Source organism: Varanus komodoensis, unplaced genomic scaffold (genome assembly GCF_004798865.1).
Source record: "Varanus komodoensis strain SLA01 unplaced genomic scaffold, ASM479886v1 scaffold5, whole genome shotgun sequence".
Lineage (NCBI taxonomy): Eukaryota > Metazoa > Chordata > Lepidosauria > Squamata > Varanidae > Varanus > Varanus komodoensis.
Window position 1 is genome coordinate 30,852,607 of NW_025336087.1, and position 61,365 is coordinate 30,913,971.

General features: G+C 41.4%; 2 protein-coding genes across 5 annotated transcripts in view; both read right to left on the reverse strand.

Moving 5' to 3' along the window:
* PGGT1B (protein geranylgeranyltransferase type I subunit beta) overlaps positions 1-9,709 on the reverse strand; it is a 41,412-nt gene extending 31,703 nt beyond the window's left edge. For all 3 annotated transcript variants that reach the window (XM_044446261.1, XM_044446263.1, XM_044446262.1), the window contains exons 1-3: positions 9,534-9,709; positions 3,469-3,587; positions 1-52 (exon numbers count right to left, since the gene is read on the reverse strand). The exon at positions 1-52 is cut by the window's left edge and continues 16 nt beyond it. In XM_044446261.1, the coding sequence (XP_044302196.1) occupies positions 1-52; positions 3,469-3,587; positions 9,534-9,697 (335 nt within the window). In that variant the 5' untranslated portion in view covers positions 9,698-9,709. The remainder of the gene's footprint in view (positions 53-3,468; positions 3,588-9,533) is intronic.
* A 3,174-nt stretch (positions 9,710-12,883) lies between these two features.
* CCDC112 (coiled-coil domain containing 112) lies at positions 12,884-60,680 on the reverse strand. Of its 2 annotated transcripts, XM_044446260.1 has the most exons (11): positions 59,657-60,680; positions 31,716-31,906; positions 28,048-28,163; positions 24,905-25,026; positions 22,054-22,143; positions 20,888-20,963; positions 18,950-19,334; positions 16,382-16,792; positions 13,732-13,827; positions 13,205-13,323; positions 12,884-13,129 (listed from the first exon to the last, which is right to left on the reverse strand). In XM_044446260.1, the coding sequence occupies exons 2-11, from the start codon at positions 31,764-31,766 to the stop codon at positions 13,099-13,101; spliced, it is 1,497 nt and encodes a 498-aa protein (XP_044302195.1). In that variant the 5' UTR covers positions 31,767-31,906; positions 59,657-60,680; the 3' UTR covers positions 12,884-13,098. The 2 variants fall into 2 exon arrangements, with proteins under 2 accessions (XP_044302195.1, XP_044302194.1); XM_044446259.1 differs by lacking the exons at positions 12,884-13,129; positions 13,205-13,323; positions 13,732-13,827 and adding an exon at positions 14,896-15,740.
* Between the last annotated feature and the right edge of the window lie 685 nt (positions 60,681-61,365).

Consider the following 61,365-nt stretch of genomic DNA (forward strand, 5'->3'; position numbering starts at 1 on the left):
GGCATTCCTAGGTATGAGGAACCACGGAATCCACACCGATGCATGTTTGATCCTTGGGAGAGAGAAAAAAAACTAGTTTATTTTTCACATTCATTAGAATGCATACACCACAAAATTACAAACACTTGGCATTAAACAATTTGAATGAAATTTAGGCCTACTTAATCCAGCCTACTATTAAATGCCAGATCATGTTATCTGTCCTACTCTACAATCCTATTCTGTAACTCATGTAGGAAAGGGGGCAAGACCCCCTTATCCACTCCTCATACTGGACTTTCAAGAAAATTTGTTACTAATTAGGGCTCTAATTCGTCATGGTTTCTGGTGTGTAATAATTACAAGCAGAAAAAATAAAAATTAGTTTTTCAAAAGCATGCTACTGCACACTGCTCTGAAGCCCCCGTGTCCTCCTCAAATCTGCTTCAGTGAGTTAAGAGACCCTCCAAAGTAGTTTATAAACTGAAATTGTGAACCCTCTCCATCCATGGAAGCCTCATTTGAACCAAAGAACCTTCTATGAACAGAAGCACATTTTTGGATACAATCTATTATGCTCAGTATATCAGTCATACATACATATATGTTATACACTATACATACTCCACACATATTCAAGTCATACTCTTTACTAGTCAGACATAAAAAGGAATTGTTTTGGTTCTATTTTTCTATAAGTATCTGTGCCAAATGTCTAAACAATTCAATAGTAACATTTTTCCAACTGCAGCATTTTGCTCTGAACCAAATTAACATGCAGGTAAAACACTAACAAAAGCTTCAAAATGAGAATGGTATTAACAACTTCAACAAATTCCTGCATCTAAAATTAATTTTTTTTTAGTAAAAATAGCCCTTTTACTATCACAACTATTGCAATTGAGAATATGGTTGATTCTGCTGAATTAGATTAAATAGGAGAAATTACCTTTCTGAAAAATGGTCTAGATTCAACAGCCAATGCTTATAATAAATGTTAATCTGCACAATGCTAGTTTGTAGAACTCTGTCTGAAAATTAAGATTCAGGTTAGGGATTGAATTCAGGACAAACTGTCTCCCTGTGCATGTGCAGGAAGCAAGCTATACTTGGCAAACAAAGTGAGCAATTACAAAGAAGAGCCTGAGTGCTGCCTTTCTGCATATTATCTGAATAGATATGCATTGTATCTGGGTGTTAGGACTGTGTTAAACTTAAGATTAGGGTTAAAGTACGGAAAGAGGAAAATATGGCTAATATGAGTGCAAAACATGTCCCATACCAGTGATGGCGAACCTTTTAGAGACCAAGTGCCCAAACTGCAACCCAAAACCCACTTATTTGTCGCAAAGTGCCAACACTGCAATAAAATCTGAATACTGGGGTTTTAGTTTTGAAAAAACAACTCACAGTCAGTCCAAGCAAATATATATATATATCCTTGGCAGCACACTGACCGGCCATGTGAATGCTTGGACGAGTCACAACTCATGAGTCGCAGCTCGTGATGTCATCACCTGGTGCCGCTACTCCTTTCCGAGCATGCGCATGTGCACTGTTACCCGATGCTTGGCTGCTGGGGTGATGCCGGGGCGACTTGGCTTGCATGCCGACAGAGAGGACTCTGTGTGCCTGCTGTGGCACACGTGCCATAGGTTCGCCACCGCTGTCCTATACCCTTCCAATCCAATAATCAGAAGCAGGCAAATAGGGAAGTTGAGGCAACAAATTTCTGTCTCTAAGCCAGACCATGGTCTGTATACTGTAAAAAAAACACTGCTAAAGAAATTTGTGCAAATGAGCACCCAAAAACAATTCAGCTCACATATGGTTTGAGCAGAATTAGCTGAACTGCAGAAGTTCATAATTTGCACGAATTACAATTTATGCAAACTACCTAATTCTGTGAGAATTACACTATGGCCATTTGGTTTTTAGCTATTTGTGCAAATGTCATTAGTGGTTAAAAGAAATGCACAGGTTGGTCCTAAAGGCAGAAGTCAATGAGCTGGCCTATCTTGCACAACAGTGAGTCAGCACCAGAATGAAGCTAACAATCCAAAATCTAGGAGGCTGAATTGTGGACTGTTGGCTTTTCACCTCCACATTAGATTCCTCACATATCCCTATTTAAAGAGTGTTGTTTAAACTCAGTTATGGTAGTGCACCATCTAGTGTTTGTTCTTTGTATAAACTGTGTAACTGTTTTTTAAAAGCATGTTTTACAAAAGGATGAAAGATACTCCAATGAGTTGTTACAATTCTAACGCAAGAATGGGCAATTTGTGGATGATGACTGAACAAATAATTGACATGTATCCCAGTTTTAGTTATAAGTTGGTTAGACTGTTAATGTTCATACAGGGTCTGAGGAAATTCACGAAACACTATTGTGAAACTGTCAATAACATAAGAGAGCTTGCATTGCCCTATTATGCCAATTTATTCTCATGGTGTGTGGTGTACCCCCAGAAAGTATGCAACAGGGTATATAACAAATGTGAGTACTGCCACAAAATAAAGAGTAAAAAGCAGCTTGGCAACAACCAGAACAGCAAGGGCCTCTAAAAACACAACCACCACCTCAAATGACAAGAAGGGATTCTGACTGGAGCAAGGAGGAGGCAGGACAGGTTCTTTGCAGGACCACAGGAAACCAGCTGGAGGACTGAGGAGGGAGGAGGAGGAAAACAAGCCATGGGGAATCTGCTCATCTATTTGCACCATGAGTTGCTCCATGAACAAGCCACATTGCATAGCTTATTCACAGGATGGGCTGCTGTGCTGTGCGAGTCCATCCAATATGGGCCATTAACTTCAAATATGTAGAGAGAAAATACCATTCTGAAGATCTTACAGTCGTATTTCTAACAGATATATTGAGTTCCTCTATTTTTATTTCTCTGCTGTCTTATAAGGTAGCAAATTTAGCTTAATACTCATTAATGTAATAATAGGTCAAAGTAATAAATTACACTTGTGTTATATAGCTAGGCAGTAAAGACTCAGAAGAGATCCAACATAATTAAGAGGATAAAACACCAACTGATCCCTTATCCATATAATCATATTTAAGCAGGCTTATTAAAAAATAAGAGAAAGTTGTGTTAGAATTAGATCAACTCATATTATTTATACATTATAATATATAAATGATTTCAACAAACTCTTCTAGAGTTTATATAAGAAACAATTTTCAAATGAGAAAATTTGAACCTAATTTGCAGAATCAAACTGCACTTGAGCAATACCACTGTCAGCAGAGTATAATGCTCTTATCAGGCCTGTAACCTGGAGTGCGTGTAACCTGGATAAGAGCATACACTGGATTAAAGCATACACATTCTATAAGTGCTGAAGATTTACAACTGTTTAAAATAGACTCTGTTTCATCTATCTGAACAATAGACCACTCTCTTCTCAAATGCTGCAAGCAACACAAATAGTTCTAATGAAATGTCAATAAAGAAAAGCTAAAAACTCACTCACTGTCTTCTGTGGGAAGGACCTGCAAGGAATATATCCATTCTACTATATCCTCTTTGTTCACCACATCTAAGGAATCCAACATATCCAGACCAGAGAGGGCAAAAAAAGCAACTGTCAATCTGAAAGGGGAAAAAAATCAACATTTTACTACCCACCATCTGTATCAAATAGCTTGTAAGCTTGCGAATTCATTCTTCTAAGTCACACAAAAGGTACTTGTGTGTTTGAGTCAACTGCATCATGAATTGAAACAGACATGAGCACTGCAACTTGACAATCAGCTGTAGGGAGCTGCTCATATACAACTCTGCAAGCAGGCATCTGTGTTGCTGTCAAGCTTAGCTTACTAATTTCACCTTGAGCCAAAGAGTGCAGCACTGATACCAACAATTCTCTGCCTGAGAATTAAAGCAGACCAAACACAGAAACTATAGAACACTGACATGTTAAAAAGGACTGTAAAATGAACAATTCTTCATGTAAAATGAAACTTCTCTGGCGCAGAGAGCCTTTAAAAAAGCCATGAGATAGGTATGAATAGACAATGTATCCCTCTTATGGTTAGGGACATTTTAGGGCTAGAAATTATGCATTAATAAAAAGATGATTCACCTGCCTTTGCAATGTAAACCATAAAACTGAGGGCAGAAAGATTAAAAAATGAACATGGGACAGAATTGCAGCTCTACTGCAGAAACTGTAGCCGCCATGAAGCTTTATATAAAGAACACCATAAGGGCTCAGATTACCAGAAATAAAAAATAAAATAAAATAAAATAAATCCCCTGTTCTTATAATATGGAATTATTTCTCCCTTAATTCAGACTAAGAATTAGATCACACTACAACAGAAACCAAAATTGAATATGTAGCAAAATTGAGCTAACAGCAAAGACTCTTCAGGATGTAGTGGTTCCCCATCATGGTACTTTGAGACAACTCCAAAAGCAAGATACATAGACCACCAAACGTCTAGGCTCAAGAGCTCTGGAAGCTTTTATATAACCTCCACAAGCTGGAATCAACAAATCAACAGCACTACCCTATTTTGTAATTCATCTTCTCCAGGGTCAGAGAGCTGTTTTGCTAACAAACAAATGAAAGAGTACTGGTTAAAAACCAGCAGTAGCATTAACTAAAAATCTTTAGGATGGTGCAAGAGAAAATATGAAAGGAAAAATGGGCTAAGTATGAGAAGTTGTGAAAATGAGTGGGAAAAATACTTAAATTGTTATTATTAATCTGGACAATGTTCTACATCAGGTCTATAAGTTTGGTGCATAAAATATAAAGTATCACTTTAAGTGAGGTGGTTGTTTACAGACACTTCGAAGGCAGTACTCAACACAACTGATCTGCTTATGCCACAATGTACTACTAGCATATGCAGTCTCTAGCAAAATACCAACAGCATATGCTGGAGCAAAGGGTTCCCCACAAAACACTGCTCCAGTGTATGCTATAGGCATTTGTGATAGAGGTTGCTCACACTATGTGAACTGAGTAAGAAGAACTGCAGTGTTGGATACTGCTGCATGGGGGGATATAATACAAATTACACCACTGTTTTCCTATTGAAATTTAATGAAAACACACACTGCAAATACTTCACAAGTTAAACAGTCAAATCTTATGCCTCAAAAAAGATACCTAAAAATTATCCACATAAGGAACTGAGGAAAAGTTGTACAGCCTATCATGTTCCTCTAATCTATGCTCTCCCTAGCATAAGTCCCAAAATCTAATCACTGAATGGTATTTTACTGCAAGTCCAACTTGTAACTATGTTAAGTTTATGATGGTCATCTTATGATGGTTGATATAGAAAACATGATACTTGTTGAGAGTTCTAAATAAGCAAGCCAAATTTAAATCTAATAGTATTATTTCTAGTGAAGAAACCTAAATCTTACATGCTCAGCTAGTAATTTCTTAGTACAACACCATTAGTAAACAGGAGTTTAACAGCAATGTTGAAATCACACCACTGATCTCGAAAATGAAATGCCAGCCTCTTCCCCAATTTTATTTTGCAAATTCAGTAAATACAAGCCAGCAGTAACTCATGCTATTGATACAAGTCAGGCACCCTTCAAATTTTAGAACATCTTGAATAATGCCTAATTATACCTAAATACTTTGCTTTCCAGTCTTGGATATAACCACATCCTTATTAATGTTTACCAAGATTTTGCAATCTAATAAATAACCACCAAGCACATTCACATATGCTACATCCTGAAACCTGTTTGTTCAATATTGAGATTATAGACTACCCACTAATCACATAGCTAGCATACATATTAAAAATCATGGTGTAATTAAATGCACAGATTACCTGTTTCCACAAGTAGTCATTTATTTAAGTACTTAATCAGGTGACTACATATGTTGGACAGCATATCAAATGAAGAAACAAGGACCTAAGGAGGCCACTTTCAAACACAGCCCTGGTTTGCATGACTTAACAGCCCCATGTGGCTTAATTTATCTACAGTGACTTGCATTGTGTGGGACACCCATCACTTTTGCAAGATCCTCACTGGCAGCAGGGATTGTCTGAGTATTGAATAGTCCTCAAATAACTCTAAAACAAGCCATGTGTTATCTGAGAGTTGTCTAACCCTCAAACAAGACCTGCCACACTGGTATGCACAACATGACAAATGATTGCAAGCTGTGTGGATGCAGGCACTGTTGTCTTTTGTGAACCAGATCAGTATATTAAACTGGGCCAGTGTTTCCCAAACACTGACAGAAAATATGTAGCACAGAAAGTAAGCATATTTTGCCTCTCGCTCTTTTAAAGAGCTCAATGGAGCAATCTCATACATACTCAGTCACACCAAGTTCAGTGTGATGGATTTTCATTTAAGCAGGTATAGGATTACAGGTGCATTATTGTTTGCTGAAGTTATTCCCTCAGTTACAAAACAACTTCAGCTTCAGTAAGCAACTGATTTCTTTCAAAGTGACTGGCAGGAAAAAGGCCACTATTTTCAAATCATGAATCCTTCTATAAACTATTCACAAAACAAATAAATAAAGGCTTCTTGCTGCCCAAATTTCATATCTTATTCATATTCTTTTCTCATCACACCAGTTTCTAAGAGGCCCTGCCACTGCATCCCCTCGTAACACTTGCACACCTTGACTGCCTTTGGCAGTTCTCTTGTCCACACAGCTTAGAGAAATATGCATTTTGCAGCCTATAGTTCAATCCTATGCATGAACTCAGAATTAAGCCATGCTGGAACCTACCTCCAGGTAACTGTGGAGGATTGTAGCCCTAGCCATTCACATTCTAACTTTTTACTTGTGTGTTTGCACTAACATTAAGTCACCTCTACATGGACCACCCTGGAATTGTCATGGCTTGTTCACCCCAACCATTCCCCTCAGTCTACCATCCAGTTCCAGACTATATTGCAGGAAACACTGTAGCAGAACCCATCTTGTTCCAATGCCTGACTCTGATCGTTACCCAATTTCATTCCCTAAATGAGAGAAAGAATCAGAGCCTCAAAATGTGCAACTCTGCTATTTTTTATTTGTTACGTGGTTTTTCCAAATGCACTGACTGTCCAATATATGTACTCCTGGATGGTCAACTGCCTTCTAGGTTGCTGTCAAAGAGGGTACTAAAGTGGAGCAGGCAACAGACAAGGAATTAACAAGATGAAGCTGCCTGTTGTCTGATTTGCACACAGTTGTGAAGTACAGGTGGAGAAATAATAAAAAAGAAGGCACCCATTAGCACTACCCAGAAGCACTGAAAATGAGAAGTGGGGAAAACCAACAGAAATAGATCACCAAAATGGGAAGAGTGGTTATTTCTGCCTTAGCAATATCATGTAGCTTTCAAGTACTGAATTGACAGGTCTCAGTGTCCTCCAATTCCAGTTTTCCAGTTTCTATGTGTTGTTCTCCATTCTAAAAGTTTGAAATACTTTGAAATACTTCTTCTAAGCTTAGTCAGGGATAATAAGAGGTGTAGTCTGCAATCTTATGAAGATCCTATCCTAGGAGAAAACCCCATTGAGCTTACCTGAATAGACTTGGCTAGTATTGCATTAAGCTAAATATGCTGCAATTGTCTGTATTTCCGCTATCACCACCACTGGAAGGGTGACCACTAAAAACTTCTCCAAAATAGAATGCAGCCCACAAACTGAAAGCAGTTCTGCAACTCTGTTCTAAAGATACTCAACACATATTCTATGCTCAAGCTCCAAGACTTGCTTCTATAAACACTTGTTTCTTCCCAGCATTTCTTCAAACAAATTGTGTGCTTTCCTTATTCAGATCTCAAGGCATCTACACACCAAGAGCAATTCTGAAGCTGATTTCAGACAGAAAAGGGCTTACAATATAATCCCAAGCATATTTATTTAGAAATGTACCATTGTGATCAAAGGGACTTGAGCCCAGGCAAGCATGCACACAATTGCAGCCAAAGAGTTTTAATTAACTTACAATGAAATGGCAGAATTATCCAAACTTAAAAAGCACACTTTGCTAACTATTCCTAGATGTTCTACAACCTTTACAAAAACATTTATTTTCTGTAAGCTATTATCACAAACTTTTCTTTTAAAATTTCCTTTTAACAATGATGACCAACACGTCTATGCATACGCACACACCCAACCAATCACACTGTTAAGTATGCTTGCTTCTAATTGCAAGGACTTGAGAGCAGATAGGCGGTTAGGCCTACCTGTCAATTACACAAAGCTGACAAATCTTTTAACTCCAAGTGTTCATCAAAATCCTCCTACCTGTACCAAACCTCAACTCAGATACCTGAACACATTTTATAGCATGTTCATACCTAAAAAAAATTACACCACCCTGGGATGGTGTTTTTGAAAAAAGTTGGGGATAGATAAATACCTACTTTAAAAAATCAGGATAAAAAGCAAAATGGTGGAGACTGGAGAATCCTGATTCTGAACAGATGAAGCAACCTTTCCCCTTCCATATCTTTTGGACTCCAACTGCCATCAGACCCTGCCAGCAAAGCCAAAAGTCAGGGATAATGGCCAAAATATTGGAGATACAACATGGGGAAAGTTCAAAGGAATACACAATTGTTCGCTAAAGAAATGTTTTTCTAAGAAACCAAAACAGAAAGTGATGATGTTTACTCTTTCATAGTAGTGGCTTTAAGGCCTTGTTTCTCAGTGAGTTATATTAGCAAAGTATACCCTTTTAGTTTTAACATCTGGGGGTGGGGAAATCTTCCAAACTCTTCATTTCACTTAAACTGTTCTGCTGGAACCTTACTTACAATAACCACTAAAGAGACAAATCAGGAAGGGACAGCATAAAAGCCCAAGAGTAAGCAAAGTTCTGGTACAGTGCAAAAAGCACAGTGCTGCCATACATCTTATACTGACAGAGTTCTGTTCAAGTAGAAATTCCAGTTTTTCCGCTACAACCATCTCACTGTTCTTCCATGCCCACATGCACCCTTTTAGGAATTTTCACTCAATGACCGCATTCTCACATACACAAATAATAACGAACGTACTGGCGGAGAACAGAACAGCAAAAGCCCATAATACTTTCATGTTCGGCTGCAACTTAGATTATGCCAATGCTCAAAACTAGTTTTTTTTTTTTTTAATTTCAGTTGGTCGGATAAAGCCTCTAAGCAGACAAATAAGTCCTCTGAGCACAGGAAGACTGAATTTCCTGCAGTACTGAGCTGATATCGCCAACCGTCCCACCTCAAGGATTAGTTGAAGAGTTTGCGGGGCGCAGGGGTAGAGTGCGACCTCCTGCAATAGTGGAGCAGTCAACTCTAGTTAGAGTTAAGAAAGGGGCACGTTTAGGTCTGGGAAACGTGCTACACGGGGGCTGTTAGATGTCTTCGTGTCCCCATGCCTTTGAGGGGACCAACAGTAGAGCAAACCCTTCAAGTTATTCTGAGAGGTGAACTGGGGCCACCGCTCAGTAGCCCCAGAGAAGTTACTCTGCGGGAGCCTCAGGACAGGTGCTCACGATCCTGTCCCCCATCCGGAAACGCTCGTGTCCCTCCGTCCCTCCCTAGAGGTTACCTGCTAGTCTCCAAGGAGGAATACCGCTCCGGCAAAATCTGAAGGCAACGCTGGAAGAAGCGCACGTGCCGCTCCTTCAGGAAATCTAGCCGCTCTCCATCTCCGAAGGCCCCATCCTCCTCTGCAAGCGCTGCGCTCGCCTCCACTACCGCCGCTGCCGCCATGTTGGCCAACCGCTCCCTAACCTCGCGCGTAACGTCCGTCACTGGCAGCGCGCAGTCACGTGGCACGGCCAAAGCACTCCGCTCACTGGGACGGTCGCGGCAGCACCCTCGCTGCGTGGAAGAGGCGGCGAGCGCTCGGCAGCGGCTGGGGAGGCGGGTGGCGCAAGCGACTTCGGACGCGGGTCGCATCACGTTTTGGAGGAAACCTGGTGGCGCTTGTTTCGGTTTGTTGCATTTACAGGGGAACAAATGTGTGGGAATAGTTGCATTAATACGCCTGGTTTTTGCCTTGGGGGTTTGGTTTTTTTTGGCATTGTATGGAGCGTCGTCCACCAACATCTGGAGGACCACAGCCTTCACATCCCGATTCACCTTCCCTTTTCAAACTGTTCACACAATCACTGCAGCCCAGTGTGGCTTATTGAACAGACCACACAGGCACAATTTGTACGATAAGACAAGCCATGGTGTGCTCCCACTACAGCTTTTATATTCAAAATGGCAGCCGACATGGACCACAGTCCACCATGGCTTAAGCCACAGTGTTGTATGGTGATTGTGCAATCCCAGGCAATGGTTTTAAACCAACGTAGTTTTCCTGCTTTCTTTAGCATCCAGCTGGAATGTTATTCCTTTGCACCATTTTGGTTGCTCCTAATAAAGAAATTAACCTATGGGAGCCAATTTGTGATATAATGGTGACAGTGTTGAACTGGGACCCAAAATATCCATTGTGTACTCCGTGCTGTGCTGTAAAGCTCACCGAGTGATTTGGGACCAGTCAGTCAGTCTACTCTATATCAAAGTTGTGAGGATAAAAAGGAGATGCAAGATCATCTGCATCAACATGGGGTTACTTGAAGGAAAGGTGGTATATAAATGTAACTGATTAAAGAACCCTGGATTTGAGAATTTTCTTAAGGACTAACATGGCTGCCTTTGCCTTATTGAAATTTCTTATTATGAAAAATAAGTGCAGTAAAGGTGCAGTCCTATGCATTTTAGATAGAAAACAGCCCTACAACTTGGAGCATTTTCCTACAACCTGCAGCCAGGGTTACTTACCTGCTGGCTGGGGAATGCTGGGAGTTGTAGTGCTTTATTCCATCTAAACAAGCATGGGATTGCATCCTAAAATTCCTAAAGGAAATATTTGAGCTGGTATAGTAAAAACTGTGTCACCTGTACAGCAAGCTGCTTCACACATACAGCTGACAAGATATTAACAGCCACCATATTGGAGAGGTAAAAGCCTTTTGAGCAACTGATATAATGTAATGATTTCATTTAAAGATTACTCCTATTATTAAAATAAAATTATAACCCAAGTTTACATCAATCTTTGAAAATAACTTGTGTTAGAAGAATGAACTTCTTACAGGTTCGACTTTATTTTTGACTGTAACTAAAGCTTATCTCACAATGACAGAATAGTTTCAACATAGGGATATCAACACTGTAAAGTGGTCATAATACTAGTATTTTATAACTGAGTGTTGTTAGTGAGGAATGAGATTTTCACAGAGCTCAGGGATACCTCTAGGTATATAATCTCAAATGGCAGGGTTTTTTTGTTTGTTTGTTTTTTTTTCATTTCAAATTTTACAATGATTTTTCAGAACAATGTTTTTAAGTCAGTAATTTTAAAGAGAATAACACTAACACCTGGTTTGAATTTTACTATGTTGCCTTTTCTTGGAATTAATATTTACCACTGTGAAAAATGCCTCTTATCTGTATCACTTATGCTATGTTATGTTAGTCGCGAAGTCATGCCCAACCCTTCACAGCCCCGACCCCATGGACAACCTTCTTCCAGGCTCTCCTGTTCTCCACCATCCCGCAGAGTCCATCTAAGCTCACACCGACTGCTTCAGTGACTCCATCTAGCCACCTCATTCTCTGCCATCCCCTTCTTCTTTTGCCCTCAATTGTTCCCAGCATTAGGGTCTTCTCCAGTGAGCCCTTCCTTCTCATTAGATGGCCAAAGTATTTGAGTTTCATCTTCAGTATCTGGCCTTCTAAAGAGCAGTCAGGGTTGATCTCCTTGCAGTCCTAGTACCATTATAGATTTCAAATTTGGGATTGTATTATTGAATGCCTCCCCACTTTAAAAAGACATTTTGCATTAAAACAAATAGCATAGTGGCTAGTTTCTATATACAGGTTGTGCATCTCATACAAGAAGTGCAAATTGCACATGTTTACCTGGAACCATGTTTCATTGTTCAGTGGAATGCACACTTGCTTGGTATAGACTCGGATGTAGGAAAAGAGGCAAAATCACATATTGTCTTTTGAGTTTTGGTTTGGAAGAAGCTGGCCAGGAAGTAGCTCATTTTTCCTCTAGCAATGTCTTATTTCTCCATAAAGAATATCCACCTCACATCTTGAAGACAATTAATATATCTTATCTTTCACTTGCAGTTCTTAATATGGAATATATTTGACCAGTGATCCCTAACTTTTTGGACTGTAGGCACATTTGGGAATTTGAGGAACTGCTATTAGTGCCACCACAAAATTACTAGTCGCATAACGACTACAGCGGGAGCCTGGTTAATCAAAATATGTGGTGGTGATAAAAATAAAATAGTGAAGCTAGAGCTGGAAGAAAAGGGGGAAAAGCACTGGGGTGGAGATGAATTAGTGAGGCTACATGACGGTGGGGGGGAGAACAATGGACAGAAAATTAGGATGGAAGCTCAAATGGACAAAAACAGCAAGATAAAGGGGTAAGCAAGGCTAAGGGTTTGGAAGGCAGCAAAAGAAGGAAGTTAGCGATGGAGAAGAGAAAGCAATAGTGAGGTGAAGGGATGAATGCAGTCAAAAAGCAAAGCCAAAGGCTGAAAGTGGAGAGACAGAGAAAGATCAAAGGGGAAATGCCTATGTGGGTGGAAAAGGATGGGGCCAGGAGGCAACTTTTGCCTTATTTTCTTGACTACTAAGCAACTGATTAGTGGCAGGTCAGTTACAGTAAGGAAAATGGCACACACTATTTGAATTCTATATTAAAAATAAATTCTTAAGGGGGCAGGGAATGCAGAGCTTTGTGTGTGCCACTGGAGGTTACTGCACATTGGTGCTGTTTTGAGGACCCCTTGTATTGGACTACCAACCCAATAATCAAAACTAAAGAAATAAGAATGTAATGAAAGTTATGATAAAAGGAGGAGCATTTGCTTATTGAAATTTTACACAGTCTTTGTTTATTCTGCAGTAATCTACATAGCAATGTAATTTGATCTTTTATTTAATGTGACATAAAAATCACATTTACAAAACTTCACAGTATAAAATAAACAGTCTTTACGTGTAACAAAGTTGTAAAAAATGTAATAAAATACCCAGTTACATATGCATATATGTATCTTATAATTAATCTTTGTGCAGATATCCAGTTACAGCCCTTGTCGCCAGCTTGGAACAGCCCTATAAAGATGAAAAGGAGTAAGTACCATGTAAGGAGTTACATTAAAACATACAAATACTTTTTCATTTCCATACCTGTGTGGAATCTGCAGAAGTGGTCCTGTACCCACTGGTCCAATCTCTTTTGTTCGTTCTTTCCAAACTTTTGTAGGTCTGTACAGCCTGTATGGGTCTCGGCTGACATTAATTTCAACCTGATGACAGTGAAAATTTATAATAAAAAGCAGCTGCAGATAATTATTATGTAGAAGGTCAATGCATACCAAGTACCATGCCATACAATCCTAGACATGTCTACTTGGAAGTAAGTCATGGTAAGTTCAATGGGGCCTACTCCCAAGTAAGTAGGTATAGGATTTCAATGTTAATAAATCAGGACTTTAAAGAAAGCGTTATGCAAGATATTGGCCATTATTATTCTTGCAATAACTCCTTGTTGTAAGTCTTCCCATTAAAATGACATCTATTGCCATGGATTCTATTCTACTTTTACAGCCAGTGCTCCAAATCCTAGGCATGCTTAATAGAGAACAATTGAACTCAGTGGCACATTTCTAAGAAACATGCATAGGATTAAAGTATATGACACATTAATATGTTACCTTTTCTCTCAACTTGGACAATCGCTTTTCTTTTTCTTTAATTTCATCTTCTTTAGCCTGTTTTTCTAGAATTTTAAGCTCAAGCTTATGTAGGTCCTGAACAGAACAATAAAAAAGTTATTTCTAGGTATAAGAAGAATAATTCTAAAATACTACAAAACAACTTATGGTATACTCATTGCAGTATTTAAATGGCCATTGTCAGCTAGCAGTTTTCTAAGAGGGTCCTTCAAGAAGGTCCTTGACAAAATGGCCAGACCATTCCATCCCATCCATCTGTGAAGGGTCGATTCATGTAGATCCCTGCTAATCCTTTCTTACAAAGAATTGGGTTGGTGCTGTCATCTGTCCCTTGATTTATCTTCCTACTCTTGCACTACTCCATTTCCTATTCACAGAGTACAGAGTATTGATTACATGCACATGTGTACACACATACACACCCTTTGTCCAGCTCCTAGAGAACAGGACGGAGCCAGGAAAGTCAGCTACCATTAAGTAGTATATTTTATCTACAATCCTACTGATTCAATTTGCTTCTGGGTTCAATTCAAATTGCTAGTGCTTATCTTCAAAGTCTTACATGGGTAAAGATTCAGCTAATTGGCAGACTGCCCTCCTGTATGCTGAGAACTACACTGGAGGCTCCTCTGCAGATGACCCTGGATTTCAAAGTATGGTAGGTGGCAAACAGGAAGAGAGCCTCTTTGGAAATGGTATCCTATCTGTGGAATACTATATCCATACAAGATCACCTGGCAACCACTTTGTTCTCATTTCAGTGCCAAACCTTACTCTTTCTAGTTTGTGAAGATCTACTATTTTTAAAGTTTTAATTTATTTTAAGTTAGTGTGAGTTTCAGTCCCAGCTGTACATCATGGCCAAAAATTAGCAGGGATACACAGAGCAAGGAAGTGCACTGCCTCCTGGTCACTCACCACTTCTGCTTTCAATTAACAAGGTCTGGACAGTTTAGGGGTTAAACAACCCAGTGTTAACCCAACAACAAACCATGAGTTTGTTGCAGCATTCCAATTGAAAGCAGAAATGGGTGAGTAGTTGGGAGCCTGCACTCTTGGTCACTTCAGCCTTCTCACAAACCATTAATATACTGTAGGTTGTTTTATCAAACAAAGCTATTCGTACTGTGTACTATGTGGTTGGTGTTTAAATGTGTGTGTGTGTGTGTGTGTGTGTGTGTGTGTGTGTGTGTGTAAGGTATTTTTACTTTTATCTTCAGTGACAAGCCCCTAGAGTGGTTTTACATTAGATTGGGGTGGACAACATGTGACCCATAGGCCACATTCAACCCTGGCCCATACTGTGGCCCTGCCATCCCCCTGCTATGTTAAAAGTTGGTAGTACAACAGCAACCCCAGCACCATCACAGTTTGCCCTTTCAGCTTCCATCACAATTTTTGTTTTGCTAGTGACATGTCAACAGGAATGCAGCCTTTAAAAATGTTCAAGTTTTCCTGGAAATGCCAGTCCACCACCAAAGTGTGAGATATGCATTTCAGAAAGAAACAGAACAAAACAACATCTGTTTCTTTTTGCCCTTACAGAGCCAAGGCTTTTAGTCTAGGAATATGGCTCTCAGCTTGTTAACAGTCTCCACAGCGTTATTACAGAGGCTGAACATAGTTTGCATTTCCTCTACTTCCTCTCTTTTTGGGAAAAAGAGAGCAGTTAGCCAATTCTGTCCCTTCTGTCTCTAGCAGAGAGTATGTAATGGGGCGGGGGGGAGGTTAGGCTAGAGTGGTTCCACTGTGTTTGCTTTTCTTCCTCTGTGGCAAGAGATAGAGAAGGCCACTTTAAACAGCTGAGCTACATCCTTCAAAATGGAAACATGTAACAAATCTCTGTCCTGAAGACAGAATTTAGGCTTGTTTCTCTTACCCACATCTTCCCTCCTGTTCATTCCAAGACAGTGAGCCCAGCATGCAATCTTCAAGGTGGAGAATATATGTTCAGGAAAAAGCACATGTAGCTGGTTCCTCTCTCCTTTCTTGGAAAGGACAGACAAGCAGGATGTATTTACACAACATCCAAAGCCAGACTGCTGCATTCAGGCTTAAAAACCACAGTACCTATTATACAGCCAACAGACATTCAGGCACATTTTGGGTAGGATGCATCTTACTTTCTTTCCCCTTTTGTCTGCCTGCAGGTATCCCTCTTCCCTACCACTGCTTGTCACATTGCCTTTGCAGCTTTGAACTGCATGACAAGCCCCTCTGGCTTGTGATTTGTCATTGGTATGTGAACCAGTCCATACCAATTCAGCAGAAAGCAGATGCGTGGCTACTGCAGTTTATCAGATGGTGTAAGATAGACCCTACAGTGTTTATTCCAGAATTACTGGACAACTGAAGGCACACATTTTTGTCCCACCAAAAGCCAGTCCTTCTTGCCCCAGGTGAGCAATTAGTTAAAACCCTGTATTGGTCATCATCCTGGAAAATCAATCAGCAAAACCATTACTTGGGCTTAACTGTAATCATTTTTCCCCAGAAGATAATTGCTGCCAGATAAGTACAAATGCACAAAGGAATAGGTATTGTCTGGTTATGTCTTAGAATATCCATTTTATGTTATACTGCATAATAGAAGAATCTGAAATGTGCAGGAAATAAACAGACTACTCACCCGTTCTTGGAACTTAACAATTTGTTCTGCAGCAGTTCTTCTCTTCTCTTCCCTTTCAGCTTCCTCCCTTTTCTCCTTGTCAAGTCTCAAACACTCTTCTTGTTCTTTCTTTTTCCTAGTATACTCCTCCAGCAGCAACTTCATCTGAAACTGTCGTTTATGTTCTCTTTGCTTTTTCTTCTCCTTCTCTTCTTCTTCTTGCAACTGAGCTGCTTGTTTCATTGCAAATGCAACTGCTTTATGTTTTTTCCATTCTTTGAGCTCCACAAGTCGTTTTTTTCTTTCCTCATCAGCTTTTTGTTTCTGAGCTTCTTCATGCTGAAATTTGGCTGCATTGAGCACTGGCTTCTCCTTTTCAGCTAAGATTTTCTGTCTTTCTTGTTGCTTATTCATCTTCCATTTTTGAATGGACTAGAACATAATAGTAAAAAGTTACATTCTATGTAGCACCATATCAGCTGTAGTTCAGTAAAGATTAGAGCTGAAGAAAATACTTCAAAACCCTTAATCACTTCAAGCTACTGGAAACTTGTACAACTAAGCATCTGACCAAAAACAGCCAAAAATGTATTTTATTTATTCAATTTCTCTACTGACCAATAGCCAAAAAGTTTTGAGCAGTTCACAAAACCAACATGTGGAACACGGATTAGCAGAAGATAGCTCTTCAGATGTTTTTGCCTTCAGTTCCTAGAAGCCCATGTCAGCATGGCCCCTGCTCTGAAGTTCAAAACATCTGGAGATCTGATTTCTGCCCACCCCAGAATGGATTCTTGACATAGAAGATTTTCTCTTAAATATGTAACATATCTATGTGTCCTGCACATCCAGTGCCAGTAATATTTACCTACCCAGACCTTGCAACATGTGAGATATTTCAGTGATAAGCTTTTCAAACAGAGATACAGCAGTATAGGCAACACTAAATCATACATTTAGGATTTAGCATAAAGTACAACTACAGGTACTACTTCAACTTCTTTAAAGCCTAGCTACTGCTTTTTTGTGCAAAAATGCAGGGATAGGCACAATTTGCAATGGAGAACTTTGGATGGCAGGAAGTATTTAATCCTTTCTCTAGTTTCTGATTCCCCCCTACAACTCTTCCCTTCCCCATGCATACATATACACATGGAAGCTGGCTTCGCTCAGATAATAGGACTACAACTTGTGGGGTAAAGCATGAGTTAAATACCTCTACCTTCTTAAAGCTTATCTATAGCAAATTGTGCTCTCAGAGCTCTGATTCATGAGAAAGCAGCATCTAGACTTCAAAGAGACATGGTAGTCAAAATGCATATTGTGTGTTTAGGCACCAGGTCTAAGCAGACCTCCACAGAAAATTCAAGCTGATCAATTTTCATCTGACAGCCCAAATATTGAGAATGAAAAGATTTTCTTAGAATGCCAAAAAGCCTACAAATAGCTTACCACATATAAACATGCACCAAGTAAAGAGGCCTCTGTGTAGTGATTGCAATATATTGATTGGCCTTTATTTCCTGCTCCTGGTCAGGTTCACAATTTCATTATCCAAAATAACTGTGTACCTAGTACAATTCTTTTATTAAAAAGCTTTTTTTCCTTTCTTGTTTTTCATTAATAATTAAGATCTTTTAAAAGTCTTTTTGCATAAGCATTTTTATAAAAATATATGAATGGAGCGGGTATGGTGGTCCCATGGCAGTTTCAGCAGGCTCAGCCAGAAATAGCAGGAGCATGCCAGCAGAGGGCAATGGTGTCTTCCACATTCCACTCAGTCACCACAAAAGAAGCTGGGGGCTGAGGGAGGGGAAGAGCTGAAAGGGATTGGTAGTAGCCGTGCAAAAGGGCTCCAGAGCCAGAGATATCAAAAGATATGGTAGCTATGCAAAAGGCTGAAGAAAATAGGAAAGGCACTCTTAATAACCATAGGGAGCTCAGCCAACTCACTAACAGGCAGGAGAGTGCCAAAGGAGACAGAGGAGGCAGTGGGAAAGGTGAGTAAGAGCAGGAATAGCAACTGCGTGAGGCTGAGGCTCAGTGATCATACAGGACATAGGTGAGAATATAGCTTTACAGCCAACACTCCTATATCCTGAAACTGCAATTGGGCAGGCAAGTAGAGGGTGATCTGTATCTGTAGCTAAACATGTTCAACAAGAACAAAGTTCCATATGAAGTCCAACACAGGTGTAAATAAAAGAAGCAATAACAACCTTGGCTACTAGGGAGCCATACTCCTCATGGGCACAGACACAAGGCATAGGGCACTCAAAGGAGACGACTGGCAAAATGGGAAGTCTGTGGTTCCATGCAGAGCTTAAATGAACTACTCAACTTAGCTGTTCTCCCAAAGAAATTGAGTTGAATTAGACTCTTGATGATCACAAAGATACAATAAACATTCTCCTATACAAAACTATTCAACACCAGCACCCATACCTACATGTCTTGCTTATCAGCTCATGAGGAAAAGTCATTGCAGCAAATAGAGCTACAGCTGAAAAAGCAGGAGAGCTATTTGCATTCGGTCTGATGCATGCACTGTTAAAACTACAAACACCCTTCAATTTCACATTTTCTTACCTCCTTTTTTTGTGCCTCTAAAATTAGAAATTCTTGATGCCATTTCTCATGCTGTTGAATAGTCTCCCTTGTTTTGTCAGGGAGATAATCAAGGGCTTCATTTATATATGATGGTTTTCCTTTATGCTTTGTCCAAACTTTCAAAAAGATCTGATGATCACATTCGTCCCAGCCTCCTTGTCTCCCACCTGTCTGTTGAAGAAATCTTTCAAGCTCAAGTACTTCTTCAGGCAGATGGGTTTGGATTTCCTTATCTAATGGAAGTAGTCCTTGCTTGAAAATTCTTCCTGTTGCTGAAGTTCCTAATGTCCACATCTCTATTTTTCTCTCCAAGGCGTTAAGCTCATTAGTAGCAGTCTTTTCCTCTTTTATAAGCTCTTCGTATCTGAAATAAACAATTTATGATTAGCAAAGTAATTATCCAGCAATCCAAAAAACATAAACAAAATCTAAAGAACAGTGTGGCCAATGCAACTGTGATGCTACATTCCATGAACCTGCCTCCTGTATTCCCATAGGCATACTGCATGGCCAAAGCTGCTTAAAAACAGGATATAAAAGTTGTTTGAGATGTAGCCATCAGAAATCCTTTTTAAAATCAAAATATCCCCATGGTGAAGGCTAGGTTTTTGGATGTGTTTAGCATAAGTCTTTGGATCCAGATGATGACAGCAAACTTAAGATGGGGCAAGCTGGAGACACAGAGGCTTCAGTTCTTCCACAACTACAGCCTGTCCATTTCAGTGTGAAGTCCCAAGACTGTGCTACAGGTCTATCTACATATTTTCCCATCTAGGGAAACCAATGAATGGAAAATATTTTCAAACCAGCAAGGGGGGGGGGGAGGTAAACCCCCTCCCCTTCTTTCATAAGATTTGGATGTTGCTGATGATCTACTTCATTTCTGCATCCCAACCCTACTTAGGGCTGCTCTGTACAGAAGAACATCCTGTTCCTTTACTTGGCCATTAAAGTAGGAAAAGAGGAAACATAGCTTGATATCACATGGGACTACAAATATAAACATGCCCTACCTATTCAGTTGACTAAATGCACAGGTTTTCATATGTAAGGAAAAAATAAACATTCAGGAAGACAAACCTAACTCAGCTTGAATGTTGATTTTACATCAGAACAGTAAAAGGAAAGGGGAAAAAACAGAAAATGATTAAAAGACATGCTGACCCAGTTTGGATGCAACACTGTGGCTTATCATGGATAACTTAAAATGAAAATGAGCTATGGTATTTGATATGCAACCTCTGCTTGGGAGCGGCCATGTCAGATAAACCCAGCAAGCATGGGTTATGTGAGGATTAAACAACCCTCACATAACCATAAAACAGACCATGGGTTATTTAATCCTTGCATAACTCACATTCAGTGCATTTGCTTGGCATTAAATGTCACGTAGGGGGGTATATTCAGAATGGCAGCTGCACATGCTACAGCCTCACAATGAGTAAAGTAATCTACAGCAAACTGTTGCATTGTGTAAATGCCCCCAGTAGCTATATCTACAATATGTCATCGCTGACATTCTGATATATCTTGCTGTTTTAGTTTATCGACAATTCGGCTCAGAATTAGGCCACACAGGATATCAGAGAAGGTGGCTTTCTTGATGACTGTATCAGGAATCTGGAAGTCCATTTGAAAGATGTACTTTGGCCCTTCTTTAATTGAGATCTGCTTTACTGTTAAAACTTGCCTTTCTAAAAAGGCCTTTTGGATCATAATTTTATTAAACTGAATAATTTAAGCTCCTGGACACTGTCTAAAAAATGGGCTTTAAAGTTGATCTCTACTTTTTCAAATCCTGCTGTTTTTGGTGTTTTGATTTATTGTTATTACATCAATGTTCTACTCTTGTTATCTGTTTTGAGCCTATTTAGAAAACACAAGATACAAATGTTCTAAATAAAAGCAGAACCATACATTTGTCTTTGTTCTTCTTTAAAAGCATTGATTGCCATTTCAGTTTCTTCCATCATTTCTCTGAGTCTGTCAACAACTAAAAACAGAAGAAAAGGTAATGTTTACATATCAAAATCTAGAAGCTGGAATCTATCAGATATTATAGTAAAGTAATACACAGTATAGAAGAAAGCCAGTGTGGTAATTAGAATGTGGGACTGGGAACCTGGGAGATCCAGTTCCTAGTTCTTACTTGGCCAGGAAGCTCACTGGCTGACTCTGGGCCAGTCACTCAATCTCAGCTTAACCTACCTCACAGGGTTGCTGTTGTAAGGATAAAGCTTTGTAAGCCATCTTGAGTTCCTCACAAGAAAAAAAATGGGATATAACTGCAATGTAATGATTTTAAAATAACCCAATTCCAAATCCAAAGAAACCAGGAGAGTTTGGCTTTACACAACCATCCCATACAGCTCCCAGTATCTCTCATTAAGTAGCCACTGAATTCATGGCAAGAACACCTGCACAATAATTTATACAAGTCCTTTAATAATGTCAAGTCACAAATCTTTATCTATATTGGCTAGATGTAAAAAAAAAGACAGGGCTTCTGTACCTTTAATAGTTGTATAGAACAAGGAATTTCAATCAATGGAGCCTGTCATGGAAGTGACACCTGAAATGTCCCTTTTCACACATCTATTAAAGGTGTAGAGGACTTTTCCTCTTTTGCATCTGGCCACCCTCCCTCATTCCCAAATTAGGAAATAACTAATTAGGAAATAACATTTCCATCCATTACCCCTAAACAGGAATGAATTCAAGTTAGAAATGCTCGTAGAATAAAGCAGGCTGTCAATTTCCTGACTTCACTAAGTTGCTATTCAAGGTGTTCAGAGAGATTCTAAGAATGTTTCCTCAAAAGTAAGTCTCATTGCCTTCGGGGAGATTCACTTCCTGCTGTGTATGTATAGGACTGCAGACTTTGGAAGAAGGGCTAAAACTATGATCATTTTAAGCCAAGCATATAAGAAAAATCTTTGCAGTTTCATAAGCTAGGGAAATGCACTAATACTGAAAGCACAGGAGAAGATGCAACTTACAGCAAGCAAGATATAGGGAGAGTGTTTGCCTAACAAGAGCATTAGCCAAAAAAAAAAAACCCCAAACCCAACAAAAAAACTTACATTCTGGGGTTGGCTTCACATCTTTTAACTGTCGCTGAAGCCCCTTAACATTGTTATGAATTCTGGCCAGTTTTTGCTGAATCTTAGCTTCTATGGAAGAAAACAAAAATCCTATCACATTTTCATGTTAAAACTTCATCTCCTTTTATAAGTTTTTTTAAAAATAGTTTTTCATGTGCATCTCACATTTCTGACTCCATTACTGGCTGTTTCATTTTCTTTCTCAGACTGCTGTATCAATGGTGCAAGCCTTTGACAGTCTAACCCATGTATTTTCATGGACATCACTACTTCTTTGCTCAGTAGGGCTGGCTACCAAATAAGGCTGCACAGGAGGTATGGACAATTTGTGACCTTCCAGGTGTTTTGACCTGCAGCTTCCATTAGCCTGAGCCGACACAGCCAATGATGAGGATTCATAAGAGCTGTAGGCCAAAATGCCTGGAGGGTCACAAATTGCCTACCACCGCTGTATAAGATGCAATCCTATAAAAAGCCATACTGAACACTCTTGGCATTAGTTCTGAGTAAATAGGATTACACTGCTAGAGACACAGTGCTTTCTTCCATATTGTAACTTTTTCTGTGATACTATTTTCAGTCACAATTCTTGTCTTCATTTTTTCCAGAGCCCATTTACTACAAAGCAAACAAGTTAATACGAACTCATACCTGAAGTAAAATGTAAATTCTTTTAATATGCACACAGCTAAAGCATTGCTTTGTTACTAGCATTCCCACCCAACACACCCTTTTTAATTTCACCTTGACAAGTAGCTCTATAATTTCTTTGCCTTAGTCTACAATTGTTTTCTGCTTCGTTTCTGAAAACATACCTTATCTCCAATAATTGCGTCCCCTTTTCTGAGAAACAAATGATGCCTTATAAAAATGCTGGCACTCTAAACCATCCATTACGTGGAAGTTCTCCTTAAATCAGCTTGCTTCTATATAACCACACCAATCATGTGATTCCTTGGGAGCAAAGGAACTCCAATAAACAAATAACATGAACAAGCAGGAACTGTCCCTCCATTTAGTGAAAAGGGCAACCTATTTGCAGAGGATTGTTATGGGCATATCTGAAAGCTCAAGGAGATCCAGATAAGGAATTATCTGTTTGAGCTCAGGGTATAGGTAATACAAGTCTATATATCCAGAATATTCAGGAATTGAGCAGCTTCTACAGAACATTATTATATCGCTCAATGCAGAATCCAAACTTATGTTTACTCAGACATCCATCTGAGCACAACAGATTTACTTCCAAGCAAACGTGCAGTCCTCCATTATGTGCCACCTCTGTACACATACAATTTTTAGCAAATTTTCAACAAGCTGTACTAATGTTTGCAAAACTATTGCATCAAACTGTGGGGGAGATCTAACCTTCAACCTTTCTCCAGGTATGTGAACAGAAAGCACTTCAACTAACTTACAACAAGAAGGAGAGCAGAACATTATTTCCAGCAGCAGCTCCTTAAGACTTTTGGGTTGTATTCTGGAGGACACCCAACTGTGGCAAGGATCCCTCTGGGGGTGTGGGTGCCATTTGAAGGGGAAGTTTAAAAGCAACCATGCATGAGCAGAGAAGCTGGATGGAATTCTGGTCTACATTGGGCCCATTCACACATAACTGGCCCACCCTTTTGCCTATGGTCCCACCTACCAATAGAATGCAGCCCCTGTTAATTAACCCATAAGTTGCTGGTTAGTGTATTTCATGTGAACCACTTCTACTTTGTATATTCAACCTTAAAGTGGTCCAGTCATTGGCTATTATGATGTACAGATCAATTAAGTGCAACTTTCATTGGTAAAATCACACAATCACTGAAACATAGCTAGGCCAGAGAAAAGACCTCTTTTCTAGAAATCAACATGTGTGCATCCTTGAAATGTAGCTGAACTTAACCAGGCACCATTCCAGGGAGACCCAGTTGACTCTTGACAGATAACAGCAGCGCAAACAAAGGGCGAGTCATCATCAACCCACCCCATTCTCCTCCCCTCCTTCCCAACATCTTCTTTCTGCTTTGCTAAGCAGCCAGGAAAGATCATGCCATTGTAACTTTTCACTTCTGAAACCTCTTAGAAAGTGTTAACTGTGTTATGTGTAATGCTTTAATGATCAATGTATAAAAGTGCCAACAGAGGACTGTTCAGGTGCACCATCTGGAACAATTTGTTGGCAGCTGGTTATTCTCAAGAATAAGTATTTTTAAAGAAAAGCTTCCCCTGTTGTGTATTTGGGGCATGCACACACCAGGACACAGACCATTTGGACAACAACTGTGTGACATGTAGATTTGGACACTTTAGATTGTTCATGGGTGAAACAAGTTAACCTAGGAACTATTCATGTATTAATTTTGGGCTATTTAACCCATGAACACCCCAAAGTTTCCAGGTTTTACATACTATACAGCTCACAACTGGGTTAACTGGAGGTTAATTATACAAAACAGAAGTAGATTGCATGTAGCACACAACACAGCAAATCATGCTTATCTCTGAGAAATCACCTCTGACACCCAAAAGAAAATGTTTCCAAAATGTGATCTTATAAAGTTACTGTGCAATATTTGACTATTTGGATACTCTTAAGTATGCTTGGATATCTTTTAAAAGGAGGGATTATTTATACTCTCTGGCAAAAAGATGTTATCTTATCAAAAACACATTACCATCAAGTGCGATCCATTTCAATAGGTCCCTGTAGGGCTTATGTTGGATTTTACCCACTGTGAAAATATGGTATGTTTTGTTATTCACAGAACATATAATGTAGCAGGCTGCTTTCAGTTATTATCAGAGTGGTAACTGAATATATATAAAAACAATATTTTACTTTCTGCTTTCCGGTTTTTAGTCAGTTTGTGCTCTAGTTCTTCCAGGGTACAATATTCCTTCCTGAAGTCACTCTTCTTGTTGAAAAGAAGGATATTTTTATCCTTTTCAATGTTCACAAGTCTGGGGGTAGGATAAAGAGTTTTACTGGAAAACATTTATTTGGCAAATCACATAGTAAATAGCTATTAATATCAGTTGAATCAGAATTCAAAAATGCTGACCAGGTAAATCTTTTTGTAATACATGTTGAACATGCAATATTCTTATTTTCATTTAAAAGACATTCACTCAAAACAATACATAGTTTTAATTAGTCCATACACCAAACCTATACATTATTTCAGTGATGAGTAAATGTCAATAAATATTGTGAAGCTGTACAATTTTCAAAATACAAGGGCAATAAAACATCCTTTTCTTATGGTCAAATTAGACAAAAACAAGATTACCCCATTAAAAAACGAACAAAAAAATTACAAAGGGGTGAGCACCCTGAAGGTTAGCCACTTTAAGGTTAAAATAGCATAAAGGCTGCTAATTGCATGTAGATCGAACTTATAATGAACACAAAGACAATATGCTTGTAAAAAGCCTTCAGGTATGTTACTTTAAAATACAATGTTGATTAAAATCATACAGCCAAGATTAGCTATTGCAGCATAACATTAAGCACAATACTTGAGCAATTTTGCACCTGTTCAAGTAAATCACGTTGACTAAAATGGTTATTAGTTCACAAGGATTAGACTCTCTCAAAAATACTTCTTTTATTGGTCTCTGCTACTAGATGGTGCAATCCTATCTATATTTACTGAGGAATAAGCCATCTGGAAGTTATTATTTTTAGGGATTAGGATATATAAGATTGGGCTTATATCTGCCATAATTCCCCATGCAGCACACCAGTGTCTAAATTTATCTATCTATCTATCTATCTATCTATCTATCTATCTATCTATCTATCTATCTAGAGAACTTCTATGCCGCCCCATTTGCCGAAGCCTTGGGGCGGCTCACAAAAATAATCACTTTCTTGAGAATTTTCTGCCCAGCTCGTTCTATCTGCCCCTTTAAGCACATTCCATGCCTCAGAAGCATCAGAAGCACCTTCGTTTTGCTAATGCTAACCCTGGATTTGTCCCATAACCCTAAATTCTGGTGGAATTCCCCATGCAGCAGACCCATTTCTACACTCTTAACTTTCTGGAGCTTTTTCTGCCCAGCTCAGTCTATTTAATTCTTCTAAGCACCTTCCAGGCCTTGGAAGCATCAGAAGCTCCTTTGTCTTGCAAACCCTAACCCTACCCTGGATTTCCCCCGCAACCCTAAAATCTGGCATAATTCCCCATGCAGCACACCAATTTCTAAAATACTCACTTTCCGGAGATTCTTCTGCCCAGCTCATTCTATCTGACCCTTCTAAGCACCTTGCAGGACTCAAAAGCATCAGAAGCACCTTTGTTTTGCTAACCCTAACTCCACCCTGGACTTGCCCCATAACCCTAAAATCTTGCATAATTCCCCATTTGGCACACCTATTTCTAAAATCCTCATTTTCTGGAGAATTTTTGCTCATCTGGGTCTATCTGCCCTTTCTAAACTCCTTCCAGGCATCGGAAGCAGCAGAAGCACTTTTGTTTTGCTAACCCTAACCCTATCTTGGATTTCCTCCGTAACCCTAAAATTAGGCATAATTCCCCATGCAGCACACTCATTTCTAAAATCGTCACTTTCCAGAGATTGTTGTATTGTTGTGCCCAGCTCGTTCTTTCTGCCCCTTCTGAGCACCTTCTGTGACTTGGAAGCGTCAGAAGCAACTTCGTTTTGCTAACTCTAAACCTACCCTGGATTTGCCCCATCACTTTAAAATGGCATAATTCCCGATGCAGCGAACCCATTTCTACAATCATCACTTTCCGGAGCATTTTCTGCCCTCTTCGGTCTATCTGCCCCTTCTAAGCACTTTCCAGGCCTTGGTAGCATCAGCAGCTCCTTTCTCTTGCAAACCCACACCCTACCCTGGATATCCCCTGTAACCATAAAAGCTGGCATAATTCCCCATGAAGAACACCCATCTTTAAAATCTTCACTTTCCGGAGATTTTCTGCCCAGCTCATTCTAATTCGCCCTTCTAAGCACATTCCAGGCCTTGGAACCCTCAGAGGCACCTTCGTTTCACTAATCCTAACCCTAACCCTACCCTGGATTTCCCCAAGAACCCTGAAATCTGGCATACTTCCCCATGCAGCACACCATTTTTAAAACCCTCACTTTCTGGAGATTTTTCCTGCCCAGCTCATTCTAATTCGCCCTTCTAAGAACCTTCCAGGTCTCAGAACCTTCATAAGCACCTTTGTATTGCTAATGCTAACCCTACCCCTCTAACCAAAAAGCTGACATGATTCCCCATGAAGAACACCCATTTATGCTACATGGGTAATTATCCCAAATTTTAGGTTTCCATGGAAAATTCAGGGTTTTTCAAGGTGCTTCTGATGCTTCTGAGGCCTGGAAGGTGCTTAGAAGGGGCAGACAGAATGACCTGGGCACAAAAATCTCCAGAAAGTGAGGATTTTAGAAACTGGTTTGCTGCATGGACAATTCAGGGTAGGGTTAGAGTTAGCAAAATGAACATGCTTCTGAGACCTGGAAGATGCTTAGAAGGGGCAGATAGAATGACCTGGGCACAAAAATCTCCAGAAAGTGAAGATTTTATAAAATCCATGTGCTGCATAGAGAAGTTTGCCAGATTTTCGGGTCACGGGGGAAATCCAGGGTAGGGTTAGGGTTAGCGATACAAAGTCACTTCTGATGGTTCTGAGGCCAGGAAGGTGCTCAGAAGGGGCAGATAGTCGCTTAAGAAGCACCTTTGTTTTGGCAACTCTAGATGTGGGGTCCTCATTTTCTATAGCATTTCTAAATCCTATGAGTTTTCCAATATTATCCAAAATTACAGTTTTGTAAAAACAAACAAAGGAGAATACTTTTCCTAAATGATGTTGTAGCCATGCAACAAGAATATTAACAGAAAAGTATTCGTAGAGTCTACCCTATCTGCTAATACCAACAAAAGGTTACTTTTTCTCTGTAACATTACCTTATTGTCCTGGGTGGATTACTTTCTTATAAAATGTAACTTACTGGTTTTTTAGCTTATCTCTTGTCCTTATAAATTCAGTTTTCTTAACTTGATCAGCTTTCATCTTCCCATTTGGAAAAGGTTGAACAGCACGTGGAGTACTGAAACAGCTGTCATTCTACATGGAACATAACATCAAGAACTGTTTATTTTGAAGGATATTTTAAACAATATTATAAAATGAAAGCCTGATTTCTGTTTTTTAAGGCTGCAATCCTACACATGGTTTGAAAAAAAAGGCATGACTACCTGGCAGGGTTTCTTCCTGCCTAATCATGCATTGGATTGCATCCTAAATTATATGTATTTCACCCAAACATTCAGCCTTTATTTGTGTCAGAAAACCACAAATACAATTAGTATAAGTCTTAAGATAAAAACAAAACAATGACCAATATAGAAACACCTATGTATAAACAGCAATATACAAAGGCAAAATCATAAAGCCCGTGTGGGCTTTGCCCATTGTTGGGAGACTTCAAGGAGCAGGTTGTATCAGGTCCTTCATCATGTCTGTTGATGGGCATAGAGTACACTGCTGTGAGAGAGAGAGTGCCCAGTTCTCACTGCGCCTGCAGAGGACTGTGTCAAGCCAAAAGGCCAATTTTCTTAGGTCCATCTTAATCTGCAAGCACCAGTTCTTAGCTTTTTGGTGACTTTTAGGCAATCCAGTTCTCCATATGACTGGAAGCTAAGCTTTTCTGAGACTTCATCCATTTTAGGACACGGGTGGACCTTTCTCTTCACAATGTAATACTGGCATTTGTTACTGTTTTATCACAACTGAATATAATACAAGCATACATAATTCATAGATGTTCTAAAAAGGGGTTTCTTGATTTTAATCTAGGAAGTACAGGGTAATAGCCAAATAGTGGAAGTAAATTTGATGTAGATGCTTTGAGTCTTTCACTGTTGGCAGCAACCGGTCCATCCTTATGTCACTGGGCATAATTCCAGCTAAGCAATTAATTTTATCAATAGGGGTTGGCTTCAGGCATCCTGTAATGATTTGACAGATTTCACTGAGTCCTGTATCTACCAGTTTTGCATGGGCTGAGCAGTAACACACCAGGGTGGCATATTCACCTGAATAACATAAGGCCAAAACTGTGGTTCTTATTGTTTGTGGTCCCACTAATGTAAAAGTAGGTCCTCTTTGATCCTAGAACATCCTAGTACTAAATCTCATCATCAGAATCAATCTCCAAGATGCTTAGAAAAACCAAGAGTATTGATTTATCATGATATTTGGCAACAGTGCAGCAGAAAATTCAAGGCATCCAAATGGCTTTGAGGATACATAGGTCCTTCTGAAAAGTAGGGTTTGTGCTATTCTGTTCATCATAATGATGTGCCTCAGCACAAGGGAAATATAAAAACTTATTTCACTACCATTAAAAAAGAACGGGTGAGCTCTCTTTTACAAATGATGCTCAAGGTGAAAATACCGCACAAGAGACCCAATTATAGAAATATGTAATTAGAGAAGTGTCTCAGTAACCCATAGGTGGGCAATTTGTGACTTTTCACCACCCCTCACCATTGCCTATGCTGCTTAGAACAGCTGGAACTTTTACAGCAAAACATGTGGAGGACCACAAGTTGCCCAGCCCTGCACTACACCCTTGTCATTCAGCGGTGTCATATGGGTCTAATCCTGACCCAGTATCAGCAGCTGGCATTCTACAATCTTTGCCAGGGCTCATGTACTGAGTACACTCACCCCTGCCACTACCAGTGCACACTGCCCCAAACTCCCCCTCATACTTGAGAGAACTTACCCAGTGGTAACGCTGTAATGAGGGGAAGGAGTGGCAGTGGGTTGCAGGAGGGCAGTCAGCACTGGCAGGGAGGGCACCACATGTAATCCCCCAAAGGACCTCAAAATCTGAAGCCATCCTTAGGCTAGCCTAGGGTTATACCAATTCAGTGTTCAAATTTTGTGCGCAAGGAGGAGGAGCAGACCTATTAGCTTTTGGGAACATCCCCATTTATTTACTGCTGTTAGGCTGGGCTGAAATAAGGAGGGCTCACTGGGGGACCCTGTGGATTTTCCTACTATTTCTGTCCATAATTCAAGCATGGCTCCCATATAAGCTTTACTGATTTTTATTAGTAGTATCCCACATTTCAACCAAAATATGATACACAGGAAGCTTACAAAACAATTTAAAATAGAGTAAAATAATAAATTACAATAAAAAATTACAGAATAAAAACAACATCTAACCCATAGACCAAATTAAAGGCCAAAGGCTTACTTAAACAAAACAGTCTTGTTTTGCTGACAGCAGGAAGGTGGAAAATGCAGCCTCCCTTGGGAGGAGTTCCACAGCCTGGGTGCAGCCACCAAAAAGGCCCTTTCCTGGGTCCCCACCAAACATGCCTCTGGCAGGAGGCAGCCTCAAAAGTAACTTTTGTTAACCACCTGGAAAGCTTCAGCTATGGGGTAGTATAAAAATGAAATAGATGAATAATTGAAAAGAAAGGCCTCTAAAGAATAACAGAGCAGCCTCCTATAGGAGAAAGGGGTCTTTCAGGCAGCCCGGCCCCAAGCCATATCGAGCTTTATAGGTCATCCCCAACACTCTGAATTCTGCCTGGAAAACAGCCTAACCCAGTTGTTGCCAATTGCAGCACCCCAAAACACTCCAAAAGTAGTTGGCCAGAGGGAGGTCACAGTTACACTGTCCCAGAAGGGAGGGGTGGTAAGAACAAAATGAACTTTGTGTAACTCACAGCTAACAAGCTAGCCTGACCTCGAATACAGTAATCAAAGGGACAGTGAAAACTGCTTATAGGTGCCATGAAAGTTGCAAATGTGCAGGGAGTAAGAACATGGCAAGCCTGTGTGAATCTCGAGCAGAAAAGAAATGGACATGGGAAATGTCTGGCCCTTGACAGAAGAAAAGACTCTTTGAAGCTAACAGTAGTGGGGGTGTGGCAACATGGATGTATTGATGCATTAGAGGTGTATTAAGTAACCTAACTGCTTATCTAGGATATAAAATGCATGTACAGGGTGCAACTTTCAAGACACTGCTTTGGGCTGAACATTCTCTTTCGTCTCCCTTTATTCTATAGTGCACTAGAATAAAACTGGTTTTGGCTCTAAGTCTCATCTCAGGCTCCTTTTGACTTGGGTCTGGGGTCCACCAGGGTTTGCCCTAGCTGAATTCAGTAACACAGTGAAGCTGCCGCAACGAAAGTCCCACCTTTCCCGGTCATCCAGCCCCAGTCAACATTCTGCACCAACTGAAAATGGAAAGTTATAATCTAAATACTCCAACGATATCCAATCGACATTTCTAGAATTTTTATCTTCTCAGCTCCCTTGCCTGAAACCGCTTCTCTTCCATTGTACAGAGACCTACTACGAGGTTTCCAAGTCACTCCGACCATCCGGGGAAAACTGCTGCAGCCCAGCACTGCAAGTATTCGCGCCGGTGTAGAAGCTCGCGTGCTTCAGCGAAGGCGCGCGCTGCCGACGGGCCTCGAGGAGGAGACGATCGTTTCAACTTCAGCTCCACAAACGCGCCGCGCTCCGCCTCCCCCGTTTCCTTCCCTCACCGCGCAAACACGCGGCGATGCCAAGATGCCCGCGAAGGACAAAATAATCGTCCAGTATAATTTGAGGAAGGAGACGGACGACTGCAGGCGAATTTACCTGGCGGTACCTGGTAGCCCCCACAGGCGCTGCCGTTGCTAGGGCGGCCATGTTGGAAGCCGTCAAGTGGGCGGGCGCACGCAAGCGCCTCTGCGTTTCGAAGGATGACGCCAAGCCCCGTTGATTCGGTAAACGTCACACTGGGGGCGGGGTTAGTAGCATAGTGTTTCTGGGTTTAGGGTGCTCTATTCCTGCTTAGACAGAAAAGAAGTTTTGGACAATGTTGAAAGTTGCAAGATTTTTTTCCCTTGTCTAAACACACGCAAAGATTTGTCCTAAATGGCACAGGTAGTTTCCAATTTCAATGGGTTATATTCACTGTTAGTCCAAATAGGATTAATGCTAAGTACAATACAATGGAGCATTGTTATAGTTACTCTCCTGGCCGGAAAGGAGAGCTTTGCGTAAAAATTAATGGAGAAATACAGGACTTTAGCATGGCTATGAGAAAATAAATAAAACATGTTTTATGGAGAATAAGGTTAAACTGAGTAACAGCAAGGACTCTTTCTAACTCTATACACTGATAAGATCACATGCCCCCATACTGAAGCTGACCTGGCCCTCGGATCAGCTATAAAGGCTCTGCTCATGTGCCACCAGCAACATCTATTAGAATGGTGGGCATGACAGATGGAGCCTTTTCTGTGGTGGCCCCATCCTTACAGATTTACCTTCCACAAGACCAATTTCCCTGTTTTTAAAGGGGCCTTTACAAACATAGATGTTCCAGTTTGCTTTCAACTAACTTCATGCCTATATTTATTTTATACACATGAGGCTTGTATTGCTGTTATTTTAAATATTTTAGACTGAAGTTTTAATCAATTATTTTTTATTTAAATGTAAATTTTACTTTAATTTTTTAAAGATTTTAAATAATTTAAAAAATAAACTCTTTGTTACTACCTTGGGCAGACATTTCATTTTCTGGAACTTTCCCTATGTGCATTACTTATATCTGTCCCTGTTCCCAATGACTTTCCCAATATGAACCCGGAATCCATCTATATATAGACAATCAGATGTCTTATTACATTTTTAACTCTACGTTTCACTTTTCTTCATGCTGCCCAATATGAATCGGCAGTGGGCGCTCCCTGCTATCCCATTCGTTTAGCCAGATGTCCGTCACAGTATATTAACATCCTATAAAATATAGATAAATTGTTGTTTCGTGTACGTTGTCCTTCATCACTCTCATCCAGTGCGTGTATCTAGATTCACCCCAGCTGCAGGATCTACCATTTTCACAAGCGTCGGTGCTATGAGAAGCTGTGGGACGCAAGTCGGGTGGGAGAGAGGGATAGGCAGTCTCCCTTAGTGATCCTACACGCTGGAACTAAGCCCCATCGAGTTTAGTGGGGTTGCTCTGTAAATGCGCTTGCACTAGGGTGGGGAAGTGAGGGGGCTGATAAGATTCGATTTTCCTTTGCAGCAAGTCCCTCGAAGTATGTTTTTATGAGGATTTTGCTGGAAATGGAAAGCAGCTAGGAAGAGAAAGTCGTGGTGAAGGGTAGTGTAAGTTTTGCTCCTGCAGAAATAGCCACCCTTCCGGTATTCCCTGAATCTCTTGGCGTGCTACAGAGGAAAATGCTCGAGTAGCTGGGGATGATGGTAGTTGTAGTCCTAAACCATCTGGGAGGCAGGAAGTATCTCTGGATTAGAAGAGATACCAGGGAGTTAAGGAAGGGCTTAATGCATATGTAGTGTGCTTTCTTTCTCTGTGGCTAGATGCTATATTTTTCTTTACCAACACCTGTGTTGGCCTAGCATCCATCTTCCCATCTCTCAGATACACTAGGGCATAATCTTTATATACCTCTCTTATACACATGTGGACATTCAGCACAACATCATGTGCCATTGCATTGCTAAAGGGATACATGGCTAGCTTTTATTGTTGCTCATAAGATCCAGGCAGCATGTCCACTGGTCCAGGGTTATGGGAACTGTAGGCTCTGCCCTCTGATGTGGAATGCATGCAACTTTAGAGGGAGGAGTTTCAAATGGGACTGAGAAGTTAGGTGGCTGAAGATGTCTTTGACTGTTAACTGGCCATACAGAGGCAATTCTGAGGATGACATTGCCAGCATTTGGATGGAAGTACTACCCATGCTCATTTTGCTTCAAGGAAAAGAACAGCTTGTAATGAGCATATTGTATTTCTGTTCCTTGCTGTCCTGAATCATCAACATAATTAACATGAATGCATGCAGGACACAGAGACCATGAAGCAACTGATAGAAAAGGAAACAGCTTTCTGTTGGCATCAGGTTGTTAATTTTCTGGAGATAGGAGCAGGGTCACATGCTGTTGGCTCAATGAAGCTGAAACAGCATCATCAACTAAATTTTCTTCGGAGGATGAGTTATTCTGAGAGAAGGTACATGATGAAAACATTCCAGAGGCTGGTATTTTTCCCAGCTGCAGAAAGCATTAAGTGTTCATAGGTACAAGCAAAGTAGCCTACGCTGAAGATATGTTATTATCTAATTTATGTTCTCAGGGCACTTTCTTGCTACATTTTTCATGTTTCTTCACCTAGCTGCAATTATGTTTGACACCTTTGTGCTGGTGACTTGTATATATTTGACTCAACTAGAATTAGTAAGTGGTGAAAAGCATTTGAAAGCCTGAAAGTAATTATCAAAACACATTCAAAGAGAATTGGTTTTATTGATTCCTTTTGTTCTGCTACTGCAGTGCTGTTTAAGCCTTTGTCTCAAGTTGCGATGCCATAATACCAAGGGAACATGTTGTGCACTCCACTGTGGATTTGCTTCACTTTTTGGATTGAGTCATCAGCTCTTCTATTTTAAGGTTCCTGTTGCAGGGATATTTAAACTCTCAGTTATTTGCACTATGTCAGTAAAAGATAATTGAACATCTATGGTTGTCTCTAAAACAAAACAATGACATAATAGCAAAACACGCAATTTCTAAATTCAAACTGTGTTGGCTGTTTTGAAAAGTTCCACTTTGCTTTTGTGTAATCCAGTCTTCACCAATCTAATAGCTGTTTTGTACTGCAGCTCTCATTCCAGCAAGTTTGGTCATGCAGGATGTGGATGATGGGAATTGTAGTCCATAACATTTTAGAGTGCCAAATTAGGGAAGGCTGATGTGACATACTGTAAGACATTTAAGATTAACAATACAATCTTACTCATGACTATGCTGACATACCATTATTATATCCAGTAAGAATTACTTTGTGGGAGATGTGTATAGTACTGCAACCTAAGTTGTCTTTTTATGCACATACCATCAGTGTGTGAACCTACCTTTTATATTATAGTAGTAGAAGGGGTTTGATAGGCTTGTAGGTGCAATATATTGTTTATTTATTTATTTAGGAAGCTTCTATGCTGCCCTATTTGCCAAAGCCTTGGGGCAGCTCACAATAGTAAATAAATAAAGACAATATAAAAACAAGACCTGGCCAATAAATAAATAAATTAACAATTAAAATAACGTTTGAATAGAAAGGTCTTCGCCTGGCGCCGAAAAACAAATAACAACGGTGCCAGGCAGACCTCTCTGGGGAGCGCATTCCATAGATTGGGCGCCACCGCAGAGAAAGCCCTCCTCCGAGTACTTACCCTCCTAATATCCTTCATGGAGGTTTCCCGGAGAAGGGCTTCTCCCGCTGATCTCAAGGGGCGGGCGGGCATATATGGACGTAGGCGCTCCTTCAAGTAACCAGGACCCAAGCCATTAAGGGCTTTATAGGTCATAACCAACACCTTGAATTGGGCCTGGACTTCAATGGGGAGCCAGTGAAGCTGACAGAGAACTGGAGTCATGTGAACATAACACCCAGTCCCCGTCAGCAGCCTGACAGCTCTATTTTGAACCAACTGAAGTATCCGGACTGTTTTCAAGGGCAGCCCCACATAGAGCGCATTACAGAAGTCAAGTCAGGAAGTCACCAACGCGTGTGTCACTGTCGCCAGGCAGTCGTTCTCCAGGTAGGGATGCAGCTGATGGATCAGCCGAAGCTGAAAGCGCTCCTTGCCACTGCTGAACCACCAGCATGGTTCTTAAGATCTTCCAGGTCCAGAGCAAATTTCTTCCAGACTGGTCTCACCACCATCACCTCTTTCAGATAGCATAAGACCAGTCCCTCTCATAGGGAGGCATTACTCACTGAAATCTTCCTTCATTACCACCACCTCCACCATGTACTTGATAGTTTAGTTATTGTCAGTGTGATGACGTGATATTTTCTGTACTTATTTGAAGATGTCCAATTTCATTATGCATGTTTTTCCTGTTCTATAAATCATGGAATAATAGAATAGTACAATTGGAAGGGGCCAGAGGGCCATCAGGCCCAACCCTCTACGCAGTGCATGTTAAACCATTCGTCTCAGATGGCTGTCCAGGTACATCTTGTATGCCTCTAGTATGGGAGAACCCACAACCTCCCTAGGTCATTCCATTGTCGTACTGTTCTAACAGTCAGGCAATTTTTCCTGATATCTAGTCAGAATTTGACTCCCTGAGGCTTCTCTTTTTTTTCTCTTGAGGCTAAGCATGCCCATTTCTTTCAATCCCTCCACACAGGGCTTCGTTTCCAGTCCCTGTAAGATCCTTGTTGCCCTCCACAAAACTTCTGAACCTTTTCTTGTTTGTTTGCATCTTTCTTACACTGTGGTGCCCAGAACTGGACACAGTATTTCAGGTGAGGCCTAACCAGTGCTGTGTAAAGGGGAACTAGTACTTCTATTAATACAGCCTAAAATAGCATTTACCCTTTTGCATCGTATTGTTGACTCATATTCAGCTTCAGATCTACAACACTTCCAAGATCCTTCTCACTAGCAGTATTGTTGAGCCAAGTATTCCCCAGCTTGTAGTGATGCATGTGGTTTCCTTTTCCTAGGTGCAGAACTTGGCAATTGTCCCTTACTGAACTTCATTCTGTTGTTTTCAGCCCAGCACTCCAACCTATCAAGATCGCCTTGAATTTTCTTTCAGTCTTCCAGGGTTTTAGCTATCCCAGCCAGTTTTGTGTCCAGTCAGTCTCAGTTCAGTTAGTAGATCACAGTCTGAGGATCTAGAATCCAAGTGCTAATTAAAGCAAAGGTATACACTGGGTATATGGTAGAAGGCTTCTCACTTCTTGTTACATTAAGGACAAAAGAGGCCCAGGTTTCCATCCTGTTTTGTAAAGGAAACTGAAACTTGGGTAAGAACAATGCCAATTACCTGAAAATGTTATTGTTTAAAACAGTAGAAGATCCATCTGAAAGTGTGGCATTTTGGTGTTTGCTTTTCTGGCACTGTGAGCTTGACGCACATAACTTTATTCAGAGACCTTCCTGGAATGTATGTGTTTGCTTTGCCATTTGAATAACCAGAAGCCCAGTTCATATTTTACCAGAGGACAAGCTAGCACTTCCTCTGCTGAGCAGCAGATAGAAAACTGAACATAGTGTCTGGGGTCATACATGGTGCTTTCTTACCCTTGTTAAGTCTGTCATGCCATCCAGACTCAGTTGTAGTATTTCTGTGTGGTGCCTTCATCCTCCTGATACCATGGAGAGAACCAAGCATCTGTTCTAAGGTGTCCATGCTTCACTTCAGCTTCTCCAGTTATCCACGTGGAATCTCCATTTTTACCACTACTGCTATGGAAATACCATAGAATCCTGTGGAAAGGCTGTTCGGCCATCCATTCTTTACTACTGTCAGACCCCTAGCAACACATGTATCATCACCTTCTTTATTCCTGTTGGCTGAGCAATGTGCCTAGCTTTGGAAACAGGGAGAAAGCAGGTGACTGCATGGAGGGAGAAGAGAGGAAGCACGGCAAAAGTGTTCATTATGCTTTAATAAAAATTCCTTTTGGGGCTAGAGTGGCTACAAAGTGTTGCAGAGATGTAGGAAGAGGGTGAAACTAGCTTAAAACCTCAGCAGACTGATCAGGAGGAGGCTGCTCAGGTCCGTGGGGAGCAATAGAGCAAGGAAGGAGATTTTGCTGATGGAGGCTGCCAGGATGTGTGATGAGAATGGGAGGATGGAGCAGGGAGCATGGAGGCTGTGTTACTCAGAGAGCAATGTAATTGCCTCAGGCAAAAATCTGCACACCGTGGTGACCACCTAGGGTTGTTTGCTTTGATGTGTGAACCCAGCCTGTGAGATGTTCCTTTGTCACCTATCCTGCTCCTAAATATACCTGACTATAGGCACATGGGACAGCTGGATTGCATGCACTAGGAGTTTTTCCTCCATGTGCACTCAAGCCATCTTCTGTTTTTTCACCACTCTTAGCTCCAGGTATAAGATGGAGCCGTACAAGCGCTATCCAGGATCCATCGTATCAACTGCCTGGGTCATTTTTACATTCCACAGTTCAACCTGGGTTCTTACAGGAGCACCAACCATATCAGCGGAAACCCTCCTCTCCATTAATCCAGGAGGAAAGCTGCTGTTGGCACCAGCATCAAAACACCAGCCAAACCTGATGCTTCTACAGTCATACCTGCACAGCAATTGTAACACCGGTGATATGCTATATGCAGAAATCACCACATTTCCATAGTTCAATGTGGGAATTCATCCCTGCCTCGCAGCATTCATGCTGTAGCTAGGCACGCTACGCTCAGCCAATAGTATTGTTATTTACCAGCCAATAGTATTGCAACTTACTCAGCTAATAGCATTGTACTTCACCTGTGTAACCATATAAGGCTTGTGACCATATATAGCAATAAGTACGCTTCCTGTTACCCGCGCCTGCGCATAAGCAATCAATAAGCCTTTGTGAATCCTGCACTTGCGCACAATCAATTAGGGTGTTCACTGCTTTACTCGATGGCTATTGGATTACGCAAGTATAAATGTATCAATCTGTGAAATAATAAAAAGGGCTGCTTGTGTTGACGCAGTAGGATTTTCTGCGAAGATCTTCTTTGTTCTCCCGAACAACCAACCAAGCATGCTTTGAAACTTTATCTCTCGTCTGCAGTGTTTTATTTCTCTCTCTGAACTCCTTCACACCGATTGTCGAGCCGGATCTCGACAGCTGGTGCCCCGTGTGAGGCAATTTTGCAACTTTGTGAGGCAGTTTTGCAACTTTGTCAGGCAAAGGGTTTGCCTTGATTTCAACCTTCAGCTGCAAGCTGGCGGTTCCCAGTGAAGCAACTTTGTAAGGCAAGCAGTTTGCCTTGATTCAACCCCGGCTGCTAGCTGGCGGTTCCCGCGGTCGTCACCTCCCCACGCCCCGCATGGGTTACAGGCGCCACGCATCTTCGGATCCCGGGTGAGTGTGATTGGTCAAGTTAGAACACAATGGGCTCTTCTTTGTCTACTGAGCAACAGGCTTTTAAATGAGACATTCATTTTTTACTTACTAAAGAGGGACATTCTGTCACTGAAAGTGACGTCGAAGCATTAATTAAAGCAATTCATGATATTTGCCCTTGGATGTCAAAGTCAGGCACGATGAAACTTGAGGATTGGTGTAAAATTGGCAGCTGCTTTCATGATCATCCCAGAATGACTTCCAGGATTCTATCCACGTGGTGTAAAGTCCAGGCTTGTCTTAAAGGACTAACGCCGACTAATATATTATTCAATCAGCAACTGGAAGCTGGGACCGCCTCACTTGCTCACTTGCCAAAAATCTTGCTGCCCGCGCCAGCTCCGATTCCTAGAGCCCCTCCTCCTCCTCAAAATGAGAGGCACCACTTCCTTCCGCCATCAAAACCGCCCGACGATATGGAATCAGATAAGGTGCCAGTTGTAACTTCCCTAGCCGCTGTTCTGCAAACAGCAATTATGGAGGACGGGGATCCAGGATCACAAGAACTCCCAGCAGCATTCCCGGTGCTCAGAGGGGCCCCCGGGGGAAGAGGCATGCAAGCCGTTCCGGATAGACATGAGCCCCCCCCCTTTGCAAACTTTGAAAGAGTTACAGCGGTCCATTAGTGATAAGGGCATTCATGCCCCCTATACCACAGCTCTGCTTGAAGGCATGTCTCACCAGAGACTAACGCCCACAGATTGGAAAATGATTCTCCGCTCTCTCCTCCCCCCTGCCCAAGGTCTTTTTTGCATGGAGGCTTGGCGGCAAAGAGCAGCTGCACAAGCAGTGCAAAATGCAATACATATCAATATCATGGAGGATATGCTGCTAGGAGAGGGAGCCTTTGCAACGGCTGTGCAACAAGTTGCATTAACAGATCAAGCCTTAACTCAAGTGGCTAGCATAGTCATAAAAGCCTGGAAAAAGATCCCAGAGCCTGGAGACAATTCTTTGTCCAGCTTTGCTAATGTAAGACAAGGTGTTACAGAGCCATATACAGAGTTCATCAATAGGCTGATGCTGGCTGTAGAACGCCAGACTGACAGTCCCAAGGCCCGAAAATTGTTACTCAAGCAGCTAGCTTTTGAAAATGCAAATGAGGACTGTAAGACGGCCCTCACACCCATTTATAACAATCCAGAGACTGATATACAATCTATGCTTCGGGTGTGCCTTAATTTTGGATCACAAATCCATGAGGCACATTTGCTCGCAGCTGCAGTACAAAAATTTCAACAGTCTAACAATCCTGCTGCTGGCAAGAAATGTTCTTTTTGTAGCAAAGACGGCTATTTCAGAGCACAATGCCATTCTGTTCAAAAAAGCACAGCCCGTCCTTTGAAAAGATGCCCTATTTGCCAAAAAGGTATCCATTGGGCTGATCAGTGTTGCTCACCCCCCCAGATGGAACAACAAGGCTCCGACAGTAGCCAGGGAGACGAGTGGGAGGGCCAACCCCGGGAGAACTCGTGCCCTGAGCTGCCCCCTGATGGGGAAAGGCCATATTGCAGCCTGTCAAATCCTTGCCTTTACACTATAGGGGGTGATGAGAAGCCACATGAGCCACGTGAGCACAACCCAGGCTGTTCTGGACTTCCTGTTTTTCTTACATCATCGGTTGTGCTTAATCCGGGAATTGCTGTGCCTTTGCTTGCTAGAGTATCCTATCCGATACCAGCAGGCCATGTTGGCATACTGCTCCCAATCATGGGCCCGGACCTTTGCCATGTGGCTCCAGGATTATACCAGTCGTCTGGTTCAACAGACATTATTCTGCATCTCTGGTCCACTATGCATATGGAAGTTCTGGCAGAATCACCTGTGGCTCGTATGCTCTTTATACCATTGTCAAGTGAAAGGGACTCTCAGCAGGCTTGCCAGCCTATGCCAAGCAATTTGCAAACTACACCCATTGCAATGGCAAATATCCAATTGACAACAGACAGGCCTTACTTGTCTGTCACCATGGCAGGACGCTGTATAAAAGGGATGCTGGATTCAGGGGCAGATGTGACTGTTATAACAAAAAAGGACTGGCCTGAAAAGTTCCCTACTGTCCCTGCTTCTCCTGTCTATGGAGTGGGAGGCTTTACACCTGCTTCCCGGAGTGCACAGCAGATTACCTTTCAATCTGAAGGCCGCATTGTGACTTTACGTCCTTTAATAATGGACATTCCATTGACCTTATGGGGCAGAGACTTGCTTTCATCCTTAGGAGCTACCATCAATACAAATTTATCCTGAGGGCCTCCACATCAGCGCCACTCCATGCATTGCCCATCAAATGGAAAACATCTGTGCCAGTATGGGTAGATCAGTGGCCGCTGCCTTTACAAAAGCTCCAGGCAGTGGAGGTCCTTATTCAGGAGCAACTTCAGTTGAGTCATATTCAGCCTAGTTCCAGCCCATGGAATACACCAATTTTTGTGATAAAAAAGAAATCAGGCAAATGGCAATTACTACAAGACTTAAGAAAAGAGCATGAATGTATGCAAGTGATGGGACTTGTTCAATGTGGGATGCCAAATCCAAACTTGATCCCACAAGATTATAAACTGAAAATTATTGACTTAAAAGACTGTTTCTTTAATACATTACTAGCTCTTCAAGATCGGGAAAAATTTGCATTTACAGTTCCAGTGCTGAACAACAATCGCCCTACACAAAGATATGAGTGGTGTGTTTTGCCTCAAGGCATGGCAAATTCTCCCACCCTCTGTCAGATATTTGTTGCTTTGGCTCTGCAACCATTTCGATCAGCATTTCCAGACTTAATGGTGTATCATTACATGGATGACATCTTAATAGCAGGAAAAAATGTTGATAAATGTCATCTGGACTTTCTCCTTGCTTCGTTGGAAGCATATGGACTTTATGTAGCACCAGAAAAGGTCCAAGAAATCCCTCCTTTCAAATACTTGGGACATCAGCTCTCAGAAAAAGCCTCAGTACCAGTGTTGCCACAGTTTCATTTTCCAGAATCATTGACTTTGGTACAGCTTCAAATATTGCTGGGAAATATTGACTGGGCTAGGCCATCTTTAGCCCTTACTACTGATGATCTTTCACCACTATTTTTGGCCCTGGCAGGTCATTCAACTCCAGCAGATATTTTGTCAACATCATTATTACCAACAGCTATTCTCTACGTGCCCAAAGATAAAGAGACAATCTGCATACTAGAATGGATATATTTGCCACATACACCGCCACGGAATTTATATCCTTGGATAACTGCAGTTTCAGACTTAGTTTTCAAAGCAAGGCATAGAGCATTACAGCTTACTGGAAAAGATATTGACTGTGTGTTTTTTCCTTTTAAGCAGGAGGAGTTTGCGCGACTGCTGATGTCATCTCCTGAACTTCAAGTCGCGTTTGCTGAATTCTTAGGAAAAGTCCTCCATAATCCACCAAAAGATAAATGTTTGCAGCTATTTTCACAGATTTCCTATAAACTAACATCTTGCTTTTCTTTACAGCCACTGTCACATGCAATAACTTTGTTTACAGATGGATCTCCTACCCGAGGAGTGGTTACTTGGCAGATGCCAGATGGATCCTGGTCTTCGAAGTTCACTGAAAACCAATCATCTGCACAGCGATCTGAACTAGCAGCTGTAATTTTGGCATTTCAATTGTTTGCACAAGAGGATTTTAATCTTATTGTAGATACTCAATACGTTTATAAGTTGTTGCTGCATTTACCATTGTCTTCTTTGTCACCTGCTATTGATAGAGAACTTTATGACATGTTTTCCAAGCTGCAACAATTGATCCAAGAATGCTCATATTTCTGCTTTGTAGCTCATATTAGGTCTCATACAGGATTCCCAGGATTTTTGGCAGAAGGAAATGCTCGAGCTGATGGTGCACTTACGCATGATGTTTTTTCCTTGTTTGATGACCCCATCCTATCTCATGATACATTTCATCAGTCAGCTAAAGTATTGCATAAAATGTTTTCTATTCCTATGTCACAGGCAAGGGACATTGTGTCAGCCTGCCCATCGTGTTGCAAATCACCAATAAACTTTCCTTTTGATGCAGTGAACCCTCGAGGGACACAGGCTAACCAGACTTGGCAAATGGATGTTACTCATGTACCATCATTGGCTCCTTTCCATAAGTTACATTTGACTGTTGATACCTTTTCAGGACTCATTTGGGCAACACCCATGAAGGGAGAAACTTCAAGACATGTTATTCAACATTGCATCAGGACATTTGCTGTAATGGGGAAGCCTTTGGCTATAAAAACGGACAATGGCCCATCATATTGTTCTCATTCATTTTCAGAGTTTTGCAATTTGTGGGGTATAAAGTTATCTCATGGTATTCCTTTTAATTCCACAGGTCAAGCTATTGTGGAAAGAGCACACCTCACCTTCAAATCTGTGCTGCATAAGCAGACAGAAGGGAGAGGGATATCCACCGCTGATATACCAGCTGTTGTAGCTAAAGTTCTTTATACCTTAAATTTTTTGTTCACTCCCCATAGCAGGTCTCATACACCTGTTGAGCTTCATTTCAGGACTGAAGAACAACTTCCACGACTGCTTGTGCACTATCGCAAGTTGCCTGATCCTGGGTGAAAGGGACCTGTGCCGTTGATAACTTGGGGTCATGGTTACACAGCAGTAGCTTCGGATAACGGCCTCCTTTGGATTCCTGCACGTTGCGTTAGGCCATGGAGAAAGTCTTCGTAGTGTCTAGTTTTTCACTCATTCTTTTTACCTTGCATTTTTATGCAGCCCCCAGATCCCTCCTCTTGGATGGATTTCTCTTGCTTCCTAACCTCTCATGGTTTCGTTCCCTAATCATGTCAGTTATCATTTTTATTGTGATTTTAACTATGTTCTGCTGTTGTATTCAATCATTTGGCAAATATTAACCTCGCTAGTATAGAATTGATTGTTCATTTAAATAAACAAAACGGAGGGAATGTGGGAATTCATCCCTGCCTCGCAGCATTCATGCTGTAGCTAGGCACGCTACGCTCAGCCAATAGTATTGTTATTTACCAGCCAATAGTATTGCAACTTACTCAGCTAATAGCATTGTACTTCACCTGTGTAACCATATAAGGCTTGTGACCATATATAGCAATAAGTACGCTTCCTGTTACCCGCGCCTGCGCATAAGCAATCAATAAGCCTTTGTGAATCCTGCACTTGCGCACAATCAATTAGGGTGTTCACTGCTTTACTCGATGGCTATTGGATTATGCAAGTATAAATGTATCAATCTGTGAAATAATAAAAAGGGCTGCTTGTGTTGACGCAGTAGGATTTTCTGCGAAGATCTTCTTTGTTCTCCCGAACAACCAACCAAGCATGCTTTGAAACTTTATCTCTCGTCTGCAGTGTTTTATTTCTCTCTCTGAACTCCTTCACACCGATTGTCGAGCCGGATCTCGACAGTTCAACGCTTCTCTGAGGGAGGGTCGAGTGCCTGCCCCTTTAAAGGAGGCGGTAATACGACCGGTCCTGAAGAAAGCGTCACTGGATCCAGAGATGGCCACTAACTATAGACCTGTGGCCAACATCCCGTTTCTGGGCAAGGTGCTGGAGCGAGTGGTGGCGGGACAACTCCAAGCACTCTTGGAGGAAACTGATTATCTGGATCCTTTTCAGTCCGGCTTCAGACCCGGGTACAGTACTGAATCTGCCTTGGTCGCCCTGTACGACGACCTGTGCAGGGAGAAGGACAGGGGGAGTACATCCCTGTTGGTTCTCCCGGACCTCTCGGCGGCTTTCGATACCATCGACCATGGTATCCTTCTGGATAGACTTGCGGGATTGGGGGTTGGAGGCACTGCTCTGCAGTGGTTCCACTCCTATCTCGACGGTCGATTCCAGAAGGTAGTGCTGGGGGACCATGTCTCTACGTCATGGCAGCTATGCCATGGGGTACCACAGGGCTCCATTCTATCCCCTCTGCTATTTAACATCTATATGAAACCGCTGGGAGAGGTCATCAGGAGGTGTGGGCTGCGGAATCATCAATACGCTGATGATACCCAGCTTTACCTCTCATTCTCCACTAACCCAGATGAGGCAGTGGCTGTGCTGAACCGGTGCTTGGCCGAGGTAAGGGAATGGATGAGGGCCAATAAACTGAAACTCAACCCAGACAAGACGGAGGTCCTGTTGGTTGGCGGATCGGGTTTCGGAGAGGGTGGATTTGACCTGGTCCTGAATGGTGCAACACTCCCTCTTAGGGATAAGGTCCGCAGCTTAGGCGTACTCCTCGACCCGGAGCTTTCTTTGGAAGCTCAGGTGACAGCGGTAGCGAGGAACGCCTTCCTTCAGCTTCGGCTGATTAATCAGCTGCGCCCCTACCTGGAATACGACTGCCTGGCGACGGTGACACACGCGCTGGTGACTTCCCGCCTAGACTTCTGTAACGCGCTTTACGTGGGGCTTCCCCTGAAGACAGTCCGAACACTTCAATTGGTGCAAAATAGAGCTGCCAGGTTGCTGACGGGGACGGGGCGTCATGCTCACATGACTCCAGTCCTCCGTCAGCTTCACTGGCTTCCCATTGAAGCCCGGGCCCAATTCAAGGTGTTGATTATGACCTACAAAGCCCTAAACGGCTTGGGTCCTGGCTACCTGAACGAGCGCTTACGTCCGTATATGCCCGACCGCCCTTTGAGATCTGCGGGAGAGTCCCTTCTCCGGGAACCCTCCATGAAAGAAATTAGGAGAGTAAGTACCCGGAGGAGGGCTTTCTCTGCGGTGGCGCCCAACCTATGGAATTCACTCCCCAAAGAGGTCCGCCTGGCACCGTCGTTACTGGTTTTTCGGCGCCAGGTAAAGACCTTTTTATTTAAACATCATTTCAATTGTTAAAACATATGATCTGGCCTGGGCAACTTCTTCTTCCTTCTCTTTCTCCTCCTATATTTTTATTTTATACTGATAATTTTAATTTTGTATTTGTAAATCAATGTATTTTTTGTATTGTTATATTTAATGGTAATTTATTATGTACTATTGTATTTCAATGTATTTTATCATGTTGTAAGCCGCCCCGAGGTTTCGGCAAGGGGCGGCATAGAAATGCTATAATAATAATAATAATAATAATAATAATAATAATAATAATAATAATAATAATGCTCTGAGTACTTAAAAATGGGATACCTGCCAGATGCAGGATTTAGTGAGTACTCGGTGTGCAAAATGTGGACCGAATGCCCATAAGCCACATAGAGAGGGATGGTCCCCATGCTGAACACCATCAGTCCAAATAATTCAGTAATCCGAAAAGGAGGTGTGGTGGCCAGAGCAGGCAATGAGCATACAGCCCATTCTCTTCCACCCCTGGGATATATAACACCTCCACTTTTCGTTTGGGGATAAAATTAGGAGATAAGGATATAGAAGAATTCTCTGGTATCTCCATAGTAGGTGAGAAAGAAGATGGCTAAGGTGAGTGCCACACAGATAACATAATGGTACATTTATTATTAATCCTAACCAGAAAGGCATCAAAAGAATCACGCTGGATGCTTTCACCCAAGAGATGTTTCCTTACACTGGCTTACAGGGACAGGAATTTAACAGATGTCAGTAAAAGGTGCTTTCTTAGTTACCTGGTAGGCCTTAAAACATTGATTGATCCTGTCTATTCATTCTCAAGCAAATGTCAAAAAAACCAGTTGATTTTATTTTACCATCTGGAGTCTAATAAGATTTTATTCTGGCAGGCCATTGATTTCACTATCAATATCCCTTCACTTACAGCATTAGGCATCTAACCAGATTTCTGCATATTGTTCAAGAGGGAAACAAAGAACATTGAAAGGAAATATGTGAACTACATTGGAAATATGGAAATACATTGTTACGGTCATGAAAAACCTTCATGTTATAATCAATGCTGTGCACCTTCCTCTCCCTCTTTTTTCCTGAAAAGGGAGAGAGATAATCTACAATATTTAAAAGTAAAGGTTAAAAAAATGAAAGCTGTTATTGTTGAAATAGATTTTCATAAGGTATTTATAACGGAAAAGCATTTAGATGCTCAAATGTGCATGGGAACCATTCAGTCCTAGTACTGTTTCAGGAGGATGTGTTTGGTGCTTGGAGCCTGAACCTTTGGTGTCTTCATTTGACCGTGCTTTATATCCAACAGTGACTTTGCCTTAGCAGAAAATGCTTCCATTCACATAAGAAGGCAATGGCTTTCTACCCATTCTTTGTACCCATATACACACCCTGCCAAGGCTACTTGTGAGTATCATGAGACCTAGAACAGAATGGGTTATACTCCAGAGGGATGCAGCAGGTATGGGGGAATCAGCAAATATCAGGCGTCGCAACATGCTTAAGCTCAACAGTTCGCATGAACATACAGCCACCGTTAGACACATCCCCTTGTATTGAATTAATCTGAATTTGACCCAGAACAATTTTTTGGATCCAAAGACATTCTCTGATAAGACAGGAAATGGATCACTCCTAAGTCAGTGGGGCTCCTTAGCCATTGTCCCTTTTATCTGGAGTTTTCTAGAAGCCATCTATGGTGCTGAATTCCATCCCCTAAATAGCTTCCCCACCAAGGAGCATCAAGGATAGGTCCTATAAAGCTCAGAAAAAAAGCTGCAGTGGTTGAGGGGCCCCACTGACACAGGAGTCAGCACCCTCTTCTGCTGAAAGAGTTTTCTTCATGGGAAGAAACCACTTCCTAATTTGAAATAAAACTCTGGATCCAACCCAGGTGTCGTGAGGCTTGCCAGAGAGCTTTAACTTCACACGTGGGTCTAAATTATATACGCAGTGGAAGATTATTTTAAGCGGGCACTGTGGTAAGCAGAGGGTTAATTAATGGATGCATTATTTCGTGCTTTCTCCAGAAATTATATTTTTCTGAAAAGAGAAATAGGCTGCAAAATCCTGCTTCCAGGCAGGACTTCAAACACTGGCTCCTACTGCACTCAGCAGGTTCATATGTAATAAGGACACAGTCCCGCTACTATGGTTAATGGCCGATTCTGCAAGGAGAGGACTTAAATCTCAGAAATCCTCTGAGTGAAGCAAATCCTCAGGTAGATCCTCCTATGCATTTTGAAGTGTGTGCATGTGGGAGGTGGAAAGAGAAGAATATCACCTGGTGCATCTCTGTGGGATGTCTGAAATGCTTTTGTTTATGAATGTTCAAAATCACTGAAATTTAATCATTTGTTACTGTTGTTGCACAGTCTCCGGTAGCTTGCATGAGACAAATCTGCTTTTCCACCACTCTCTTGGCAAGGGGAAGGCTATCTTTCAAAGAATCACAATGGCAGCAGCTAGAACGCCTCTGCTCCTGCTCCTACACAATTTTCAGTCTTTTCAAAGGAAGCATAAGAAATGGAACTGCAGCAAATCCTGAGCCTTTTCAACTGATGGGAGACAAAAAGACAGAGCCTGCCTTCCTGCCTAGCTTTTCAGAAAAGTGTGGCGGGAGAGAGGGGGGAGGCATTCGGCCAGGAATATGGTTTTGCTTATGGAAGAGCGGGGGCAGGCAAAGGTTATCCTCAGCATCAAAAATAGCTTTGCCAGAAAGGGCTCCCGCTGTCTTTGGAAGGAGATTGGTCAGTGGAGCCCTATAGAATTGAATGTTTTGATTAAAACAAATCCCGATCTCAGGCTTTTCCTGTTTAAGCTAACCCCTTTCATCTAAAAAAGCACAGGTATCCATGTGGACATAAATAACATTCCTAAACTCCTATGACTATAATACCTTTATTAAGCCAACAAACAGATCACAGAAGTGCTTATGTTTTCACAATCTCTCTTCATCTGGTCAGATACAGAAGAACGGGGGGGGGGGGCAGAGGAGCAAAAAAGAAACTCTGAAAGAAATCAGAATGTACTTTCACTGTCCAGTCAGCAGCTTCCCCACCCTCTGCCACTTTTTGTAACATATTTCCTGCCCACTGTCACTTTTCGTAACATATTTCCTCATGAAGAAAACTGGAAGCCTCAACAGCTTGCACATTTTTGTGATCTTTTCATTGGCCTAATTACAGCATTACAGTAACAGGGATTTTGGACTTTTCAACTAAATTTCCGTCTTTTGATGGAGGTGGGTAGTAAACAGGAGAAATATGAATAGCAACTATTAAAACAGCCTTTTACAACAGTTTGGAAAAGCTCATACAACAGCTGGAAAATAAGAGATCAATGATTACAGAATTATGAGGTTAGATAAGGCCTGTCTAGAGTGCAAATGTGCACCTATTCGAAATGAGTGCAACCTTATGCCTATTTTGACAGAAAAAGTCCTAAAACTCCCAGCATTCTCCAGTCAGCATGCTAAGAATTAAATCTGGGTTTCTTTATTACCAGGAAAGGCCTCTGTCCTTCTAAATTAGAGCCTAAATGGATCATTAGTATTCAGATATTCAGATTTCAACAGGTTCACTTATTCATGGGAAAGAATATATCTTAGGGGACTATCCTATGCATGTTCAGACAGAATGAAGTCCTGCAATTCTCAGCATCCCTCAGCCTCCAGACTGTCTTTCTGTGTAAACATACATGGGACTGCACTCTGAATCACAAGAGCTCGAAGGCCGCCTAGTCCAACCATCCTGCCCAGCTTGCTGCTTGATGCAGCATATCAAGATCTAGAGCATTGCAATCAGATGAGTGTCCAGTTTTGCTTGACATTCACCAGCACGGAGGGAAAAAATCCCACCCCAGTCATTGGCTTCATTGTTGACTGTTTTTCTTGTTAAATTGGTTCTCATCAAGTTTACCCACCCAAAGTCTACCTCCATTTTGAAAGATAAATAGAGATTTACTTGCAATGAGTTCCGGATCTGTACTCAATTATTTGGAAGCAAGACTGTTAAGTAGCATTTCAAGTCTGTATGCAAGAAACTGGATTGCATATGAATCTTTTCCAAAAAGATCTGTGTGGGGCACTTTTGGTTCACAGTATCACCCACCGGACCTCGTGGAGTCAGATAAAATTCCAAATGACAGCAACACTGGAGCAATAATGCTTTGGCTTATGCAGTGGAGGATCAGCATGACATTTCCCAATGACAGAATCTAACCAAAAACAAGGTCATACAGCTTTTCATGGAATAATTTTACGGGGAGTTAAACATGCTTAATTTTGACTGGACTGTGCCCTTACTGTGTATCTTTTTTTACAAAACTGACAAAAATATATTTTGTTCTAAATTATGTACAGATAAGAGTTTTGCAGAAATAGAGAGACAATCTGGCATGTTATCTTTGTGCTACAATATCTAACCAGGCAGTTATCGGAGCTGTTGTTATTGTTATTTTGGCCAAACCTAGCCAAAAGCAGCACAAGCGGCATTGCTATAATAGAGACATTTGTTTGTGATCTGAGTTGCACATGCACCTCTTGGATAGAGACCTTGAAAAGTGGCACACTCTCCTCCACCTGAACAGGGCTGGGAAGCTGTGGCAGGAGGGGGAGATAAGCAAATATGGGAGTGAATACACAGCACTTTTAAATTTTGTTTGAGGCTGCCTGCTCCCCAACATATATTTTTGAGCATATTCATTTTTAAAGCCTGTACATTTTCCTTCTTAGACATGGTGTGCCACGGTGTTATATATGCAACCTGAAAAGCAAACAAGCACACCTGATATAAAATACAATCCTACAGGGACACAGTCCTATACATGTTTAGATTACAGCTCCTGCATTCCCCAGTATTTTCAGTCTTAAACATCCATGAGATTCTGCTCTAAAAGACAAATAAAAACAGTAACTCTTCAACCCCAGGCCAAACAAAAACACATCAATGCTATCACAACATGGAATGCATGCCATTTTCAATAATGTCCTATACAAAGTCTTTGTTTTTAACATCCAAGTTTTCTTTGGACAATGTGCATTCCCTCCCTCCAGCACTAGAGTGAGCTTTCTGCTGTTGGATCATTTTTAAAGGAACAAGCAGCCCTTTCCTCCAGGCGAGAGCAAGTCTGTCCACATGTACAAATCCCATACCTACCCTGTCACTGCAGTCATGTAGCTATTAAGCTGGTGACCCAGTAGGCTCAGTGCTCCATTGTGGCAAGGATACCGCAATCATCTATACACAAAGAACAAAAGGAAGCTCTCTCCTTTTCAGAGATGAGACTCAGTCCAATAGAACATGCTGTCCTGCCCTTCTGTTCCTGCTGGGATTTTTCTCCTCCTGCATACCAAAAATAACTGGTAAGTAAATTGCAATTGCTACAAAACTATCTGTTGTGGGAATTTAGACTTATTATCCTACTTTGACATGTGCCACTTAAAGCATTCCCAAAGGTGACACATATGTTTGAAAGAGATGAGATTTTAACTGTGCTTGCATTAACTCTTTTCTAAAAAAAATCTGGACTGATGGCCAAGCAGTAGAGGTACTTTTCAACCTCCCTGAGTTTTTTTCTGTCCCTATGAACTCTACTGGAAGTACAGTTTATGTATCAGCTATCAGTACTGCCATGACATTATACACAGCTGGGAACAGATTTTCCACATTTCTGAAAAACCTTTCCTCCCAGTACAATAGTACCTGCATAGCTAACAGGTGCAGTCTGACTCCCTTACCTATATCCTCCTTTTCCAGCTCTGTGGGCATCCTGAGTACAGTCATTTCCTTCTTTGTCCCCTCCCTGATCTCTGGTTAAACAATCAGGATGGGGAAATCACTGACTGTCCACAGAAAATGTATTTGGTCCATTGTGGATCAGGTCACAATCTGGCCCTCCCCAACCAGGCTATGGAGCAGACCTACACCTTGGCAGTATTGCTGAATCCAACCCTGTTACTCCTTTTCCAGGTAACATCAGGAGCTCACCGTGCTTTCTCCTGGCTTTGGCTGATATGCCAGCTGAATACCCTTTGGACAGATTCAAAGATGTGAATGTCATTTGGTGCAACATTTTATATCCTTTACTACTTCATCCTACTCAATATTTAATATTTTTCTTCTGAATAATGGGTGAGCTTTCACTTCAATAATGGATTTGGAATCAATCCGGTCTCTGTGAGTATTCTCAGCAAGCATTTGCAAAAGCCCATCTCCTTCCCATGAGTTCCCTAAGGGCTTGTAAAGTTGGCATTCATGCACCAGTGCTCCCATGTGCACATGCATTATCATATTGCTACCTGGGAATGGTGGAATGAGAAATGTCTGACATTATAGCTGGATTCTACAAAGGAAAAGTCACTACGGATCTTATACATATGCAAGTACATGTTGGCAACTGGAGCGCACCAAAAAATTTCGGAATACAGAATACAGCAAAGCCTTCACTGTATGGATTTGGAGAAGCTCTGCATGGTTCTGAAAGAAATGGTGTGTCTCAGCACTTGATTGTTCTGATACATAACTTGTATCATGGACAAGAAGCTACCGTTACAACAGAATGTGGAGAAACAGAATGGTTTCCTATAGCCAAAGGCATCAGACAAAGGTTATTTTATCTCCCTATCTGTTCAGAGAACATAACATATGGAAAACTTGACTAGGATCAGAGGAAGGAGGAGTGAAAATTGGCAAAAGCACAGCAACAATTTAAGATATGCAGATGATAATATATTACTGGCAGAAAGCAGCAATGAACTGAAATGACTCTTGATGAAAGTGAAAGAAAAAAACCGGATTGCATCTGAACATTAAGAAAATAACAATTGCAACTATGGAAGAATTACACAACTTTAGTATCAACAGTGAAGAAACTGAAAGTATGAAATATTTTATATATGTAGGCTCAGTCATCAATTGAAAAGGAAACTACAGCCAAGAAATTCAGAGGAGACTGATACTTGTAAGGGCAGCAATGAAGGAATTAGGAAAGATCATTAAGCATAAGGACATTTCACTGAAGAAATCAAGGCCAAGATCATCCACATCACCCTATGTATGGGTGTGAAATTTGAACAGTGAAAAAAATTGACTGGAAGAAAATTGATGCCTTCAAAATATGATGTTAAAGGAGGGCTTTGTGGACACCCTAGACCGAAACACAAACAAGTGGGCCCTAGATCAAATTAAGGCAAAACATAGAAACCAAAGTGATAAAACTGAGCCTCTCATACATCAGACTCATCATGAGAAGGCAAGACTTTGTGGAAAAGACAATAATTGTGACTATATTAAAGTCAAAAGCAGGAGAAGAAAAGGAAGGCCAATTATGAAATGGCTCCATTCCAGAAAGGAAGGCACAGCCTTGCGTTTACAAGAGCTGAGCGAGGCAGTTAAGGACACATGTTGAGGGCACTCATTCATAGGGTCCCATAAGTCGGAGGCAGCTTGGCAGTATGTAAGAACTACAAAGTGAAGGCAGTTCATTGTCCAGACCCTATGCAACGCTCCCTGTCCTTTCATGCATACTGTGCATCACAAGGCTTTGTTCCATAATTGTCTCCTGTTCCATATTGTTCAGAGCATCAAACAGCCTTCCCCAACCAGACAATTTCTAGATGTGTGACTCTACGATGCTCATAATCCCCAGCCAGCATGACCAATCACCTTGCTGGTCAGAGAGGTCAAAGCTGTAGTTCAACACATCTAGATGGCCTGGGAGGCCCCTTCTGACTCTCTGTTCTATCCACAGGGCGCCCAGTTAGGGAGGACTGGCTTAAAAGACCTTTATATGCTTAGATATACTGATGTTCATTGTTACTGGTTGCTATAAATCAAATATACCAGCTTGTACTGGGAATGATGACCCAGCAAAACACAGATTAATGATTAAAATACCGTTTAAATAAAAAGGTCTTGGCCTGGTGCGCCAGGCGGACCTCTCCAGGGAGCACATTCCATAGGTGGGGTGCCACCGCAGAGAAGGCCCTCCTCCGGGTACTCACCCTCCTAATATCCCTCACAGAGAGCTCCCAGAGAAGGCCTCCCCCGCCGATCTCAGGGGGCGGGGGGGCATATATGGACGCAAGCGCTCCTTTAGATAACCAGGTCTCAAGATGTTAAGGGCTTTATAGGTGATAACCAACACCTCGAATTGGGCCCAGACTTATGAAGTTTCTTGGTACAAGAACTAATGTCGGTCACGGAGGATAAAACAATCATTACTAGGCGTAGAGGCTATATGCTTCCTCCAAGACCAAAGTCAGTATAATTGAATGCCAGTTTCTGGGGAGCAGCAGCAGGATTGGGCTGCTGCCCATCTGTCCTGCTCATGCACCTCCTGGAGGCATCTGACAAACTACTATGAGAAAGAGGATGCTGCTCTAGATATTGGGCTTGATCCAGCAAGGTCCTTGTGTTCTTACTTGTTCATGCAGCTGCAGCATTGCTGTGTTGTAAATCAGGAATCCATGTCTTCAACTTCTGCAAGCATCAGATTTTATCATGGAAACTGAAATAATATTAACAGAGATGGTTTACAGTAGCCTTCCCCAAACGGGTGCCTTGGCTTTGCAGGCTGAAGAAAGCTGAAGGACAAAATACCTGGAGGGTATCAGATTGGGGAAGGGTGTTAGAGGTCATCAGCTTTCAAATGTGACTTCTACCTAAAATGGGTTGAAAGCAAGAATGTTGTGACTATTTTCAACTTTGATGGGATACTTACTGGCTCCTGACAGAGTTGCCAGCTGGTTACATGTGTCGCCAACTGAGCAGGAAATTCTGGGCTGGCCTCCTGCTGTCCTCTTTAAACTACTGTTTGACATGCAGAATTTAGCAGCTGGTACTTTTCACAGCATGTGGATATGCATGAGCACCTGCTTATACCTACAGTGAATACAGCTGTTGAAAGTGTGCAAGGAAGAACTGATAAAGCAATAACAATCCTCCTGGAATAACTACAGTTCATCCAAGGTTCCTTTAATTAAAAAAAAGGAGAGAAGCTTTCATTAACTGTATTTTGTTGAACTGTTAAGTACTCTAAATGTAAAAGCACCCAACCATTTGGTCCTCAGCTACAGGTTGGCATTAAAGATTTATCTGGTCTGGAAACACCGAAGAGTACAGATGAAACAGCTGAAAAAGCAGCAGCATCTTTGTGGGATATGATGAAATTATTATTATTAATAATAATAATCATAATTTTAAGTACTAAAACACAAGCTAAAATCCAAACAGTTTTATATCTTCACTTGAGCTTGTTTACATTTAAGAATAACACAGATGTGTTTTTTCCCCTGGATCTAAAATTCTGCATTCTCAGAATGAGAAAACTCTTACATTATATTAATGGGTATAACAGCAGATGCTAACATCTGGATTTTGTGCCATTACAGAACTGTGCATTTGCTTTAAATGCGAAACAGAAAGACTTTTGTTGTTGTTTACTCTCTTTCAGAAAGACTGCAAGAATAATTGTCTTCTCCCCCTTTGCCCTGAGAAGCACAGCAAACCATTTATTATGTTTTGTTCTTGCTGGTTCAGAGGGATCATTTTAGAACTGTGCTTCCTTTGATTTCTCTTATGTAATAAAGGGATGGTCTTTTAGGGCACCATCCTATGGAGATTTAGCATTGCTTGCTGGGGAATCCTGGGAGCTGTAGGACTTTTTTCTTTCTGAACATGGAACATGGATAGGATGGTGCCCTTGGGATCTTTGTGGGGAGTACTGGGGCTCAAACATGCCTGGAAGCCAAACCAAAGCCTTGCCCTCTAGTTCCTTGCATGTGCACCCCATGACTGAAATTCAGTCCAAAGGTGCATCATTCTTTGCCTGTGTTCCTGCCTCTTCCAGACTGGTCCACACATACAGTCTAGATAGATGCAGTAGCTCCTGCAGTTGCTGCTGTTTCCAGGGGACTCTATGGTAGTTGCATACCAAGACCGTGGAAACCATGATCCTGGGTTCAGACAATATGATAAGCCATGATGGTATGCAGTAACCATAAAAGAAACTGTTGTTTTTCTAATGTTTTCTAAAGACCTAGTTTACCACTGTGAAATACCATGGCTGGTAAATAAATTTATTTAGTTGGTATTTATTTTATTTACCAACTAATATTTCAGTGAAATCTCAAGATGGTTTAGAAAAACAACAATAATGACAATAACATAACAGCACTTCAATAAAAGTTAAAACCAGCATGGCTTGTCATGTGCTCTGAACCAGATAATGTCTGTTTTATATGAAATATATACACATTGTTTTAATATTTAACTTATTTTATGGTTTTAATAATGATGAACCACTCAGAGGGCTTTGGCTATTGGGTAGTATAGAAATATAATGAACAAATAGCTTCAAGTTTTTGCTTCTGCCAAAATATGGTCATAGAATAAAATAAAGAAAAAGATTTCCCATAACAAATAGTGTTTTTGTACACTAGAGAATGAATCATTATTCCAGTCTGAAGGCAACTGTAGGCTCATTAAGGAGAGAAAGTTGAAAACTCTTTGTCAGCAATGGCAATTCATATGTTTATGTATACTTTGAAATATCTGCAGGCAGTTTTTCAAGAAAAGACTAACAAACCATTCCCAATCTCCTCATCCTGAATCCAGGACAAAAAACCTGCCTGGTTTATAATAGCATCCTCAGCAGATTTACAAATTATGCTAGATTAATTGCATGCTTCATTACAAAGGACTACAGAATGCTGGGCCAGAAAGCTGTTTTAATTCAGCTTCCTCCTCTACATTTTAGAGGCAGAAACCTACATGCCTAGGCTTAACCTGCCCCATACACCTCTTCTCTGTCTTAAAGAACAACAGAAGGCCTAAAGGGACAGCAGGCTGGCTGCTAAAGTGGCCACGTACCTGGTGCCACCAAACAAGCAAAGGGACAGAAAGGGCACAAATATGTGTAAAATTTGCGTGTGCTCACATACAGCTAGATAGGGAGCTGGATGCAAATAATGGATACATTTAAATAGAAAGGTTTCTCTCCCCAGGGGGAAGCTTGTGATGGTGGGACTTATACCCGCTTGCTGCTGATGGGCATCAGAGCAGGGCAGAGGGGGAGAATCTTGCCCTCTCCTTGATGGTTCTTTACCTTAACCCAGACTTCGACTGGACAATCTTTCAGTAGAGGATGCCTTCAGTTAGAGGACTGTCCTGTGTCAGCCCTTCAAAACAGAGAACTCTTTTGTCTAAAGCAGGGCCTCCGGCCATGCTACCAGCAACCCGGCTTCAACATTCCAGGAAAGTGGCCGCTGGAATCTTATGATGACACAAGATTTTTTTCTCCATTTGAAGATTTTTAAGAAAGAAACGAACAGCAGAAACAGCCCAGCTGTTTTAGAACCAGAGTTAAGATTATCTCGTGTTGGTTTAGCCTCCACAAAGCCAGGAAATTGAAAGCTAGGGTTGACATAGCAGAAGTGCCCCACGATCAGTAATGTTACTGAACAATATCACAATTTCTGCTTCTGTATGCAACTTCCATGCAACTATACTTTTCCTTGGCCTTTCAGGCCCAAATTCATTTGGGGATGATGGAGTGCCTGAGACCAGAAAGAAATCCCATGTTGTCCAAGTCCTGTACCTTGTGAAGCTTCTGAGTCTTACAATATTGCTAGAAGGGCCTTCTGCAACCTGCTGCTCTCCAAAAGTTTTATAACAACTCCCATCAGCCACAGCTGGCATTGCCAAATGGCTAGTTCCATGAGTCCAGTATCTGGAGGGCGCTGGGTTGGGGACAGCTCTGCTACAGGAATCCTCCAGTGAGCTGATCCATGCCTGTTATCTACTTAGGACAGGAGCTGGCACCAGCAGGATGGGCAGAGGCCCCTTTTCAGCAGCCTGCACTGCCCTACAGCCGCTCCCTATCCACAACCTGAGCATGATAATACATCCCCTCCTCAGTTCATTCTCTTTTGATAGATGAACTAGGAACTGAGATGCACAGGGAGAAGGCAGAGCAGAGCAAGAATTGGTTGCCTCAGGTTAGTAAATTTCCCATGCTAGTAAACTGCTTGATGGACACCCAGTTAAGGTAAGTGGGTGCTGGCACAGAGGTTGACTAGTTCTAAAAAGGCAGCGTGTGTTTATAGTTGTAACCTAAGGCCACTGGTAAGTTGCTCAATATTTTTAGAGCAGCAGTGATGGACTGCAGTCACCCAAAAAAATAAAGCTGACCACACATTTTGCTGTATTATATACAGTTTCTTGTGCTCTCAGACTTTGTGGATGAAATTGAGAGCTCAGGCAAATGGAAAATATAATCCATTTGCAAAGGTCTAGGCAAAGTCAGAGTCGAAAAAAAGTTTAATCTATTTCTCAGGAGTCACTCTCTGCCACAGGTTGTGAACACATGTACAAGCTACAAAGAAAAAAACATGGCCATGCATTACACGCAATCCATAGGTTTCCTGAAAAACTGGTTTATACCTGCAGAAACTCCATCCCACAGAGATGCTTGTAAAGCCTCCTGAATTGCCCATCAGTCAGGAATTTCATCTTTTCAGCAAGCAACTTTCAGTATGTCATCTGGGTTGGCACCTACCATTAAACTTAATCTTGTTTTTGTTTTCTTTTTTGTTTTAAGCAAGAAAAAAGGAGGACTGACCTTCCTTGAATTTACCACTCTCCTGTAATTCAACCTCATGAAAGTGAGGTCCCAAGCTGGTGGCCTCTGGATTTTGGGACTACCTTCATGCCTAGTCTGAGTGTCAAAGGGTCAAGTTCAGGGGTGCTGAAAGGCTTCTCCACACAAGGCAGTTATTGGGCACTTGTGAGTCCTCACATGTAGGGCCTTTTCATGATATTATTACTTCCAGGGCCTCTGCTCTGCTCTGAAGGTGAGGAAAGTCAGGTATTAATTTCAAACTATAACAAAAACCTTGCGTGTCACCACAAACCTGCCACACAGCAGTTATACCACAGCACCATCTTGTTGTTGGTTAATAGAATATACGAAAAGGTAGAGGAGCACAAAACCCAGGAAAAAGATGCACCTTTTCTTCCACAATGACAACAGAAGAAGCAGCCTTGATAGAGCAGTGGGATAAACTTCTGAAGTAGAGAAGCCCATAGTCTAAACCATCTTGCTGCCACCAAGTTGAGGAAGGCTGCTTTGATTTATCAGTACCCTGTTGTCATTGGTTATAGACAGAGGCAGGGTGATATACAACATGGCAATCCCATCATGCATGATGGAGAATCAGATGCTACAAGGAAGTGGAGTCAAGAGACATGGACCACTGGCCATTCCATTTATCACATCACTTTTGTCTGGCTTGCAGTTTGTGCCATCTGTGCTGGAGCTCTAACACCACTGCTATTCACCCATGTTAGTTCACCTTTGGCCCAAGCACAATCTTCACAGGATCACCGGCAGTCCCACCAGTTCCACTCACTTGCTGTCACAGGGATGGAGTGGAACAGCTGTGTGGCCTTCTGCTGTTTACACTTCCTAAACTTCTCTGAATAGATGCTCTAGAACTGGAGTCTCCATATTGGTCAGTGTGCCCAAAGACACCTCTCCTGAAGCCTGTCAGTCTCAGAACAGTGTTTTTGTGGTCTGACATTCAGAACCTACCACAGTCCTGTGCCATGGTTCTTAGGCAAGTAAATTTTCATTTAGACTCAGAAGCTTGTCTCCTGGGAGGAGGTATTTTGTGACTGGCCAAGCCCAACATGGTAGCCAATATATGACTGGGCAAACCACTGCCATGGCAACCACTTTGTGAGAATACCCATGATGCATTTCCTCAGAATTCTGCATATACTTACAGACTGTCAAAGTTTGGAGACTACCACTTTAAGGCCAGAGCGAAATTGCAGTAGTGCTACTGCTTCAACTTTTGAGGGTCTGTCTTTCCCTTGGAATAGCTGCTTAGTTTCCTCTATTGCCTTGGAATAGCTATCCAGAGTGACCTTTCATATCCTGGAGAGGGTTTTTGGAAGCTTGGCCTTGAATCCATGTGGAACTTCTGCCAAAGAAACAGTGAACCTGAACAGTCTAGTTATCACTGCAAGTTCAAGATTTTCAAGGAACAACAGAACATGAATAGCAAACATGATTTTTAAGAATATGATTCAGACATAATTTGTTCCCTGTCAAATTACTCAAAGATAATTTGACCCTCTGGTTTGAAAGTTTAGTAATAAAATTATCTTCAATATAGTGTGGGTATTTAAAATGCCTTCAAATGTTCCAGAGAAGTTATTGCACATTTAATTACACTTACCAGACAGTTAAAAATAATAGTAGTAGAACTGGGCAGAGTTATAAATATATGATCTCTAGAACCTACTTATGATGCTATATTTTTACACATAAGCCAGAATTCCATCAAGCATAATTTCTAACTAAGATCCTATTTGCTGTTGTAATCTTTCCATGGTTGTGTAAAATCGACTTTATTCTAGACTTCACAATTTAAAATAAAATCAACTGTATATGAAGAAAGTGCAGTTTCAGGGTACTGCTACTGCAATTGTTGCTTAAATATTATATGCATACATATGTTTGTACATACATGGTAAGCAGCATCTAAATCTATTAAATATTAAATTCAGCAAATACAAGCTTAATGGTATTTCAGAGCAGAGAAGCAGTAGGGCATAGTGGCTAGAGTGCTGGGCTGGGGTTGGGATGATAGCCCATCTCCCAGTCCTTGTGGCAGCCATTTGTTCCAGGTGTTGGTCATTAGCCAGCCATCACTGTTATCTCTGGTGGCCTTGGGGCCATAGATCAGCTCAGGAGGCCCTTCAAGAACCATCCCTCAGGGAGATGAGACGGGTGGCAACTAGGTGAAGGGCCTTTTCCACTGCTGCTCCCCATGCTTGGAACTCTCTCCCTAGGGAAATTCACCTGACGCCATCTTTAATTTCCTTTTGGCGCCAGGCAAAAACATACATTTTTAGAATTTTTTTTAACATTTAGCCTGAATGCTGTGGCCCTTTTTATATTGTTTTTATAGATGCTTTAATTCATTATGTTTAATTGGTTTTAATGTGTCTTACTTTGTTAATATATTTTATGTATTGTAAGCCACCTAGGGAGGCTCGGCAATTAAAGGCGGCCTATAAATACATGTATAAATAAACTAATTCTGGTAGCATTCACATATCACAAAAGGAGGAGAATGACTCCCGAGATCTTAGGTGTCAGATTCCAGCTGGGCTGGCACCTGGATTTTTAGTATGTTCCCAGCTACCGTATTAGCCCTTCCCTCTGGAGCCCCAGAAAGCTGGTTCACATTACAACACCAACACCACGAGAAAGGATGTCTGGTAAAAACATGCCACTCAATACACTGCTGCTATCTGTACCTTTCCTAGAATAGCTCAGCCCAACGTCTGAGTTGACTTTACCCTTCTACTGTGGGTTTGACTCACCCTCTTAAGGTTTCCCTATGACTCTTATACTTTTAACAGTTGACTGGTGTGTCACCAGATGTAGCCTTTTCCTGATGTTGCAATGATGGGGGAGCAGG

What these genes read in the sequence shown, in the direction of transcription:
- CCDC112 (XM_044446259.1), bottom strand. Translation starts at nt 31,766, where the DNA reads ATGGCCGCCCTAGCAACGGCAGCGCCTGTGGGGGCTACCAGGTACCGC. An exon ending in GGGCTACCAGGTACCGCCAG is followed by an intron (nt 28,164 to 31,715) that starts GTAAATTCGCCT and finishes TGTTCCATGTAG; the next exon opens with AATGACAGCTGTTTCAGTAC. An exon ending in TGTGAAGCCAACCCCAGAAT is followed by an intron (nt 20,964 to 22,053) that starts GTAAGTTTTTTT and finishes TTCTGTTTTTAG; the next exon opens with TTGTTGACAGACTCAGAGAA.